The sequence below is a fragment of the Taudactylus pleione genome, unplaced genomic scaffold, assembly GCF_031769625.1.
Source record: "Taudactylus pleione unplaced genomic scaffold, aTauple2 ptg000201l, whole genome shotgun sequence".
Lineage (NCBI taxonomy): Eukaryota > Metazoa > Chordata > Amphibia > Anura > Myobatrachidae > Taudactylus > Taudactylus pleione.
The window spans coordinates 47805894-47877982 of NW_028284603.1; the positions used below are offsets into that span (position 1 = coordinate 47805894).

The 72089-nt window shown below is 44.3% G+C and overlaps 1 pseudogene; it reads right to left on the reverse strand.

Moving 5' to 3' along the window:
* Positions 1-22279: 22279 nt before the first annotated feature.
* Positions 22280-45856, reverse strand: LOC148518364 (uncharacterized; annotated as a pseudogene).
* Between the last annotated feature and the right edge of the window lie 26233 nt (positions 45857-72089).

A 72089-nucleotide genomic window follows, 5' to 3' on the forward strand; every position in this document is an offset into this window, starting at 1 on the left:
AGGGGAAAAAAATGAGTAGGGTTCCCCTGTATGTTCCAGAACCAGCACTGGACTTTTTCTAGCGGGGGGCTGATGCCACAGCCAGGGGAGCCCTTTCACCGGGCCCCCCAGCCGCAGCATCAGCCCTGACCGCTAGTCAGCCCAGGCCGGGGATCCCTGGAGAGCTGGGGACCCCCCCAATAAAGGGGTCACCCTCTCCAGGGCACCCCAGGCCCAGGCTGATAGCCCGGGGCTATCCCCGCCACCCCTGGTGGCGGTGGGTGGCGGGTTGATTGTGTGGTGTGGTGTAAATAAAGAATATCAAACATTGTCTTTACAAGTAGAACTGCAAGTCCCAGCAAGCCTGCCCCGCATGCTGGTACTTGGAGAACCACAAGTACCAGCATGCAGGGCATTAAGGGCCCACTAGTACCTGTAGTTCACCTGTAAAAAAATGTTTAAAAAAAACACAGGACACACACACCGTGACAGTATAAGTTTATTAAACATACATACACACACACACACATGTACACATACTCACCTATGTAACCCTGTAGCATCGGTCCACTTGTCCGGTAAAGTATCCATAGGGGACCTGTGAAAAAAAACATACTCACCATCTCCTATGCGAGGTTCTGTCCTCTTCGTTCCAAAGTAGGCATCCCCGGACTTGGCAAAAAAAAAAAAACGAAAACGCGATCCACGAACTTAGTACCGTTCTATAGAACGGTACTTCCCGAATGAGAGCTTAGCGGCGGGGTATCACCATGGAAACCCCGCTGCTAAGCGTTCATTGGCTGAGAGAGGCCATCTCCCGTCTCTCTCAGCCAATGAACGGCTCCCTCCATTGTAGTCAATGCTGGGAGCCGCAAGGTTATTAAAGTTTACCCTGCGGTTCCCACCATTGACTACAATGGAGGGAGCCGTTCATTGGCTGAGAGACGGGAGATGACCTCTCTCAGCCAATGAACGCTTAGCAGCGGGGTTTCCATGGTGATACCCCGCCGCTAAGCTCTCATTCGGGAAGTACCGTTCTATAGAACGGTACTAAGTTCGTGGATCGCGTTTTCGTTTTTTTTTTTTGCCAAGTCCGGGGATGCCTACTTTGGAACGAAGAGGACAGAACCTCGCATAGGAGATGGTGAGTATGTTTTTTTTCACAGGTCCCCTAGGGATACTTTACCGGACAAGTGGACCGATGCTACAGGTTACATAGGTGAGTATGTGTACATGTGTGTGTGTGTATGTATGTTTAATAAACTTATACTGTCACGGTGTGTGTGTCCTGTGTTTTTTTAAACATTTTTTTTACAGGTGAACTACAGGTACTAGTGGGCCCTTAATGCCCTGCATGCTGGTACTTGTGGTTCTCCAAGTACCAGCATGCGGGGCAGGCTAGCTGGGACTTGCAGTTCTACTTGTAAAGACAATGTTTGATATTCTTTATTTACACCACACCACACAATCAACCCGCCACCCACCGCCACCAGGGGTGGCGGGGATAGCCCCGGGCTATCAGCCTGGGCCTGGGGTGCCCTGGAGAGGGTGACCCCTTTATTGGGGGGGTCCCCAGCTCTCCAGGGATCCCCGGCCTGGGCTGACTAGCGGTCAGGGTTGATGCTGCGGCTGGGGGGCCCGGTGAAAGGGCTCCCCTGGCTGTGGCATCAGCCCCCCGCTAGAAAAAGTCCAGTGCTGGTTCTGGAACATACAGGGGAACCCTACTCATTTTTTGTCCCCTATATTTCCAGAACCAGGACCGGATCAGAGCCCAGAGCTGGTTGCGCAGAATACAGGGGACCCCTACGTCGTTTGTCCCCCGTATTTTGGCAACCAGTGCTGGTTCTGACTAGCCCGGTGCTGGTTGTGCTTAAGTACAGGGGACCCCTACGTCGTTTGTCCCCTGTATTTAAGCACACCCAGCACTGGGTTACTAATGCCCGGGGCTGGTTGCTCTTTTTTGGGGGGGTGCACGCCATTTTTTTCTTTTTTTACACAGGTTTTTTTTTTTTTTTTTACCACAGCAGCACAGACGGGTCTCACGGACCTGTCATTGCTCTGTGCCAATCACACAGATGCATGTAGCACGGATCTCCCGGGTTCGTGCTACATGCAAATGGGCACCATAACGCTGATTGGCTTCCTGTCTGCCACTGCAGTGCCACTCCTAGATGGGCCACGTGTTTGTGCCGCCCCCTTGTGTCGCTTAGCATAGTCATCCAGCTTCCTCGGTACAACCTTTTGGCCTAAAAACAATATTGTGAGGTGTGAGGTGTTCAGAATAGAGTGGAAATGAGTGGAAATTAATGTTATTGGGGTTATTAATAGCGTAGGAACAAAAAAAGGCCCATTTATGTGATTTTAGCGTTTTTTTTTTATTTTTTAAGAAAAAATCCAGATCCAAAACACAAAACCCAGAACCCAAAACACGGAAGGGTGGTTTTGGCAAAACCAATCCAGATCCAAAACACGAAGAAAGATCCAGATCCAAAACCAAAACACAAAACACGAAAAGTGTCCGGTGCACACCCCTAATTAACACATTTGAAAAGATCCACAGGTGGATCTAATTATTTCACTTGTGATTCTGTGAGGAGACCTGGAAAACATGGACTGTTGGTAGCTCTTGAGGAGCAGGGTTGGCTACCCCTGATCTATAAGGAATGCTAAATTTTATATTTTTACGTGACATGTACAGGCTCACATTATCCAGATAAATTGGCAGTGGGTCTCTTGGGGCCCACATGCCACCCACCGAAGACATACAGTAACTTGCAAACCTTTTTTTTTGCCCAGTGGTTACCATGGAAATAAGGAAATGTACTCCCTATAGTTAACACACAAAATGGTGGTTGCTCAAATCAATTTATAAAAATGGACTAATGATCTTGGTGCTTATTGAAAAAACGTATCAAGTATACTCTATAGACACAGAGATATTTGTAGTAATCTATTGACGTAAAGCAGCAAGTCTTTAAACCTGGGATTTGTGAAGACCCATAAACCACACAAAATTTTATTACACTACAGACTGCGCTAATACAGCTCTTACTGTGAGATAGCAGAATCCACACACAGGCATAAAACAGTCATGGCTCCGTTGGCTAAAAAATATATTTAGAAAATGTATTAATCATAAATCAAACATATAGAGACCTATATCTCTCATAATATATATATAATACTATTTCTATATACTAAATCAACAGTGCAACAATGTTGTATAATAAAAACACTGCTAAAGAGATCTCCTGTGTGTGCACACGTCGCTACTTATGGATGGTTGGATCAGGTGAATAATTAACTCCAATAGTAAATTGACTGGTCCAGTTAAAGTTCCATGTTTAGATCCAAAAGTGTCAATGCAAATTGGCAGACCAGATGGGCATAAAGATATATATACAGTGTACCTGCAAGTGGCCGTTTGAAGCTGTAATATGTACAGTGATGAGGAGCTTAATAAATGAGGCTTCCCGTGTTGTGTAAGCGGCCGCCGGAGCTGGGCTGACATTGCATCAGCAAAACATTCTGTCTCCCCTGCTCGTCTGCTGGATATGCTGTGAACGTTGAACTGGAGCCTGTGTAGAGTCACCTCTGTTAGATGCTGCTACAGAAAAGTATCGGCTTGACGTTGTAAGGAATGTACATACAAAACATACTCACACACAAAGTGGGTGCTTGCAAATCAGGGGGTCTTTTTCAAAGAGTGTGGCCAGCTCGTTTTGGATATGCATTCTAAAGGGGCGAAACGAGTCAGAGGACCCCCTGATTTGCAAGCACCCACTTTGTGTGGCCAGCTCGTTTTGGATCAAATCGAACAGAAAACTGAATTTCACTCAAAATCGAATATAGGCAAAACATCAATGTTTTCATATAGTCGAATATATATATATCATTTACTAACATTTGATTTGCAAATCAACCGTAAATCGAACTCAAAATCAAACTTCAAATCCCCAAATGAATAGAATAAAGCTGGCCACACACTAGACCAACTTGCATCCAACCAGCCGACTTGTTGATTGGTTGGAATGAAAATCTGGTAAGGTATGAAAGCAAATGACAATCAGCAATTTGCTCCCAAACGCCGGAAAATGGGCAAATACTGTTGTTTGAACAAATTGTTTAGATCAAACATTTAACAAACTTGTCTGACGACCATTTTCATCTGTTTCTGGCATTTAGGAGCAAATTGCTGATCATCAGTTACTCCCATACGGTACCAGATTTTCATTCCAACCAATCAACTAGTTGGCTGGTTGGACAGATAATCTGTAGATGTGTGGCCAGCTTAAGGAGAGACAGTCGATTTGAGCTTCCAAACACCATTCTGTTGGCTGTAAATTGATTGTGATACCTTTAAAAGTTCCCAAAAGTATGTGGGGCAGTCTGGCTGTATGAATAATGTGTGCCCAAGGCTATGCTATGCTGTGCACCTTCCTGCGGTATTAGGGGTATAACTAGCTCTTTGGGGGCCCCATAGCAAAAGTGCATACAGGCCACCCCCCATGGTGGGGTTCAGCCAACATAGCCAGGTGAACAAAAAAACAAATTATATGTTTATACACATGTATACATACATACCATATAATTGTTTATATATATATATATATATATATTTAAGATGAGCATATTATATTTATGAAGAATTTATATACCACTTTCACTTTTCTAGAGTGTCCCCTGTTAATTAGTGTGCATGTGATACATTTGGCCCAATAGGAAGTAATGAATAAGTTGAGTTCAATTTTGCATTTGATTTTGCATTTGATTTTAATGGGGATTTGAGGTTCGATTTAGGAAGGGATTTCATAAACTGAACACAAAATCCATTCTTAAAATCAACCAAAATCAAATTTGATTTGAAAATCGCATGCAAAATCGAATATTAGTAAATGTGGGATTTGTTAAGGGATTTTGCAGTTCGATTTAAATTAAATTTCAGTCGATTTTATAGATTCATAAAATCGAATACCAAATCGAACTTTATTAAATTTACCCCCTGGTGTGTCCTAGTCACATTGCATTGCATAGATGCATTTTCAACAAAAAATATGCCTAGCGCTAGCAGAGTCTCACAGGACTCACCAATGATCTATCCCTAATTCCTATCACCCAACCAATGTTACCAGCTTGAAGACAGGCAGATCCAGGGTGGGCGCGATCGCAGTGGCACATCATGCAGGGAGAGAGAGGAGACTGCTGCTGCTGTGTGCTGAGCTGCAGGGGGTCCAGTGAGGTTGCTGCCACTGAGTAGCAGCAGTCTCCTCTATCTGCCTACATGATGTGTGGCTGTGCTGCTATGGCCAGCAGTAGTGGACAGATAATATGTGTTATGGGGGAATCGCACTGATTGCCTCTCCCCCCCCTACTATAGGTCTGCCCCATCTTGAAGATGTATGTATATGCAGGACCGGTGCAAGACAGTAGGCTGCCACCTCCTTCTCCATTTGCCGTCACCGCTGACATTTTGTTACCAGCTGGAGCCCATTGGCTCCTTAGCCTTAATCGGAGTCAGGAGCTCACTCCTGAGCTCCGCCTTCCGGCTCCTGCAATGTGTGTAGGGAGTTATGTTATGCCGTCTCTCCCATAGTGCCGAGCGCGAGGAGCTGTCGAGCGGCAGCAGGAGCGGGGTTCAGGTAAGTACAATGTTATGTGTTTGCATGTCATTGCATAAGGGGCACTACTACTGTGGGCATTGTATAAGGGACACCACTACTGTGGGCATTGCATAAGGGTCACTACTACTGTGGGCATTGTATAGGAGGCACTACTACTGTGGACACTGCATAAGGGGCACTACTACTGTGGGCATTGTGTAAAGGGCACTACTACTGTGGGCATTATGTGTAGGGGGCACTACTACTGTGGACATTGCATAAGGGGCACAACTACTGTGGGCATTATATAAAGGACACTACTACTGTGGACATTGGGCCTGGTTCAGACCCGGTCGCAAGTGCTGAGCGCTTGCAACCGGGTCGATGTTTGCCCACTGGGCATGTGCACGACAGACACGGCTTCCAGGAGCAGCTGATGTTATCCCCTGATTTTGCTATCGAACGGCGCATTGAATACGGCCTTTCACAGATTCACCACGCCCATGCACCGTGATCTTTAAATGCCTCAACTACACACATAGAGTGACTTTAGGGTCAGCTGCTCGTAAACTTGACTGGATAATGTGGATGAATCAGCGCCTGCTTATATTCCAGGACTATTCTGTGGAAGTCACTAAGGCCCATAAAAACATGAACCCCATCTTCTCCAAGCTTTTTCAAGCTAAAAGAAAATTCGCTCTTCTATATCCAGCCAAACTTCGAGTTTTCCAAGTCAAAGAATTCACTAACGCTGACTATGCTAGGGCATTGCTGGATGAACTGGCTAGTTATATTCTGTGTTTCTCATTGTATGTCGGCCATATCTATCTCTATGCTGCTACAATATATTTCTATTAATGTATGACCACCTATTTTACATGTCCTCTTTTGTCCAGTAATGTTTATATGACTATTGATATATTTAAGTTTGATGTGGCTTTCTAGCTTTGCTTATCCTTCTATTCTATAAGGAACTATGGCAAAATATTATTGATGGAAGTGTGTAGTAGTTTTTATCCTAGTTTTCCCTATTTGATTGTTATTCATATTATTATACTGTATATGTTTCCTTTTTTGTGATAACATTTGATTAGGGAGTTCCATGGTTCCTTCCTTTCTATTTTCTTGTGATCTCAGTGATCAAATTATTAATATCATATTATTTTTTCTTGTGATCTCAGTGATCATATCATATATCATATTATGATCATATTAGTGATGTGGTTTACATATTTTGTTTTTACTAAACTGTCTTTTTCTTTCTCTCTCTTGTTGCTTGCTTTTTCTGTTTTTCTTTTTCTCTCTTTTCTTTTCTCTTCCCCCTATTCTTCCTCTCGAGGTCAGGGATGCACTACTTTATTTTTGTTTGGTATATTGGTACTGTCCACAATTGACACGTTATGGGTCAGATGTCTGTACTGAACTCTCACTTCTACTCTTTGTGTGACCAATATTAAATTATGCTCTTGGAATGTCAAAGGAGTTAACTCCCCAGCTACACACCGTAAAATCATCACTTATTTAAATTTAAAAAAGGCTGTTATCTCTTTTACAGGAGACGCATTTGACGGATGTCGAACATGCTAAATTATCCATGCTACATCAGCAAGTAGTGGTATTTTTGTCCTATACTTCTAAAGCCCATGGGGTGACCATTTAATACGTAAGGGCCTCCCGTTTACCATAGAAAAACAGATATCTGACCCAAATGGTCGATTTATTATTCTTCAAATTATGTTGTCTAGTACCCTTTATACTCTGTGCAATATCTATGCTCCAACGGTATATGACCGCACCTTTTTTAGATCACTAATCAACCTATTTTAGCCGTTCTTAGATGTAAATTTGGTGCTAGGGGGTGATTTCAATATAGTAGCCTCTTTTTTTATGGATCGCCAATCCTCTTCCCGCTATGTAGGTACAGAATACAAAATTGGTATGTCTTTTATGTCAGAGCAACTACAACTTACAGATCTTTGGCGACTCCATTAACAGTTACACAAGGAGTATACTTTTATGCAGCACAGTAGAAGATGTATTCTATAATTGATTATATATTACTCTCTTCCCGATTGGTTAATGCTGCCTTGTCCTTCTATATCGAACCCCTAGGCCTTACTGACCATGCCCTCATTTGGATAGAAATATCTCCATCTGTTGCCATAGAAAAATTGTATAACTGGCAATTTCCTGTCTATTTGGTGGCTTGGCATAAATTTAAAGACACTGCAATGTTCATGGAATTCTTATGCCTTTTCTAACACTCAACATTTAGAAGACACCTCCTTATATTGGCAGACAGCAAAAGCTGTCCTTAGAGGACAAATTATGTCCTATACTACACATTATCGTAAACAACACTCTCAAAAATTGCATGAAGCCCAAGCTACCCTTACTTTAACTTATCAAACTTTTCAGGTTCCCTCTCACCTTCTAATAGAGCTAGGTTTGAAGAGGCCAGACATAACTTTGATTGCTTGGTGCAACAGGTTGGTGATCGCCAAATGAATCATAGTAAATACACCTTCCATATGTATGAGGACAAAACTGGCAAACTCCATCTAATCTTTTGCAAGGATCGCGAGCGAACTCTGTTATCTTATCCCTCACTGACAATGCAGGATCTCATCAGCATACTGGTAAAAAAAATTGTCTAGATTTTCTATAATTTTTACTCAACATTACATTCGCAAGGCCCAACTGATTCTGACGCCAAGGCTTTATTCTGGCAATCACTTACTTTACCACAAATTCCGACAGATCAGATTGAAGCGTTGTGCCAGCCGATCACTGAGGGAGAGGTCTCCTATGACATTCAAAACCTCCCAAAAGGTAAATCTCCAGGCCCTGATGGCTTTTCTGGTGAGTTTTATAAGCTCCTTCGGTCATCGGTTGTTACACTTTTAACCAATTTATTTAATTATATTCTTACTACCCATTTCCTTCCACCTCACTTTAATTAAGCTTTTATTATAGTTCTACCTAAACCTGGCAGAGACCCAACCCTGCCGGCTTCTTATCATCCCAATACACCATTAAATGTGGACTCTAAGATATATACCAAAATGATTGCAAACAGATTAAGCAGGTGCATGAGGACCAGATGGGTTTTATTTGGGGACGTAATTTAGTTTTTAACATCCGGAGAGTATTAACTGTATTGCAACAACTGGACGATTTTCATGAAGATGGTCCCAACCTCTAATTATCATTAGACGCCAAAACGGTATATAATTTGGTAGTTTGGGATCATCTTTATGAGGTACTCCAGAGATTTGGCTTCCCACCACAAATTATACATTTAATTCAAAAGCTAAACACCTCTGCTTCAACCATGGTGATAGCCAATAAATTTATGTCCTCACCAATCCCAATCCAAAGGGGAATGCTTCAGGGATGTCCGCTTTCTCCTATGCTGTTTGCCTTAATATTGGAACCTTTGGTGATATCTCTAAGAAACAATCCCTTGTATACAGGTATATATATTGGAGATGTTCAGCTGAAATGATCTTTATTCGCTGACGATATGTTCTTGTTTATCTCTCGCCCCACGACCTCAATACCAGCTATTTTTGAGGAGATCCAGTGCTTCAGCTTGTTTGCAGGGTACAAAATTAGTCTTCAGAAATCAGAAATTCTTCCTCTAACATGTTCCTGACCTGTTGCACCAATATCCTTTACTATCTTTGTCTTTCCATATTGCTGAGACTAATATCAAGTGTTTATGTATTTATGTTACTATTTCTATTAAAGGAATTTATGCAGCAAATTTTCCAAAAGTTATTACTAAAATTGCTAACTTAATTAAACAATGGATGTCATTGCCCTTATCTCATTTAAGCCATATAGCAGTAATTAAAAGTGTGTTGTTTCTCAAATTAGCTTGCCCTCTTCAGATGCTCCCTATTTTCCTTTCCCCTGCTGATACTAAAATTGTGCACTAGACTGTTTCAATCTTTTATTTGGAACACCAAAAAGCCTAGAATTGCTAGAGCTTGATTGATCATGCCAAAATATAAAGGAGGATTAGTATTACCAGATCTGAATACATTTTGTCATGCAGTGACATTTTGCTATATCTCTAATTGGTGTTTGGGATTCACACACTTTACTAATACACAAATAGAAATTGCCTTATTTCACCCTTATTCTCCGGTGGCTATCCTTTATATGCCCCGCGCTAAAATACCTCTCAATATTCTACATAATATACTATTTAGAGACACTTATAAGGCCTGGGTAGCCATTCATAAAAAGTTGACCTTTGTTCCCTAGTTTACCAACTATCTTCCATCATAGGGTAACCCTGCTTTCTCGCCATCCTTAACTATTTCACATTACAATTAGGGGTGTGCACCGGCCACTTTTCGTGTTTTGTGTTTTGGTTTTGGATCTGGATCTTTCTTCGTGTTTTGGATCTGGATTGGTTTTGCCAAAACCACCCTTCCGTGTTTTGGGTTCTGGGTTTTGTGTTTTGGATCTGTATTTTTTTTTAAAAAAGCATAAAAACAGCTAAAATCACAGAATTTGTAGGTTTTTCTGCTCCTATGCTATTATTAACCTCAATAACCTTAATTTCCACTCATTTCCAGTCTATTCTGAACACCTCACACCTCACAATAGTGTTTTTATGTCCAAAACGTTGCACCGAGGTAGCTGGATGACTATGCTAAGCGACACGAGTGGGCGGCACAAACACGTGACCCATCTAGGCGTGAAACTGCAGTGGCAGACAGGATGGCAGTTTGAAAAACTAGGCCCCAAACTGTACATAATGCAAAAAAAAAAAAGAGGTGCAAGATGGAATTGTCCTTGGGCCCTCCCACCCACCCTTATGTTGTATAAACAGGACATGCACACTTTAACAAACCAATCATTTCAGCGCCAGGGTCTGCCACACAACTGTGGCTGAAATGATTGGTTCGTTTGGGCCCCCACAAAACAAGCTGGCAATTAATGTGTCACTGCACAAACTGGCTCTATGGAGGCAAGATGTCATCCTCATCCTCCTCATCCACCGATTCCTCACCCTCTTCAGTGTGTACATCCTCATCCTCACAAAGTATTAACTCGTCCCCACTTGAATCCACCACCACAGGTCCCTCTGTACCTTCTGGAGGCTGGTCTCCCTGGAAGAGCTGATAATTCATTTTGATGAACATCATCTTCTCCACATTCTGTGGAAGCAACCTCCTACGCCTTTCGCTGACAAGGTTCCCGGCTGCACTAAACACTCTTTCGGAGTACACACTGGAGGGGGGGCAACTCAGGTAAAATAGAGCCAGTTTGTACAGGGGCCTCCAAATTGCCTCTTTTTCCTGCCAGTACAGGTATGGACTGTCTGCCATGCCTACTTGGATGCTGTCACCGATGTAATCCTCCACCATTCTGTCAATGGTGACAGTATCATATGCAGTGACAGTAGACATGTCAGAAATTGTTGCCAGGTCCTTCAGTCCGGACCAGATGTCCAAACTTGGTCCTGCCTGTCCTGCATCACCGCCAGCGGGTTGCTTAGGATACCTAAGTTTTTTCCTGGCAGCCCCAGTTGCAGGAGAAAATGAAGAAGGAGCTGTTGACGTGTCACGTTCCGCTTCAGCTGACAGTGTGTTCACCAGCAGGTCTTTGCACCTCTGCAGGCTTGTGTCGGCCGGAAAGAGAGACACCACATAGGCTTTAAACCTAGGATCGAGCACGGTGGCCAAAATGTAGTGGTCTGATTTCAACAGATTGACCACCCTGGAATCCTGGCAAAGCGAATGAAGGGCTTCATCCACAAGTCCCACATGCCGAGCGGAATCGCTCCGTCTTAGCTCCTCCTTCACTTTCTCCAGCTGCTTCTGCAAAAGCCTGATGAGGGGAATGACCTGACTCAAGCTGGCAGTGTCTGAACTGACTTCACGTGTGGCAAGTTCGAAGGGCTGGAGAACCTTGCACAACACGGAAATCATTCTCCACTGCGCTTGAGTCAGGTGCATACCCCCTCCTTTGCCTATGTCATAGGTGGATGTATAGGCTTGTATGGCCTTTTGCTGCTCCTCCATCCTCTGAAGCATATAGAGGGTTGAGTTCCACCGTGTCACAACCTCTTGCTTCAGGTGATGGCGGGGCAGGTTCAAGAGTGTTTGCTGGCGCTCCAGTCTTCGGCACGCAGTCGCTGAATGGCGAAAGTGGCCAGAAATTTTTCGGGCCACCCAAAGCGTCTCCTGCACGCCCCTGTCGCTTTTCAGAAAATTCTGCACCACCAAGTTTATTGTGTGAGCAAAACATGGGACGTGCTGGAATTTGCCCAGATGTAATGCCCGCACAATATTGGTGGCGTTGTCAGATATCACAAATCCCCAGGAGAGTCTAAGTGGGGTAAGCCACTGGGCGATGATTTCCCTCAGTTTCTCTAAGAGGTTGTCGGCGGTGTGCCTCTTACTGAAACCGGTGATACACAGCGTAGCCTGCCTTGTAACGAGCTGGCGTTTCTGAGATGCTGCTACTGGTGACGCTGCTGCTGTTGCTGCGTAAGGTGATACATCTACCCAGTGGGCTGTCACAGTCATATAGTCCTTAGTCTGCCCTGTTCCACTTGTCCACATGTCCGTGGTTAAGTGGACATTGTGTACAACGGCATTTTTCAGGACACTGAGGACACTTTTTCTGACGTTTCTGTACAGTCTCGGTATCGCCTGCCTAGTGAAGTGGAATCTAGACGGGATTTGGAACCGGGGACACACTACCTCCATCAATTGTCTAAATCCCACTGCACTAATGGCGGATACCGGACGCACGTCTAACACCAACATAGCAGTCAAGGCCTCAGTTATACGTTTTGCTTCAGGATGACTGCTGTCGTACTTCATCCTCCTCGCTAAGGACTGTTGGAGGGTCAATTGTTTAGTAAAAGTAGTGGTGTTCCTACTTCCTCTCTGGGATGATGAACGACTCCCAGCAGCAGCAACAGCAGCAGCGGCAGCAGTAGGCGTAGCAATGCAGGATCCTCCAGAGGAATCCCGGATAGGAGAGTCAGTCATGCCAGTGACATGGCCTGCAGGACTACTTCCGATCCTGACTAAGGAGGAAATTGACGAGGAGGGAGTTGACGGTGTGGTTTGCAGGCGCTTGGATACAACAGGACAACGGGATTTAGGTGTCCCTGGACTGCTTACGGTCTTAGCCAAAGTTTCTGAACTTGACAGTAACTTTTTATGAACGCGCTGCAGGTGCCGTATAAGGGAGGATGTTCCTAGGTGGTTGACGTCCCTACCCCTACTTATTTCACCTTTACATATGGTACATATGGCAAGACAGTTGTTGTCCGGATTTGGATAGAAATATTGCCAGACCAAAGAGGTGGAATGTTTGGTCTTCTGCCCAGGCATGACCGTGATGGGCTTTTTCATCCCACGGACAACAACTGTCTCCCCCGGAGCCTGATTTAAACAAACCACATCACCATCAGAATCCTCCTCGCCAACTTCCTCCTCAGCGCCAGCTACACCAGTATCCTCATCCTGTTGTACTTCAACAGTGACATCTTCAATTTGCATATCAGCAAGTGGACTGTGGGTGCTCCTTTCAGCACTTGCAGGGGGCATGCAAATGGTGGAAAGAGCCACCTCTTCCCGTCCAGTGCTGGGAAGGTCAGGCATCGCAACCACCACCACACTTGGACTCTCCTTGGGGATTTGTGATATCTTCTTAGAAAGCACAGTTCTTCGCTGTGCTTTTGCCAGCTTAACTCTTTTGATTTTTTTAGTGGGAGGAGGGCTTCCATCGTCATGTGAAGCTGAACCACTAGTCATGAACATACTAGGGATCGACCTTAGCCGTTCCTTGCCACTCCGTGTCGTAAATGGCATATTGGCAAGTTTACGTTTCTCTTCAGCTGATTTAAATGTCTTTTTCAAGGTCATTTTCCTGAACTTTGCCATTTGGGATTGTATGTGCCCTCTACTATGACATTGGGCATCGGCCTTGGCAGACGACGTTGATGGCATGTTATCGTCTATGTCATGACTAGTGGCAGCAGCTTCAGCACTAGGAGGAAGTGGTTCTTGATCTTTCTCTATTTTATTTTTATCGGAGAAAGTTTGGTCCTCCATTTATGTTATATCGATTTGATATATACGTGCGGCTAAACACAGAAAATAATTTTTTTTTTGGTTTGGACTGGAGTGTACTTTGTGGGTTACAGCACCCTTTAACGGTCAAGCCAGCCGGCCCTTTACTTATGACACAGGCGCACTCTTGGCACTACTTTGTTGATGCACGTGCGGCTACTGCGCACACAATTCACAAACACAGAAAATAATTTTTTTTTGGTTTGGCCTGGAGTGTACTTTCGGGGGTTACAGCACCCTTTAACGGTCAAGCCAGCCGGCCCTTTACTTATGACACAGGCGCACTCTTGGCACTACTTTGTTGATGCACGTGCGGCTACTGCGCACACAATTCACAAACACAGAAAATAATTTTTTTTTGGTTTGGACTGGAGTGTACTTTCGGGGGTTACAGCACCCTTTAACGGTCAAGCCAGCCGGCCCTTTACTTATGACACAGGCGCACGCTTGGCACTACTTTGTTGATGCACGTGTGGCTACTGCGCACACAATTCACAAACACAGAAAATAATTTTTTTTTTGGTTTGGACTGGAGTGTACTTTCGGGGGTTACAGCACCCTTAACGGTCAAGCCAGCCGGCCCTTTACTTATGACACAGGCGCACGCTTGGCACTACTTTGTTGATGCACGTGCGGCTACTGCGCACACAATTCACAAACACAGAAAATAATTTTTTTTTTGGTTTGGACTGGAGTGTACTTTCGGGGGTTACAGCACCCTTAACGGTCAAGCCAGCCGGCCCTTTACTTATGACACAGGCGCACGCTTGGCACTACTTTGTTGATGCACGTGTGGCTACTGCGCACACAATTCACAAACACAGAAAATAATTTTTTTTTTGGTTTGGACTGGAGTGTACTTTCGGGGGTTACAGCACCCTTAACGGTCAAGCCAGCCGGCCCTTTACTTATGACACAGGCGCACGCTTGGCACTACTTTGTTGATGCACGTGCGGCTACTGCGCACACAATTTACAAACACAGAAAATAATTTTTTTTTTGGTTTGGACTGGAGTGTACTTTCGGGGGTTACAGCACCCTTAACGGTCAAGCCAGCCGGCCCTTTACTTATGACACAGGCGCACGCTTGGCACTACTTTGTTGATGCACGTGTGGCTACTGCGCACACAATTCACAAACACAGAAAATAATTTTTTTTTTGGTTTGGACTGGAGTGTACTTTCGGGGGTTACAGCACCCTTAACGGTCAAGCCAGCCGGCCCTTTACTTATGACACAGGCGCACGCTTGGCACTACTTTGTTGATGCACGTGCGGCTACTGCGCACACAATTCACAAACACAGAAAATAATTTTTTTTTGGTTTGGACTGGAGTGTACTTTGGGGGTTACAGCACCCTTTAACGGTCAAGCCAGCCGGCCCTTTACTTATGACACAGGCGCACGCTTGGCACTACTTTGTTGATGCACGTGCGGCTACTGCGCACACAATTCACAAACACAGAAAATAATTTTTTTTTTGGTTTGGACTGGAGTGTACTTTCGGGGGTTACAGCACCCTTAACGGTCAAGCCAGCCGGCCCTTTACTTATGACACAGGCGCACGCTTGGCACTACTTTGTTGATGCACGTGCGGCTACTGCGCACACAATTCACAAACACAGAAAATAATTTTTTTTTTGGTTTGGACTGGAGTGTACTTTCGGGGGTTACAGCACCCTTAACGGTCAAGCCAGCCGGCCCTTTACTTATGACACAGGCGCACGCTTGGCACTACTTTGTTGATGCACGTGCGGCTACTGCGCACACAATTCACAAACACAGAAAATATATTATTTTTTTAGCACTTGGGGGGAGCACCCCTGATGGACAGAGCACCCCCTGGACAACACTACAGCACTCCTTTAGGACTGGGACACTGCACAGGACTTTGGAGTGGACACAGCCCCTATGGAGAACTGACTGCACAACACAGTCCAGCCAGCCCCTATGGACTTTGAAGTAGTGGACACAGCCCCTATTAACAACAGCAGCACAGCACAACACAGCCAGCCCCTATGGACTTTGAAGTAGTGGACAACAGCAGCACTACACTACACTACACTACACAGCCCTAACTCCCACCCTCCCTCTTCACTGTCCACAGCCGAGTGAGAAAATGGCGCCGACGTGTGTACCTTATATAGGATCCAAAACCCGCGAGACTCGGAAGGCGGGAAGATGACGTTTTGCCTCGATTTCAGATCCGAGTCAGGCGGGAAAAGTCGAGCCTGACTCGGATCGGACTCGGATCGGGGGGGCTCGGGGGGGTTCGGATTTCAGAAATCCGAACCCGCTCACCCCTAATTACAATACTTGGAGACAAAAAGGTATAGCAATTATCAGAGACATATTCGATCCGGGTGGACACCATTTTCTTCTTTGCAAGAACATTTAAATAAATATAAAACAGTATACCACAATTTACAATTTTTTATATATTTACAAATCAGACATTTTGTTTATAGTAGATTACCCCCTGGCACCAAATGTCTACCAATGACAGATTGTGCATTTTGCTCCTTACTTACACTGTGTTCTTCAATTAAATTCAAATTAAAATATCTCTATGCTGACTTATTACTTTCTAACGTTGCTCATTTTGAACATGCTGGTCAATCTGCCGACAACGACATATTGCCCATGTTTGGGGATGAGGGAGGGTGCCTACACTGAACGACTGATCGTTCAGTGTAGGCACAGCACAGACTGTAAAATGGCCGCACGATTACAATGTCGCAAATGTTCAATCGTTTCACAGTCTGCTAGTGGATGTGCCCCTTTATTTCAGCAGTTACTATCAATGTTTTATTGTATATGTACATTATACTATATTGCTGCTGCTTTCACCTCTATTGTAGCAATTATTTTCTATTATTCTGCTAAATGAATGCAACTTTATTTTATTGCCATCTCTGTTGCATATAATGCCTATAAAAAAATTGTTTAAAAAAAAAAAAGGCATAGATTCAGAGACACCACAGGTGGCAAGATGTGGGAGCAGGACCGCAGGTGCTACCAGACAACAATCAGGAAAGCAGCACAATCTGGGCGTGGCACACAGAGCTATCCTGAAGAGTGACCATGGGAAACAGTTCAGTTGAAGTAATAGTAACATGTGTTGCCTGAGGTGAGCAAAATGCTGCTATCTTTGGCTGCTGTGTCAGCTAAATCATTTTCGCTTATAACATCATCATGAGCTTATAGATGTACAGTGCATTTAATAACAGCAAGAAAGAAAGATGACATTAAACATCTGTATTGTGTACAGGGGTGTCTTGTATATCACTATGTAATATACTGTCTAAGGTAGTGTTATGCAATACACCCATGGGGCCAAATGTAATAGGGTGAGAGTTTAGAAAATAAGAGAGTTTAGCAGTAAACTCTCACACTTTTTAAACTTGGCCAATGCAATCCGAGAACATGCAAACTGGTCTATGTATTAATAATTGTGGTACTGCCACGATTATTAATGGTCCAACTTGCCAGGGAATATTTTCATTTTTAATGAAAATGTCCCCACTATGTACTATGGGAACTCGCAGGGACAGCAAGTTATATCCCCGGAATTTAGGAGAAGCCTTTCACAAAAGTGAAAGACTTCCCCGAGGGAAGTTGACACTGCGCATGCGCACAGTGTCAGCTTCTGGAGCTGACAAAGGCCTGCGGGGGAGAGATCAAAAGATCCCCTGGAGCCACCATAGGAAAGAGCAGTTTACACCATCTGGTGTAAACTACTGGGACTAAACTCAGAAAAGCTTCCCTGTCTTGAGTTTAGTACATAGGGGTCAGATCGTAGTCCCCATTGATAATAATGGAGACTGCGATCTGAAGTGCAAATTAGTACTTTGCCAGAGATTTCTGCGAAATCTCCTGCATTGTGCCATTAGTACATACTGTAGGAACTATACATAAAAAGATGCAGAAACTGCAGTTTCTGCATAAATTTAAATAAAAGAATTGCTTGATATATAGGCCCCTTAGACTCAAAAAACTCTCACGATTTAACCTCTCACCCAGATGTTTTCCCATTTTGAAGATAAATATTGACCAATGTGAGAGTTTACTGTTTAACTCTCACATTTTCTAAACTCTCACCCTATTACATTTGGCCCCTGCTGATGTTAAACTTCATCAAAAAGGGTAGATATATGCAGGGCTTCATACAGGACAATTGTGTATATTGACATGTGATGAAACTAAAAGAATGTCAGACCTGATGAGCCTAGCATTAGACAGACAACATATGAGGATGGATACAAAAGTCTGTGTCCTGACATAGTATTAGATGTGTATTGATTTTCTGTTTGTACAGTACAGTATGTACTAGAGCTCTTAGTAGAACACTGTGGAAAATTACAGCACAATTCATTATCTGCAAATGAAGAAGATGACGCCTACTGAAATTCACACTCAAGCTCAAGGAACCTCGTCATTGTTGCAGAACATCTAATTTTGAACTATTTGCATAGTCTACTGCATTTTAGGTAACCTCATCATTGTTGCAGAATATTTAATTTTGAACTATTTGCAAAGTGAATAGATTACTAGACCTAGTTCTTATTAGCCTTGTGGCATTCCTTGTTTGTTTGTATTAGGACATTTATTGCTAGCCATATTAGTGGGAGGGTATTGGGGGTTGACTGGATTAATTGCATACACATGCCAGCATTGTCTATTTAAGTTTCATAGAAAGGCTGTAGGCCCTTGGGCTGTGTAGGGCATAATTATTATAAGTGCATAATTTGTAAATTGCACTTGTGAAATGCACTTCTCATTTCTTACAAAATTCGGCATTATACCGGCATTAAACCGAAGTTAAACAGAAGGAGACCACTCTAACCTTACACCATTCCTTAAAAAGAACATATGGACAAAGTATAATCAAGAAATGTAAGTTCACAATATCTACACTACAAGCAACTGCTGTCTGCATCACCTGGACAATCTTCGCTGGCCTCTGTTTGCTCACTATAAGAATTTACACTTGCTAATATTTGTACTGACTCGCTCGTTTCACAAACATTTCATATCTTACTGTATTCAGTGCCAATTTCAGATTATTTCTTAGAAATAATGTCTTCCCACCTCTTTTCTTTCCCTAGCCTGTCATCTGTCTTCTAATTCAGTTTACTTTAATATTCCATTCTCCTCTTTTCCTCTGTTCAATAATAGTTTGGAAATTGGGCAGGCACATTTTCCTCCATTGTACTATTACTTGCTTCTCTGCAAATCTCCTGTACTTTCTCTAACACTCGTACTTTATTCCTACATCTAGTTTTCCTCCCCCTATTCAACTCATCCACACCATTATCATGTGTACTTCCCCCTCCACTCATTGTCTACCTAATCCTCTGCTCTGCCCCCTTTTTCCACCTATATCATTTCTCCCTTGTCTACTCCACCTCCTCCTTCCTTTATCTCCCCTCCTCTGTCTGCCGTCCTCCCTCTCCTCTCCCACTACTACATTTTCATTCTCTTCCACCCCTCCTATGTCCTACTACCCCACTGATAATCCCTCCTCCAAACCTCCTTTCAATGTCACCCCACCCTATCCCAATCATATTAAACTCCCTCCCTGCCAACCACGTACAGGTTCCCTTCCCAGCGCATAATCTCTCCATTACATTCATCTCAGCCACCCATATTAAACTTACCTTCTCGCTACAGCAACCCAAATAATCAAATTCACATCCCTCCCACAAACACTGTCCCTCTATCCTGTGCCCTCAGGAATGCCAGATCAGTTGTAACAAACTCGTACCCATCCATGACCTTTTCATCTCAAAAAACTTGCATCTCCTAGCCATTAATGAAACCTGGATTTCACCCTCTGACACCACTTCCCCTGCTGCTTCTCTCGTCTGGGGGCCTCATCTTCTCTCATACCCCTCGGCCTGGGGGTCACCATGGTGGTGGGGTAGGGGTCCTTCTATACCCCGGTTACTCCTACCAACTCCTACCCTCTGAACCATCTCTTACTTTCTCTACACTTGAGGTTCATGCTATACACCTCTTCCAACTAGTACAACTTAAGGTGCATACACACTGGGCGATTTTGTGACCAATTTAATGATAAAGATATCGTTATCGTTCAATTGTTTAAAAAATTGGGTGTTTTTTTGCAAAAAACGATGACCGATCACGATATTGCGCGCACCCGTTTGTTGTTTATCTGTGTCGTTTATCGCCAGTACATGCAGGCCGATTTGAACGATATCTTTGTGTATTTCATTCATATCGGTCTGTATTTTAGAAAACGATAAACGATGTTTTTGGTTTATTGCCACTCCCAGGAAACTCCCTTTCCTCCATCTTGTTTTCTTTGCAGAGCTGGTAGAGCTGAACGCTGGAAGCAGGAAATATTTATTTGCTCTGTCATAAAGTTACCAGAGGTAAGTAAAAAAGACCCCACTGTCCACCAATGTTTAAGGTGCTTTCGTTTGGCCTATTTTCCGGGTGTCTTCTTGCAAACATTACTAGGGGGACATGCTGCATGTGGGGATAATGCACTAGGGGGACATGCTGCATGTGGGGCTAATGCACTAGGGGGACATGCTGCATGTGGGGATAATGCACTAGGGGGACATGCTGCATGTGGGGATAATGCACTAGGGGGACATGCTGCATGTGGGGATAATGCACTAGGGGGACATGCTGCATGTGGGGATAATGCACTAGGGGGACATGCTGCATGTGGGGATAATGCACTAGGGGGACATGTTGCATGTGGGGATAAAGTACTGGGGTGGACAGTCGAAGGGGATTATTAACTGGGTCCCAATTTTGAATTTTTTTCAGAAATGTCTGGATCAAAAAATAAAACTTTCTGGACTGGTTTCATTGACCTTTACCGGTCAAACGAGTGCCTCTGGAAGATTGGGTCTAAAGATTATTCCAATCGGGTAAAAAAAAATAAGGAACTGGAGGACATTATGAAGTATAGTGAAGAACTTGATAGTGAAGTGGATATTGAATGGGTGAAGGACCGGATCCAGAATCTACGGACGGTATTCAAGAAGGAACACAATAAGTATATTGAAGCTAAACGATCTGGAGCAGGGGTCGATGACATAAAAAAGCCTTCACTGTGGTATTACGATTTGCTCCTGTTCACATTGGAAAAAGAGCCAAAGAATAAGACCAGATGTACCCTGGAGCCACATTCCCCTGATGTGGTCGTACAGGAAATGGACAGTCCGGCTAAGGTATTTTTTTTTTTTTTTTTTCTCTCCTTATTTATTTTATTTTTTTCTTAAATTAATTTTTTTTTTCATTTACTATTAAGGTCATGACTGCACATGTTGCCTGTGAACCTCTGTCCAGTGAGCACACAGAGGTGGAATTTGTGGCTATGACGAAGCCATCTGAAGCTCCAGCAAAGAAGAAGATGTCTTCCAAGGCATCCACCTGTGCTATTTCATGTAGTGAGTGTTTTTTAAAACAAGCAGAGTTGATTCGGAATCCCCCTGATTCAAATACAATCTTTGGGCAAAATATTGCCAGTGAAATACTGGGCCTTCCACCTGAACAGGTACTGCCTTTTAAACGTATTGTTTATATGGCGATGGTACATGCCTATCAAAGCGATTTGAAAATGACAAGTGCCATCGCCATAGATCCAATACAATAGTCCATCGAATCTGCCTCTGGCATTGTCCCTATCCCACAACATATAACCGCGTTGCCCCCTTACAAAATCCTCCTCTATCAAATCCCTTCCCCTATTATGATTCGCGGAGCCAAACACCAACACCTCCCTTCCAAAGTACCTCAGCCAGCGTAGTCTCGAACGCTTGGCAGAGTGCTAATGCCACTCTTCATGGTGACGATGTTGTTTATAAAGCTTAATTTGGTTTTTTTTTGCGTTTTTTAAAATTGGTTTAAAAAAAACTCACTCTTTGTTTATTTTGTTGTTTTTCCTATTTTGTTGAAAAATGGTCAGTCAGACATAGTGATGGCTACTATATGTCATTTGCTCAATGTTTCTAGAGCTTGTTGAGCTTATTTTTGCATACCGTCAATACATTGGGCATCTGTTCCTTGAAGCAGGTTAATGTTGACATGCCTTTTTTTGTTCTGTAGTGTACCAAAGTATTTGTCTCATTGTCTTTTTTCAATGGCTCAGTTGGAATTCTTTGCTCCAGACACACTCTTTTGCCTGGTAAAGGTTAATGAATACATAATGTATGTATATTATATAGTTATAATCTTTGTTTTCTACATAAAACTGAAGAAAAAACTAAATTAATTTTGTTTTGTCTTTACTTTTGCCATACATATTGATTAGTTAAATTAAATAAATGATAGATATTGATATATGCTATGCAATTTTCTGATACTTCATACTGGCATACTCAAACAACATTCAATAGCCTCCTGACGGTAGTGTTAGCTACAGTACCCAATGCACCTTCTCCGCAAGTTTATCCTGGTGGAGGATTCGTTTGGAAATATCCACTGGGTTAGTATACCGTGCATGTACATTTTGTGTTATATTTATTACAGGAAATAAAACAAAACTGTGAAGCATACAAAGTATAATTTATTGAAATACAGAAAGAGGTCAATGGCAAATGTAGAACTGTTTACATACATGATTCCTGCCATGGAACAGCTCCAGAACCATTGAAATAGGAGACGTACTGCTCTCTAATTTTCTTTGCACGTCCAACACCAGATGATGGAATTCGTTCTCTGTTCACAGAAGTGAACACAGTGCTACAATCAGGAGTTTGTGATTCATCTGGCTGTGAATACACCGCTGGCTGTTGTCCTAAGTTTTTTCGTCTAAGCATATTGTGAAGAGCACAACATGCAAGTACGATCCAATCTATTTTGTCTATGCGTAAGTTAATGGCAGTGTGGAAAATACGAAACCTGTTTGCCAAAATCCCAAAGGCATTTTCAACGGTGCGTCTGGCTCTTGACAGCCTGTAATTATAAATTCATTTTTCTTTGGCTAATCCCCTCTGGGGGAATGGTTTCATGAGGTGGTCACTCAAAGCAAAGGCCTCATCTGCCACGAACACAAAATTTAGTCCGTATTTACATTGTGATGATGAAGGTAATTTTAATTTATTTGACATTAGTCTGTCATAGAAAACTGTCTGCCGGAAATACCCACCATCAGACGACCTCCCATTCTTGCCCACATCAACGTAAATAAATTCATTGTTGGCATCAACTATTTCCATCATTACAATACTAAAGAAGCCTTTATAATTGTAAAATAAGGATCCACTTTTGCCAGGGGGAGTTATACGAACATGTTTACCGTCTATTGACCCACCACAATTTGGAAAATGCCATCTTCGTTCAAATTCTTTAGCGATTATTTGCCATTCCTCCACCGAAGACGGAAACTGAAATATTAAAACAAAGATAAAATTATTTAATACATATTTATAACGTCAAATTAAATATACCACAACAAGTAAAGAGGGCATACATTTCACAGCATTATTATTGCATTATCAGAAATGCAGATTGTGGATGGTATTTAATTGATTTTGCATCACTTTCACCGTAAAACTCATTGCTGCCAGTAATAAATCAAATAAAAATTTCAGGTTACAATCTTTTCAACAACAACTCCCCTTCTCAGACCTCTCTCGATCAGTGAGTAGCACAGCTCCAGCATATGCTAGCATTACACGACGACGATGCAGATCCATCACCACAGATAATGATCAGCACTTGTTTAATTGGCAAGCCAATAACAAACTGCAGAAAACTAGCAAAGTAACAACGTTCTGCAAGTATACACCTTACAGAACTAGCCACTGAGCATAAATGCAATTTTATGAAATGGCCGACAGCTTTTTATTGACTTTTATAAGCACCACCTACTTTTATTTATATTAAAAATTATATACTCCTTTTAAAGAAATATTGTCCCATTCAAATGGCTTTCAATATCGGTTGACGACATCGTTTATCGTGGATCGTTTATAAAATCGGCCATAATATCGTTCATTAAAAATGAACGAAGTGAACGACATTGTCCACCAGTGAGGACAGGAAATTTCTAAACAATCGTTGATCGTTATCGGTGAATCGCTAGGTCGCCCAGTGTGTATGCACCTTTAGAGTAGCTGTCATTTACCAACCCCCTGGCCCTCCTTCCAAAGTCATTCACAACTTTGCTTCCTGGCTCCCTAACTTTCTCTACTCTGACCTTCCCTCTATTATCCTAGGTGACTTCAATATTCCTATTGAAACCCCCTGCTGAAGCCTCTGCCTCCAAACTCCTTACCCTCACATCTTTATTTGGTCTCTCCCAATGGACCTCCTCACCCTTCCATGTGAGTGGGCATTCGCTTGACCTGGTCTTCACTCACTGTTGTGATATTTCTGATTACTCCAATTCCCCATTACCCCTCTCTGATCATCACCTTCTCTCTTTTAACCTATCCCTCTCTCCTTCCCTTCCTCTACCTCCTAAGGCCACCATCACTAAGCGTAACATTGAGGCTATTGACACCATTTATTTTTCTTCCCAGCTTGACTCACTTCTCTCCCCTATGCTGTCTCTCTACTGCTCTGAACAAGCCATTTCCCTATACAATACCTCCCTTACTTCTGCTCTGGACTCTGTTGCTCCGGCGATCACTATTCACCCTCGCAGATTTGCACCTCAACCCTGGCATTCCAAATGCACCAGATACCTGCAAAAGTGTTCATGAACTGCCAAGCGACAGTGGAGAAGATCATGCTCTAAGGCTGATTTTCAACTTCCTCCTCTGCCAACCCCCTCCTCTCCTCCCCTCCTCACTCTCTGCCCTTGACTTTGCTACCTACTTTACATCTAAAACTGACTTCATACGTCAGGACATCATATCCCACCAGTCCCCCTGCTATCCACCTCTTCCTTTCCCAGATCACCCTTCTCCTTCCATTTTACTGACTCTTACTTTCTTCTCCCCTGTATCTGGAGAGGAAGCCATGTCCCTCATCCGGTCCTCTTCCCCTTCCACCTCCCCCATTGACCCTATCCTGTCAAATTTATGGTAGTTGAAAATGGGTGCAAGCATGATTTAAATTCACTAAAGTGAAGTTTTAAAATTCATAAAAAATGCACCATCAGCAAGCACCTGCAATCAAAGAAACACCTCACCCATACTTGCAGACACCCTAAAAGTATATTTTGCTAGATTAAAAGTTTGTACCCGCACTTTGCACTTTTTCATCCCCATTTTCAAAGTCATTTTTTGGGGTGTTCCTCACTTTTTGGGAGGGACTTTTTGATGCAGTTATGCTTTGGGGTGCTGTCCCAAGGGTGCTGAGTGGTTTTTCTGACGTTTGCACCCCAAAACTGCAATTCTGCACTTTTTTCCACCTGCTATTCACAGGCGAAACTTTTTCGCCTATTACATTGCATTGACTTTCCACATACGCGAAAAGTATTTGGAATCGAATATGGCGAGAAGTTTCTACCTGGTGAAATTACGTCATCCGCGACACTTTTTCGCAAATTCCGACTTTTCGCGGCTAATTGAATACGGGCCTGTGTCAGAAAATAAATGACATTTTAACTTAAATTTCTCTATTATTCATAGTCAGGACACCAACTTTTGGATCCACCCTCGTACATGCCTCTACTGCTTGTGGAACTGCCAGGGCGAGCGGAGAGGTAACAATAAAAGAGCTGGCAGTCTAACATCGCTGGTGAGTGTCTGAGATGTATGAGCCTATGTATTCATAATCACGGCAATTCTCTGGTAGGGTCCCTTACTTCAGAGTTTTTGGCTGCAAGTTAAGACATATGCGGAGGATTTGCTGGTTAATTTCCTGCCACACACGCCTGAGTGGGCCATTTTTGGAATTCTCTAACTCATCACCATATCACCCCTATAAGTAGACGTTTGTTGATGGCTGCTGGGGCTGCGGCTAGCAAGGTCATTCTTTAAATGTGGAATCACTTAGTTTACCCCGCCCTATTCATTTATAAGGCCGAACTATTTTATGTTTTTGCAATGAATTGGATGAAAGTGGTTCTTGACACGGAATCTAAAACGGACCGAATTTTTTATATGTGGGAGAGCTACACCCTATCTTCAGAAATAAAGGATTAAATTCATAGTAGTTTACATTCTACAGCTGGCCACACATCTAAAGATTATCTGTCCAACCAGCCAACTAGTTGATGGTTGGAATGAAAATCTGGAAACGTATGGGAGTAACTGATGATCAGCAATTTGCTCCTAAATGCCAGAAAACAGATGAAAATGGTCGTCAGACAAGTTTGTTAAATGTTTGATCAAGGCCATTTTCCGGTGTTTGGGAGAAAATTGCTGATTGTCATTTGCTCTCATCCCTTGCCAGATTTTCATTCCAACCAATCAACTAGTTGGATGGTTGGATATAAGCTGGTCTAGTGTGTGGCCAGCTTATATCTTGGAATTTGCTCCATGAGGTGGCTGCTGATTTTCCTATCTTGCTCTGATACGGGTCTGTTGCTCTATGTGGCATTGTGGGGGGGGGAGAGGAGATGAAGGACAATATTTTATTTTTGTGTTTGCTTTTAAATAGTCTGTTTAACCAGTGTTCACAAGGTTTACTTTGATTGCTGTATACAGGCCTGATACTCCCGTATTATTTTTGTTTGGTTTTTTGATTTTTTTAGGTGAAATTTTGTACCATTTGTCATCATTACACTTACTGTTTACCATGATTATTGACCACTGGTATTGTATTTTTGTATTATTTTCTTTATTCCTTTTCTTATACACTGGATACTTCAATTAAAAAAAAAATATTTAAAAAAAATAAATAGTCACAGCAGTGCCGCGATTATTAACAGTTTGTCTTGCAACAGACTTTTTAATATTTTACAAAAATGCCCTGGATATGTTCTAATTGTAACTTACAGGTAGTGATAACCGCTGTCCCTGCAAGTTACATCTCTTGGGCCAAATGTAATAGGGTGAGCATTTAGAAAATGTGAGAGTTTAGCTGTAAAACTCTCACACTAATACATTGATCGAGTTGTATTTTCAATACAGGAAACACCTGGATGAGTGTTTAAATCTTGAGAGTTTCTTGAGTCTGAAAAACATGCAAGTTCTGTGACTTTATTACATTGGCTGGGTTTAAAAATGTCAGAGTTTTCTCACACATTTTCAAAAATCTCACCCTATTACATTTGGCCCCTAGTGTCAGATTCCGGAGCTGGGCAGAGGCTGCGGGAGAGGGATCCTAATATCCCTCTCCTGTGAGATTGCCTATAAAAGTTTACAATATCTGATGATGGCGTAAACCTATGGGGCCAAACTCCATAAAGCTACAGAGTTTGGTACATAGGAGTCAGACCATAGGGCCTGATTCAGAGCCGGACGCTCTAACCAGAGCGCTCGCTCTGAATCAGGGCCCTCCTCCATTAAAATGGAGCGTCCTCCTGGACGCTCGTATAGCTGTGGGTCACCACCCACAGCATATACGAGCGTGCAAAAAGATGGTCTCGATGGTCTTGACCATCGCGACCATCGGACTTGCGACAGAAACCCTGCGGTAGGGTTTCCCAGCCACAAGCCCTGGAGTGATTTTAGCTCTATCAGAGCCAAAATCACTCCCACTGACATCACTAGTGATGTCAGTGGGGCCGGCTTCAGACGGTAGGCGTTCCCATGGGAACGCCTCCGTCTGGCAGGCACGCCCCCGGCACACCCACCAAAGGGGCCGTGCTGTCAGTCACCGACAGCACGCCCCCTTTGGTGCGAAACCCGGAGCGACAGCTTGGCTGTCGCAGTCCGGGTCTCGCGCATGCGCACGACGGAGCTCCCTCCATCGTGCGCATGCGCAGTGGGGAACATCGACCCACTTGCGAGCGTACTGCCGCTTGCGAGTGGGTCTGAATGACCCCCATAGTCCCCATTAATACTATAAGAGCAGTTTTCGTCACGAAAAAAATTGTTCTACTTTGCTGCACCTTGGGACAAAAACATGCAGGTACAGAATTAAAATGAGCTCAGTAATATTTTTGGGAGGTACCACAAAATCAATTAAAGCAGCTAGTGGTATGTTCTTATTTTCACCTTTCTGAGAAATACTTTGTACATTTTTACTTACAAAGTAAATTTTACACATGTATATTTATAGGGGATGATGGACAGAAGGCACAAATATCATGGACTGCAAACGGACTTCATCAGGCACTATTTCAGTGTAGATATTCACTGCATTTATAATTTTTGCAGGTTGAAGAACATCATGTATATACTATATATCACTTTGTCAGAGTAATGACAATTAAGCTCCAATATTTACATATTTGAGGGTGTTGTTCCTGAAGCACTTGGAACAAGTTTACATGTTCAATTCCCCATCTTCTCTTTGTTTCAATTCACACAGAACGATCACACAGGATTTTCTTGTAATGTCCTGCACAGTAGTTGGTAAATCAGAGAATCTACTGTAGGATGTCACAATAACTGTCAAACTCATTATCCTGTTTTCAGAGGAAGAGATAAGGAAAAGGTTTTGGGGTTCCTGGATTTCTATAGACATACAGTAAAAAAGATTATGCTCTTAGGGCCTGATTTAGAGCCGCTCGCTGTGACAGAGCGCTCGCTCTGAATCAGGGCCGGGCTTTTTTTTTTTTGGAGCGGCCTCTTGGCCACTCGCATAGCTGTGGGTGACCACCCACAGCTATTGCGAGCGGCCATGATGATGGTCGCGATGGTCAAGACCATCGCGACCATCGGGCTTGCGACAAGACCCTTGTGGTAGGGTCTCCTGGCCGCAAGCCCCAGAGAGATTTCGGCTCTAACAGCCGGAATCTCTCCACTGACATCACTCGTGATGTCAGTGGGGCCGCCCCCAAACGTCAGGCGTTCTCATGGGAACGCCTCTGTTTGGGCAGCCACCCCCCCGGCCCGCCCACCAAAGGGGGAGAGCTGCCACTTAACATCGACAGCTCGCCCCCTTTGGTGCGAGACCCGGAGCGACAGATTGCCTGTCGCTAGCCGGGTCTCGCACATGCGCACGACAGAGCCGGCTCCGTCATGCGCATGCGCTGTGGGCCACCAACAACCCAGTTGCGAGCGCTCAGTGCTTGCGACCGGTTCTGAATCAGGCCCTTAGTGCCTGATTCACTACGGATCACAATATTGTTTACTCACGCAGTTCAACTGCTATAGCAAGTTAATCCACTGCAATCACCATGCAACACAGCACTACATAAGGACTCCCAGTTTACCTTACACACATCCATAATGTTTAGCAGAATAGCGAAACCATCAGTACAATCGAGTACCATCGCAGCCTCATGCACAATTTCAGAAGCTCTGACCTTACTCAGAAATTACTAACAACCACGCACGCTATGAGACCTCACACTGCGTTTGGGATCGCAGTGGATACCTTATGCACGCCCCTGCAATGGCATGCTAATGTAATGGCACGCATGCGTTCTGCCGACCACCCGCCCGTTACCACCCATAAACGGTACTTCCTGTCAGTCACTCTGCGATGGATCTGCGTAGCAATCCCCATCACAGCAGCCGGTCATGCATGCACACTGCGATGCATATGCTTGTGCAGTGCCAAACAATTGGCAGATTGCATGTGTATTCGCAGTTGCGTACGGTAGTGAATCAAGCCCTTAGGGCCTATTTCAGAGATGTAAATTTGCTATTTATGTAGATCTCTGATATTTGCAGATCTGCGCATGTGCGGGTCTGTTTCTGCGATGTCTGTCACAGTGTCCCAAAAGCCACAGCATGATTGACAATGCTGCTAGCATTTGGGGGAAGGGACAGAGTGACTAATCCAGTGGCGTGCGTCCTGAGCCTCACTGGCCCCAGCAGTGATTTGCCCAATCATCCTGAGTAACCTGAGGGTTACTCAGATGTCCGATGGTCACGCAGTTCACTGATGCTGCATCCTCGGATGCAGCAGCGGATCATAGAAGTAGGCTGGAGGCATCTTTTTACACAAGACGTCTCCTGCAGCATTTACATATTGTCGCACAGCCGCTATGTACGAAGACACAGCAGCTGCCACAATAGCGTCCATCTCTTCACAATCTAGTAATAATAAGACATCAATTAAAATAGGATGGCCACACTCTTACCTCCCATTTATTTTCTCGTTCTAACAAGGGAGATAGAGAAGTGGAAAAGAGCATTTTTGTCTCCACACTGCCATGAATCACAGACTTGGGGCCTGATTCAGAGGTGGACACTAATGCTGCCATGACCGCGACTTTTTACACAGCGTGACTACATAACTATGCTAATGCCGCAGCCGATGGAATCTGGGCCTGATTCAGAGCCGCCCGTAAGCGGGCGCTTGTTCGCTCCGAGCGATGTTCGCACATCTGCGCATGCGTATGGGTCGTAATGCGCATGCACCAACCAGTCGGTGCGGTTAGAAATCACGTGTTTGCAAAATTGCGAGTGCCTGCTAATTTGAGTGACAGGATGAGGCGTTTGTGGGTGGAAACAGGGGAAGGTGCTTGAAAACGGGGAGTGGAGATCCGAACGCAGGCGTGCCAAACGGTCAAAATGGGCGTTTTAAGGGTGTGCATAATTAACAAAGCAGCGTCATCGACCACGTCACTTGGTTGTTTCTTAGCCTGAACTGCTCGCATGATTGCCGTAGGAAAATCCAACCACAAGCACTGCGAGCAGTTCAGACGCCTTTCGATGTACTCGATTAATCTAATAAATAGCGGAGATGACGTATGATGCGAGCGGCCAGGGGGCGTCTTTACAAAATAGCGAGCGCATGTTTCATTTGCTCGCTCAGACATAGAGGCGTCAACAGACCGCAAAGAGCGAGCGCTCAATTTAAATAGTCGGCCCCTTTTTCAGAACAAGCGAGCGCAAATAGCGTCCGGCTCTGAATCAGGCCCTCTGTACAGAAACGCTCACCGGCTGCAGCACTAATCCACAGCTTTGTGTAAAAAGTGGCACCATCGAACATTGCACCAGCCCTATGGAGGAGCAGAATGACCATCTGAACGAGGCCGCCGGAATCAGTCCAACTACAGAAAAATTTGCAGTCGCTGACCGCAACACGCCCATGTCTAGCCAGCCAGCCCCCTATTACCACTCAGAATCCCCCATTGAAAATCCATCTCTGTGCTTCCAAATTAGCTCTGTGTCCCACGGCGGTAACCATGGGGATGCATGCACAGTGATACTTGAACGCATGCGCAACACCCTTGATTTGGATGCAGTTAGAATTTGATATCCAGAGACAGACAACCTTTAAGGCTGAGAGGGAGATGTGCTAAAGCCCTGTTTCAGAGGCGCTTGCTATTTGCGAGCGCTCGCTCTGAATCAGGGTGGGCTGTTTTTTTGTTTTCACTGGCCTCCAGGCCGCTCGCTATGCTGTGGGTGACTAGCGGGCGGCCTGGCGATGGTCACGATTATCGCAACCATTGGGCTTGCGACGAGACCCTTGTGGTAGGGTCTCGTCCACCGCAAGCCCCAGTGAACTTCCTGCCCTAATAGAGCAGGAAGTTCACTACTGACATCACTGGTGATGTCAGTAGGGCCGCCCACAAATGGCAGGAATGCCTCCGTTTGTCCAGCCACCCCCCCTGCACGCCTACAAAACGGGGCGAGCTGTCAATCACAATCGATAGCCGCCCCGTCTTGTAGTGAGTCCCGCAGCGAGTGAAAATTCACTCGCTATGGGGCTCGCATGCGCACTGCCCGGCCATCGACCCGCTTGCGAGCGCTATGCGCTCGCAAGCGGGTCTGAATCAGGCCCTAAGTCTTAGAGAGTGTTAAAGTGGAGATTGATAAAGTACCAACTAACCAGCTCCTAACTGTCACTTTACAGTCTGTGTTTGAAAATTACAGTTAGGAGCTGATTGGTTGGTACTTCATCACTCTCCACTGTATCTCTCTCCAAGGCTTAGTACATCTCCCCCATAATAATCTGGAACCCTACATGCATACATACAATACTCAAATTGGGATGCAGTCACCATGTCGACATTTATAAAGTCGACAGTTATGATCTTGACATGGAAAGGGTGCAAGAATAAGAGATCTTTTCCAACATCAAACATCAATATGTTTGCGTAAGATGGAGCCACACATGTGCTCATTGCAGAGCCTTTGGGCTGTAACACATAATGACCATCCAATAAAAAATAATTTCTGGTCAGTATTAACTTGAGAAGATGAATGTACAGTACAATGATATGTCTGGTCCAGTGTACTTTGATTTATTGCATAAAATCTCCTTGTAGACTCCAGTTGGTTATGATGTGGGATGTCGGTGTATAAACTGATTACATCTAATGTACAAAGGAGAAGTGTGTATGGAAATTCCGCTAGAGATTGTAATTTTAGAATCAGACAGGGAGTATCCTCTAGGAATGTATCCTGAGTCTTTACTACCGTTTGAAGAAAACGGTCCTACCAACCATAACACACTGCTCCAAGCATCTAGTTACCATCCGACAGCCCTTATAAGGCATCCCATTCTCGCAACTTTTGAGACTACACAGGATTTGTAATAATCAACAGGATGCTCTATACAAAATGGGTTTGATGCTATTCAAGTTTATTGCCAGGGAATATACTGTAATTCTAGACTTTTATAAGAAGCAAAGGCCGAAGTTTTAGCCATCCCACAAAAGTAGAGATAATAACAACATTATTTGGGTAAACTCATTTACTTCCGCCAGCAGTACAATTCTGAGAGTGGCCAAACAACTCTGGCCCATCATCAGGGAGAATCCAGAGCTTTGCAAACTGAACAATTAATTCACCATGCCATGCTATCAACATGGAAGAAACATCAAAGACCAGGGGTCATGCATGCAGATGTTACCACACACAAAGAACCTGCATCAAGCAATTTTCTGTCTAGAAAACCTGGCAATTATAGGTTACATGAGCTGTAGTCATCTGGAACCAGGGGACTCATGTTCAATTCAAACCCACACTTAGGTAAAATATTTAAAAGTAGGTCCAATTTACTTGCACCAGCAGATGTGGTCTACATTAGCCAAGCAAGTGGTTAATTCCCAAACTCGGTCCTCAAGACAACGTAACGGTGCAGGTTTAAGTATAACCATGCTTGGGCACAGGTGAATTAATTAGTACCTCAGTCTTTTGAATTAACCATCTGTGCTCAGCCATGGCTATCCTTAAAACCTGGACCATTAGGATGCATTGAGGACAGAGTTTGGGAACATCTGGGTTAACTAATTTTTTATATATTTGTATTATGGGCAGAAGTCTTACCAGTTCCTAACATTTATATTCCAGCAGGGGGTCCCCATGCTTGTATCCTCACGTGGGACGCCGTGGCTGCACAATGACATCAAACATATAAACAGTGGGAGGACACATATGAACAATTGCACATACGGAAAAGGACCTTATTAATACAAGGTTTCCTCACATCCCCAGCTCACCCAAGCAGCACAGCATTCAACAACCAGCCTAACTCCACAGAGGGTGACGTATAGATTTATGGAGAGTAACCCCCTCAAAGGGCACACTTACCACCCAGAGTATACCCCGATATCAGATCCACTAATATGACTCCACAGACTGGAGCTGCTGCACCTTAGTTGCACATAAGGAGACGTAGTACTGAACAAACACTACGGATGGAGGCACCCTGAAGGAGCCGTCTAACGTCCCGAGCAACCATTCCCAACCCTAGGGATTTTACATAGTGTTAGTTCACAGACTGGAGCATTATGTCTGCCAGAACAATAAATAGCATACAATATTTCTACTAATATCATTCATTTGTCATTATTAAATTATCATTACTGACTAACACCCACACACAATTCTTTGGCTAACTACCCCAGGTTAGCGCTAAGTACATATTCCCTGCTTACACTTTTATTTTTGGAGACAGGACATCTCCAGTACTAAGCTGCTCCCATACTTGGGATACCCCCTGTTGAGCGCTGATCACAATCTCCATTTATCCCTAGATAGATATAGATAGATAGATAGATAGATAGATAGATAGATAGATAGATAGATAGATAGATAGATAGATAGATAGATAGATCATGGTTGCAGACTTTCTAGCTGGCATCTTCCGGGAGGGAGCAGTCAGATCAGCATGACAGGGGAGCGTGGCTGGCGCAAGGAGGTGGCCAGATTGCTGTCATTTGTGGGTGGGGAAGGGGGCGGGGCCACGTGATCACGTTATTTTGGCCCCGTACCCGCTACACAATGCCGTTATTATAGTTATTGTGTAGCAGGGGACTGGGCCAAAATGACGCAATTCAGCGTGAATCGCGTCACCGCCCCCCTGCGGGGATTTGTCAGGTAATCGCGGAGGGGTGGGGGGTCGGCAGTCGCCGGAAGGCTTGCCTGCCTTTCCGGGGGCCGAGAGCGGCACCCGATATATGGGGGGGGCCCTTGGGCGAATCGGGAGGGTAGGCAAGTATGGGATAGTTAGATAGATAGATAGATAGATAGATAGATAGATAGATAGTTTAAGTTATTTAGCTACAGGAAGCAGATATCAGACATTTGATTCTTGATGATCATGTGAAATGCTATTTTGTTTTTTTACTGTGACTACTTTCCAAGTATAGAAATTGTTCAGAAAGTGACACAGCGCCATCTAGAGGTTTAACCTGAATAATGTCCCATGAAATAAAACATTTATCAGCAGTAGATATTTATTTACTATATAATAGATGGCTTTAGCATTCGTGAGAAATCTTCTGTTTTATATAGCAAAGCCATTTTCTGCAGGGAATTGCATGCAAACTCCTACTCATGATTCCGTTCTCTGTAAATGTCATAGATAATGGGATCATGGGAGGGATATCAGATTAGGTTTTCCCACCTAGTACAGGATGATGAATATGAAAATGTTTGCACTGTGGATAGCATTATGTATATGGTACACTATAATGCCATATGTCTAGAATCAGAAAGAGGGCATATGGACGATGCCCACTGCACATTCTTATCTTATTATTTCTGTTGTTAAAGGGGTTTTCATAATCAGCGTTGCTTATTTATAAGGCACCACAGATTTTGCAGCGCCATACTGTCGTAATTACAAGTGTACAGTCAAAATACATGAATGAAGACAAGCATAATAAAGAAAATTGTAATATCAATACAAGAATAATCAAGGCAGCTAAGACTTTCTGTTGGGGGTTTGGCCATGCCCCCTTGTTCAGCAAGTACAGTACCTATAGTACATACACTAGGGGCATGGTCACGGTATCATGGGGGACATGGATACGCCTCTCCTACACTCGCATGTCCCTATAGTTGCTGGGAAATCAATCCCCCTCCCCCTCTATCTGTGCTACTGAGAATACTACATCAAAACAATACACAAGGACATTTTTGCGCTCTTCTTATTATTAATCTTAGTTGCAAGCATGCTTTTTAAAGACATAAAACATAATTACAATGAAGCATAATAATAAGTACAATATTACAAATAGACAAAGTAGTAAAAACAGATATAGTAAGCAGAATAATGGTATGTGGTGCACGCAGAGGCACTATGACATCTTAATTCAGCATAAAACACAGAAGACGAGGTAGTGATTGGATTTGATGGAGAGTTTAAAGGACTTTAGTTTTGGTGAGAATCTGGCAAGGTAAGGTAAAGAGTTCCAAAGGTGGGAAGCAGCACATAAGAAATCTTATAGGCAGGAATGAGAGGAAGTTATACAATAAGCTTGGAGGATAGATGAAGATCCATTATGGAACAGAGAACTCCAGCAGGGGTATATCTCAAGATGTTGTCAAATGAAGTGTGGGAGGAGAGAAAGAAAAATTTAGTCACAGCTTTCAAGATGGACTGAAGAGAAGGGTGGGTGTAGGGACGCCCGATGAAGTGTTCGAGAAAGAAAAGGACTAGAAGAGAGAGGACCTCAGTATAAGTTGAACACCAAAAGGAAGTGAGGGTAACAGGTGAAATGCATGGGGTATTTGGTGACATAGATAAATTAATTTAAGTGGTTTGTTACTGCTTCCTACCTTATACAGCACATTGCTTATGACAGAGTGTGTGAGCACATGAAAGGAGGTATGGCTGCATTACAATTAGGGGTGAGTGGGTTCGGATTTCTGAAATCCGAACCCCCCTGAGCCCCCCCGATCCGAGTCCGATCCGAGTCAGGCTCAGACTTTTCCCGCCTGACTCGGATTCTGAAATCGAGGCAAAACGTCATCATCCCGCCTTCCGAGTCTCGCGGGTTTTGGATCCTATATAAGGTACCCGCGTTGGCGCCATTTTCTCACTCGGCTGTGGACAGTGACGAGGGAGGGGGGGAGTTAGGGCTGGCTGGGCTGTGTAGTGTAGTGTAGTGTAGTGTAGTGCAGAGTAGTGTTGTGCTGTGCTGTGCTGTGCTGTGCTGCGCTGTGCTGCTGTTGTCCATAGGGGCTGTGTCCACTACTTCAAAGTCCATAGGGGCTGGCTGTGTTGTGCTGTGCTGCTGTTGTTAATAGGGGCTGTGTCCACTACTTCAAAGTCCATAGGGGCTGGCTGGACTGTGTTGTGCAGTCAGTTGTCCATAGGGGCTGTGTCCACTCCAAAGTCCTGTGCAGTGTCCCAGTCCTAAAGAGGTGCTGTAGTGTTGTCCAGGGGGTGCTCTGTCCATCAGGGGTGCTCCCCCCAAGTGCTAAAAAAAAAATATTTTTTCTGTGTTTGTGAATTGTGTGCGCAGTAGCCGCACGTGCATCAACAAAGTAGTGCCAAGCGTGCGCCTGTGTCATAAGTAAAGGGCTGCCTGGCTTGACCGTTAAAGGGTGCTGTAACCCCCAAAGTACACTCCAGTCCAAACCAAATAAAAAAATATTTTCTGTGTTTGTGAATTGTGTGCGCAGTAGCCGCACGTGCATCAACAAAGTAGTGCCAAGCGTGCGCCTGTGTCATAAGTAAAGGGCCGGCTGTCTTGACCGTTAAAGGGTGCTGTAACCCCCAAAGTACACTACAAACCAAATAAAAAAATTTTTTCTGTGTTTGTGAATTGTGTGCGCAGTAGCCGCACGTGCATCATCAAAGTAGTGCCAAGCGTGCGCCTGTGTCATAAATAAAGGGCCGGCTGTCTTGACCGTTAAAGGGTGCTGTAACCCCCAAAGTACACTCCAAACCAAATAAAAAAATATTTTCTGTATTTGTGAATTGTGTGCGCAGTAGCCGCACGTGCATCAACAAAGTAGTGCCAAGCGTGCACCTGTGTCATAAGTAAAGGGCCGGCTGGCTTGACCGTTAAAGGGTGCTGTAACCCCCAAAGTACACTCCAAACCAAATTAAAAAAAAATTTCTGTGTTTGTGAATTGTGTGCACAGTAGCCGCACGTGCATCAACAAAGTAGTGCCAAGCGTGCGCCTGTGTCATAAGTAAAGGGCCATCTGGCTTGACCGTTAAAGGGTGCTGTAACCCCCAAAGTACACTCCTGTCCAAACCAAATAAAAAAATATTTTCTGTGTTTGTGAATTGTGTGCGCAGTAGCCGCACGTGCATCAACAAAGTAGTGCCAAGCGTGCGCCTGTGTCCCATAGGTAAAGGGCCGGCTGGCTCATTTCTTAAAGGGTGGTGTAACCCACAAAGTGCACTAGTCTCCAACAAAAATAAAAAAATATTTTCTGTGTTTGTGTGCGCCTTAGCCGCACGTATATATCAATATAACATAAATGGAGGACCAAACTTTCTCCGATAAAAATAAAATAGGGAAAGATCAAGAACCACTTCCTCCTAGTGCTGAAGCTGCTGCCACTAGTCATGACATAGACGATAACATGCCATCAACGTCGTCTGCCAAGGCCGATGCCCAATGTCATAGTAGAGGGCACATACAATCCCAAATGACAAAGTTCAGGAAAATGACCTTGAAAAAAACATTTAAATCATCTGAAGAGATACGTAAACTTGCCAATAAGCCATTTACGACACGGAGTGGCAAGGAACGGCTAAGGTCTTTCCCTATGTTCATGACTAGTGGTTCAGCTTCACATGATGATGGAAGCCCTCCTCCCGCTAAAAAAATCAAAAGAGTTAAGCTGGCAAAAGCACAGCGAAGAACTGTGCGTTCTAAGAAGATATCACAAATCCCCAAGGAGAGTCCAAGTGTGGTGGCGGTTGCGATGCCTGACCTTCCCAGCACTGGACGGGAAGAGGTGGCTCTTTCCACCATTTGCACGCCCCTTGCAAGTGCTGAAAGGAGCACCCACAGTCCACTTGCTGATATGCAAATTGAAGATGTCACTGTTGAAGTACAACAGGATGAGGATACTGGTGTAGCTGGCGCTGAGGAGGAAGTTGGCGAGGAGGATTCTGATGGTGATGTGGTTTGTTTAAATCAGGCTCCGGGGGAGACAGTTGTTGTCCGTGGGATGAAAAAGCCCATCACGGTCATGCCTGGGCAGAAGACCAAACATTCCACCTCTTTGGTCTGGCAATATTTCTATCCAAATCCGGACAACAACTGTCTTGCCATATGTACCATATGTAAAGGTGAAATAAGTAGGGGTAGGGACGTTAACCACCTAGGAACATCCTCCCTTATACGGCACCTGCAGCGCGTTCATAAAAAGTTACTGTCAAGTTCAGAAACTTTGGCTCAGACCATAAGCAGTCCAGGGTCACCTAAATCCCTTTTTCCTGTTTTATCCAAGGAATCGGTGGATGAGGAAGATGAGGACGACATCTTGCCTCCGTAGAACCAGTTTGTGCAGGGACACATTAATTGCCAGCTTGTTTTGTGGGGGCCCAAACGAACCAATAATTTCAGCCACAGTCATGTGGCAGACCCTGGCGCTGAAATGATTGGATTGTAAAGTGTGCATGTCCTATTTATACAACATAAGGGTGGGTGGGAGGGCCCAAGGACAATTCCATCTTGCACCTCTTTTTTTTCTTTGCAGTATGTACTGTTTGGGGCCTAGTTTTTCAAACTGCCATCCTGTCTGCCACTGCAGTGTCACTCCTAGATGGGCCACGTGTTTGTGCCGCCCACTCGTGTCGCTTAGCATAGTCATCCAGCTACCTCGGTGCAACCTTTTGGCCATAAAAACAATATTGTGAGGTGTGAGGTGTTCAGAATAGACTGGAAATGAGTGGAAATGAAGGTTATTGAGGTTAATAATAGCATAGGAGCAGAAAAACCCACAAATTCTGTGATTTTAGCTGTTTTTATGCTTTTTAAAAAAAAAATACAGATCCAAAACACAAAACCCAGAACCCAAAACACGGAAGGGTGGTTTTGGCAAAACCAATCCAGATCCAAAACACGAAGAAAGATCCAGATCCAAAACCAAAACACAAAACACGAAAAGTGGCCGGTGCACACCCCTAATTACAATGGAAATAAACCTGGCAATTATTAAGTACCAATGTACCCCTAATTTACCCATATAACTCCAATGTATTTCTACAATGTATACTCTGCTATGCAGAACAACAGTCAATGGGTAATATGTCCCAAAATCCAAATGTACCATCAGATAGGACAGTGGTACAAACTACCCCAATTGGGACATTTGGGAGGCATGTTCTGAGCTTTTTAGCCATGTGTTTACATCATTGTGTTTATTTGTATGGCCCAAAACTACTCTTGGGATATGACTGCAGTACTGTGTAGAATCCCTGGGCAATGAAAATACAACTTTGCCTAATGACATACCTACATTGCTAAAGAGCAGTGTATTTACTAAACAATGCACTAGAGTACATACAAGCTTATACAATATACATTGCATCCAGAAAGTATTCACAGCACTTCACTTTTTCCAGATTTTGTTATGTTACAGCCTTATTCCAAAATGGAATATATTCATTTTTGCCCTCAATATTCTACACACAATACCCCATAATGACAAGGTGTAAAAAGTTTTTTTGAGATTTTTGCAAATTTAATAAAAAAAAACCCACTATGAAATCACTAGTACATAAGTATTCACAGCCTTTGCTCAATACTTTGTTGATGCACCTTTGGCAGCAATTACAGCCTCAAGTCTTTTTGAATATGATTCCACATATGATTCCATTTTGGAATAAGGCTGTAAAATAACAAAATGTGGGAAAAGTGAAGCGTTGTGAATTCTTTCCGGATGCACTGTAGATCAAGGTCATCTGAAAATAAAAATATCCCTTTAATGCTTTAATCTCTTTTCTATCTCTATAAATACATATTCAATGATTTAATGAATGCACAGCTATGAGACATTTTTGAAGTCTATAATTATATATGTTTCTGGGTTCATTTATCTTCGCATTTCATCTCATTTTCTCTGATAGTATATAAATGGAATCCAGTTATACAAATAACACACAAAAATGACTTTTCACGTCTTTATTGAACATTCATTGTCCTTAATGGAAAAATGATGTGAACATTTACATTCAGTCACAAAAGCACTATTTCTAGCTATTATGAACTGTTCAGGTTGGCTACAACATTTTAATTGGGTTAAGGTATCAATTTGAGTCTTCAAAAAACCAATGTTTAATCAGCTTTATCTCTGTTGTAAATGTACTTCTGTGCTTGCAATCATTCTCATGCTGCATGGACCATATTCTGTTAATCTTCAGGTCACAAATAGATGCCCTGACATTCTACTGTGCAATTTGCTGGTACAATTTAGAATTCATCATTCCTTCATCGACTGTGATTTCTTCAGGTCAGGAGGCTGCCAAGAATAAAGGATTGTATGCTTTGATCTTTGAAGTGGTTTTTGTGGTACAACTACTCCTGGGAAACATAAGGACGGTGTTACATTTTCTCTGGCAATGGCCCCTCATCTCGTCCCCGGACCTGTGGATTTTTGTACACAGCCCCATTGCTCTGCAAACAAAAATCTGCTAGTCCACAGCTACCGTACGTGCGGCATATAGTCACTATTATTCAAGCCACGAGCCAACTCGCTGCTTATTGAATGGACCCCATGATATAGGTTGAGCAAGTATGTACAGGCTGCAATTCTTTACAACAGAATAACCATGTTATATTATCTTACCTTACAGGCTACGATCTCACAATGTTTCCTTAATAATTTACATAGAACACTCGAGGATAAGTGGAAAATGTACTCAGAGGCAGCTTTTACAAGCCACCACTTCTCCCCATATTTAACCCGGAAATTGAAAATGGCAATGATATTATTATTAATAATACTTTTTATTTATAGGGCACCACATGTGGTCTGCAGCACCGTACAGAGGGCAACAATAAGACAGTACATGGTAAACCAGGGATGTCAAACACTTGGCCCGCGGGCCGCATGCGGCTCAAATAAGCTATTTATGTGGTCCAACCTTGTGGGCCCAAATACATATATTATGTGGCCCAGCCACCCCTGCCATGATCGGAGCTCAGCTGGAATGCTGTGCTGGAACGCTGGTCTCTGAAGCGATCAGAGAAGCCTCTGATCGCTTCAGATGCCAGCGTTCCCAGAGATGCAGTTTGCGGGTGCGCGGGTGATGTCATGACGTCACCCGTGTCACCAGCTATGTGAGCGGCCTGTCCTGCTGGATGTAGTTAGATCCAGTGAGCGGCAGGTGTTTACGCGGGAGCGGTGCCCAGCGGCCAGCGTGAGGAGAGGTAAGTAAAATAGAGGTAAGTGGGATCTGTTCTATACTGGGAGGGGGCACAAAATAAGGGGCATTACTGGGGGCACAAAATAAAGGACATTACTGGGGCTGTGCATAAAGGGGCATTACTGGGGGCTTTGTATAAGGGGCATTAATGGGGACACTAATAAGGGCATTACTGGGGGCTCTGCATAAAGGGGCATTACTGGGGCTGTGCATAAAGGGGCATTACTGGGGGCACTACTAAGGGCATTACTGGGGGCTCTGCATAAAGGGGCATTACAGGGGGCTCTGCATAAGGGGCATTACTGGGGGCTCTGCATAAGGGGCATTACTGGGGTCTCTGCATAAAGAGGCATTACTGGGGGCTCTGCATAAGGGGTATTAATGGGGGCACTACTAAGGGAATTACTGGGGGCTCTGCATAAAGGGGCATAACTGGGGCACAACTTAAGGGGCATTACTGGGGGCTCTGCATAAGAGGCATTACTAGGTGTACTGCATAAAAGGGCATTACTGGGGGCTCTGCATAAGGGGCATTACTTAGGGCACAACAACATAAGGGGGATTACTGGGGTCTCTGCATAAGGGGCACTACTAAGGACATTACTGAGGGCACAACATAAGGGGCATTACTGGGGCACTGCATACTGGGCACTTCTAGGGCACTGCATAAGGGGCACAAATTCAGGGGGCATTGCAAAAGGGGCTGTAATATAGGGTAGAATTGCAAAAGGGGCACTACTACAGGGGGCTTTGCATTGGTTTTTATTAATAATAAACCTTTCAAAATTGCATGTAAGACTTTTTTTTTGTTACGGCCCACTCACTCGTAGAAAATTTGAAAATTTGGCCCGGTTGGTATTTTGAGTTTGACATGCCTGCGGTAAACAGTACAAAACAGTAAACAGTACATTACAGTGACAGCAAATACTAAATAGCACTAGCTTACAATCTAAAGGCGAGACAAACAGAAGATACAGGGAGTGAGCCAGTGTAAGGAGAGCTGTGAGCAGGAAGTGAGAGCGGTAGAGATGGAGGAGTCAGGAAAGCGAGGTAGGCGATTTGCTGACCAGGTTAGGTGGTGGACTGATATGCTAGAATGAACAGGTGGGTTTTCAGCACTAGTTTGAAGCTATGCAGGCTAGGGGATAGTCTAATAGAACAAGGGAAATTGTAACATTTGTAGGGGTCAGCAGGGGACAAATCTTGGATTCGGGAGTAAGAGGAGGTAACCAGAGTGAAAGAGAGATGACGGTCATTGGTCATCATGAGCGGGCAGGAGAGAATATGTATGGAGATGAGGTGAGCGGAGGGGAGTTAGAAGGTTTCTGTAGGGGAAGGGCAGTCAATACAGGGCTTGGCAGAGAGGGGAGGCAGATGTGGAACGGTGTGAGTGGAAAAAAAGCTGTAATGTTGAGAACAGATGGAAGGGGAGCAAGATGGGAGTGGGTGAGGCCAGTGTGGAGAAGGTTGCAGTAGTCGAGATGAGAAATGATCAGTGAGTGGTACCCTGTGGGAGGAAGGATCTGATGTGGCCGATGTTGCAGAGCTGGAAATGACAATATCGGGCAAGGGAATGAATGTGGGGGCCAAAGTAGAGGGAGGAGCTTGAGTGGAGCGGAGTTGGTTAACAAAGGAGATAATGGTGTTGTAGACAGTGATAGGGAAGTTGAGAAGAGAAGAGACTAGAGATGGAGGGAAGACAATGAGTTCAGTTTTGGCCTTGATTTTGAGAAAGCGCGTGGACATCCAGGAGGAGGTGGCAGAGAGGAACTGGAAACCTGATCGAGAAGGGAAGAGAAGGGATCAGGAGAGGAGAGGTAGAGTTGAGTGTCCTCAGTCTAGAGGTGGTTACTGGAGGCTAAAGGAGATGATTAGTTCACCCAACAAGAAGGTGTGCAGAGAAAATAGCAGGGGGCCAAAATGGAACCCTGTGGGACGCCCACTGGAAGGATGGATGGGGAAGGGTGGTGTGAAGCCAGAGGTACAGTAGAAACGGATAAGGAGCTGTAAGAGCAAAACACACAATTTTTGCTTTTAATATTATTGCCATTTTAAATTTCAAGGTTATACTAGCTGAGAAGTGACGGCTTGCAGAAACTGTGCCTTTATAAATTACAAATATTCCATGAAACATTTGTAAAATTGTGTTCATCTTTAACAAGGTGAACACAATTTTACCTCTTTACTGGCTACCAATTGCGAGGTCCTGGAATAGATAAACTATCAGTGTTATGAATGGTAACATTTTCATCCGTATTTACCCAAATTACATCCTTTTTGTAATAAAGTATGCTGTATTTTAATAACATTTATTTAATACCAGTTTACAGTATATTGCCTTTCTTTTCTGTGGCTATGTTCGGATAATTGTGTAATTTATTAGAAAGTTGTCAACAGTTGTTGTAGAAGAAATAGGTTACAGCACTGTTAATAATAAACGTTGCCCCACAGGGTGTCTGAACTGACTCATCCCATAAATCATCTAATACAGTAGATTTATCAAAGACAGTTATTTACGTTTCACAATGACATAAATCTTCTTATCACTGTCATGGCTTGTATAAAGGCTTTCTGCTGTAATCTTTTCCATCAAATTTGTGCTATTCTAATGCACAAAGCTAGAGAACATAGGCTAGTTAGTGAGTTATACAGAGAACAGTAATTACTATACTAAATCCTTTTCAGGTAACAAGGGTAAAAACAGTTTATTGCGCATTTAATTCAAATCAATCTAGTGATCTGATACATGCATTTTATAGGCATTTTTATTTTTTTAGGTATTGAATTCTTTATATTATATTAGATAAAACAATGAGTTGCTCACACCATCCATAGTACTTCAATTAAAATGTTACTTTTTGGCTTAATTTGCCCATGAATCTTTGCTTTACTCCGATATGGATAATTGAATTGACATATTTAAAGGAAAGTCATTTTGCAATCATGCAATGTAATAATGTAATGTACTATTAGAATATATCTCACATGGCTTTGGAAAGAGCAATGAAGAATCTCTTCGGGGATGCAAACCCTTAAAAATGTTTTTACTGAAAACTTTATAGAAAGTTATTGACATACATTTTGTTACTGACACATTGTTCTCCAAAAGTGAAAGATAGAATTTAAAGGAAGTTAGAAATATCTATACGTGGTTTACTAGTGATAGATAAATCTCAATTTATTACTGACACCCAGTTCTTTCTTACTGACGTATGAAAATATCACTATGATTCTAGGTAAGTTTACTGATGGTTGACACCATGCATCTGTTTCCTTACTGTTTTCTTGGTGAGCCATGTCCTTGTGATTACCTTACCTTGAGCAGCTTACTGTAGGTCTTATCTTCTCCAGGCTATTATACTGTACATGGGAGTGAAAACTCTAGTGTGGTAAGTATCTACTGGATCCTACCCAGTTCTGAAATAAAATGGGTGTTAACTGAGAAGAAGAGCTTGCACTCAGCAATTTAGTAAATATAGAGTATGAACCATCTCAATGTCCACATTTACATTTCTAATGATGTACAGTAAGTACATAGTTGCCAACTCTCCCAGAGGGCGGAATTCAATTGTTTCACCCGACAGGAGCTATTCAATTGTTGCTCCTGTCGGGCATGATCAGCTGCCAGCACACCATTTCAGCTCGCACCCCTCGGGGGGTCCAAGCTGAAATGGGCAAAAAGTGACCTGTTTGGCGCCCAAACAGCACTTCGATCAGCGTGAAAATGGGTATCAATTGAAAAGCACTGCGCGATCTCCTTTCACCTTTTAGACGGGAGATCGGGAGCGCTTAAACAATTGAATACCGCGCAGACTGTACATAAAACTCTTCTTGCAAGGTGGGAAGGGTTGTGGCATGATTAAACACACATTCTCAGCAAGCATCACTCACCCCAGTTTGTCAGGGGTGTGACAGTGTCATCATACAAATGGTATTACCCTCTTGATGAAGTGAATAGCGTGATTAAGCTTTAACCATCTCTCGTCTTTTCATACCTGTCCTCACCATCTCTCGTCTTTTCATACCTTTCCTCACCATCTCACATCTTTTCATATCTGTCCTCAACATCTCACGTCTTTTCATACTTGTCCTTACCATCTCACATCTTTTCATACCTGTCCTCACCATCTCACATTTTTTCATGCCTGTCCTCACCATCTCTTGTCTTTTCATATCTGTCTTCACCATCTCACGTCTTTTCATACCTTTCCTCACCATCTCACATCTTTACATACCTGTCCTCAACATCTCTCATCTATTCATAGCTGTCCTCACATCTCTCATCTTTTCATATCTGTCCTCACCATCTCACGTCTTTTCATACCTGTCCTCACCATCTCATGTATTTTCATACCTGCCCTCACCATCTCATGTCTTTTCATACCTGTCCTCACCATCTCACGTCTTTTCAAACCTGTCCTCACCATATCACGTCTCTTCATATCTGTCCTCACCATCTCACGTCTTTTCATATCTGTCCTAACCATCTCACGTCTTTTCATACCTGCCCTCACCATCTCATGTCTTTTCATACCTGTCCTCACCAACTCACGTCTTTTCAAACCTGTCCTCACCATCTCACGTCTTTTCATACCTGTCCTCACCATCTCATGTCTCTTCATATCTGTCCTCACCATCTCACGTCTGTTCATACCTGCCCTCACCATCTCACATCTTTTCATACCTGCACTTACCATCTCACGTCTTTTAATTCCTGTCCTCACCATCTGACGGTGGGAAGCTTTGAAAATAGAAAATTATATAGGGGAGATTTAATAAAGCTTGGAGAGAGATACAATTGTAGATAAATAGCACCAACCAATCAGCTCCTAATTATCACTTTACAGGCTGTGTTTGAAAAATTACAGTTAGGAGCTGATTGGTTGGTGCTATTTATCTCCAATTTTATCTCTCTCCAAGCTTTATTAAATCTCCCCCTTAGTATCTTCTTTATATAAAGAAATGTATATTTTCGATTTTGTTAGAATGGCTGCAAAAATTGAATTCATTCAGAATAGTTTGTTTTAAACAGTACTTTTTGCAAAATAATATTTGGATCTTGATGGAGATTACTATACTACAAAACGGCACAGATGGATGAGTTACTTTCAATGAAAAGCAGATGTTAAAGGAAGTCAAGGCAATAGGAATACTGTGAGAAAAGCAAGGCACCTGCTAGTTATTATTAAGCAGGAAGAAGATATAGAAGTTCTCCCAAAGTGAAGAAAATTGCAGCAAAGTTATATGATTACAATATCTCCACATAAATATGCAAGCAGCTGTAGGCTAGAGATGCCTCTTAGACATGATATATTTGCATTATAGATTAAAATAAAGGACAGCAGACTAAATTATCTATTCACAGCCCTACTTAGTGTTCCCTATATGCATCTTTGAAAATAATATCCAATCTGCAGAAGGTGATGACTAGGGGTTCGGGGTTCTGCAATAATATCTGATAATGTCAATCAGGGGACAATTATACAGAGACTTTCACAAGCAGTAGTCTGTAAAACAGATGGCAGCTAAGTGCCACATTCTATATTTGGGAAGTATAGTGGATGACATATAAAAGGTCATCAGTGCCAACTAGTGAAATGAGAGTCAGCTCACAGGTTGCCAGCACTAATAAGATAGATGGATGTTTTAGTATTAGATCTTAGTGGAAAATATAGTTTATATGACATTGAAATCCAATTGTTCTAAGCTTGTTTTAAGAGAAAGAACATACACAGTATATTACATGATTATTTATAACCAAATGACAATATAGCATTAGATATAGCAATTCAGCAATTCATATCAGGTTTGTACACCTGATATGTCTGTGAACAACGTAATTCACGGCCATATCAGGTCGGCCTTGCAGCACAGTCGTGCCTATATACAGTGCACCCGGAAAGTATTCACAACGCTTTTTCCACATTTTGTTATGTTACAGCCTTATTCCAAAATGGAGTAAATTAATTTTTGTCCTCAAATTCTACACACAATGCCCCATAATGACAATGTGTAAAAAGTTTTTTTGAGCTTTTTGCAAATTTACTAAAAAAAACAAAAAACAAAGAAATCACATGTACATAAATATTCACGGCTTTCGCTGAATACTTTGTTGATGCACCTTTGGCAGCAATTACAGCCTCAAGTCTTTTTTAATATGATGCCACAAGCTTGGCACTCTTATCTTTGGGCAGTTTCGGCAATTCCTCTTTGCAGTACCTCTCAAGCTCCATCAGGTTGGATGGGAAGCGTCGGTGCACAGCCATTTTCAGATCTCTCCAGAGATGTTTAATTGGATTCAAGTCTGGGCTGGGCCACTCAAGGACATTCACAGAGTTGTCCTAAAGCCACTCCTTTGATATCTTGGCTCTGTGCTTAGGGTCGTTGTTCTGCTGAAAGATGCCCCAGTCTGAGGTCAAGAGCGCTCTGGAGCAGGATTTCATCAAGGAGGTCTATGTACATTGCTGAATTCATCTTTCCCCCTATCCTGACTAGTCTCCCAGTTCCTGATGCTGAAAAACATCCCCACAGCATGATGCTGCCACCACCATGCCTCACTGTAGGGATGGTATTGGCCTAGTGATGAGCGGTGCATGGTTTTCTACAAAAATAACGCCTTGCATTCATGCCAAAGAATTCAATCTTTGTCAGTCATGGTCTGAGAGTCCTTCAGGTACATTTTGGCAAACTCCAGGCGGGCTGCCATGTGCTTTTTACTAAAGAGTGGCTTCCGTCTGGCCACTCTACCATACAGGCGTGATTGCTGGATTGCTGCAGAGATGGTTGTCCTTCTGGAAGGTTCTTCTCTCTCCACAGAGGAATGCTGTAGCTCTGACAGAGTGACCATCGAGTTCTTGGTCACCTCCCTGACTAGGGCCCTTCTCCCCCGATCGCTCAGTTTAGACGGCCGGCCAACTCTAGGAAGAGTCCCGGTGGTTCGAACTTCTTCCATTTACAGATGATGGCGGCCACTGTGCTCATTGGGACCTTCAAAGCAGCAGATATTTTTCTGTACCCTTCCCCAGATTTGTGCCTCGAGACAATCCTGTCTCGAAGGTCTTCAGACAATTTCTTAGACTTCATGCTTGGTTTGTGCTCTGACATGCACTGCCAAGTGTGGGACCTTATATAGACAGGTGTATGCCTTTCAAAACCATGTCTAATCAACTGAATTTTCCACAGGTGAACTCCAATTAAGCTGTAATTGGAACATCTCCAGGATGATCAGTGGAAACAGGATGCACCTGAGCTCAATTTTGAGCTTCATGGCAAAGGCCGTGAATACTTATGTACATGTGATTTCTTCGTGTTTTTTTTGGATTAAATTTGCAAAAATCTCAAAAAAGCTTTTTACACCTTGTCATTATGGGGTATTGTGTGTAGAATTTTGAGGACAAAAATTAATTTATTTCATTTTGGAATAAGGATGTAACATAACAAAATGTGGAAAAAGTGAAGCGTTGTGAATACTTTCCGGATGCACTGTATCTGAGAGATATATATTGATGCATCTGGCTGTGTGTAGGGGTGACCTGCCGACTGCTCATATACGAGCTGCAGGGATAGCTGATACTGACATCACAACTGGCTGGGAAAATGTAAAAGCCCTCCCAGTTATGATGTCAGCCCAGACATATCGAGCGGCCGATTGGTAACCAATCGGCCTCTCTGACGGCGGATCAGTCTGCTGACCGATCTGTCGTTAAAGCGTGTACCCAGCAGGGGGAGACTTACTAAAACTCTAAAAAAGGAGAAGTGCTGGTGCTGCTCATAGCTAGAATGAATTTGGTTGCTCTGCTCAGCACCCTCACATTTCCTTTATGCAAGATTTAGTACTTCTGTTTCTAAATGCAAGAATACTGAAAATTGTAAATGAAGCTAAGCACTACAGTGCATTGTTTCCATATCAATAAGGAGTGACATTGGCTTGCTTTATACAAAGCAGTTTGAATGTAAACTTAATTGAATGTAGATGTTCTGTCTTAAATACAATTGTATTACTTATAGAAGAGTTATAAACTACATGCAGCATATTGCCTCTACATATCTATCCACAGTGTATTCGGTAACATTTTACATTTTGCTCAGTTTTGTTATAGTTTTAGGATAGGATATAACTCTAAGGGGTATATTTACTAAAGTGTGGGTTTTTAGAAGTGTAGTTGTTGCCCATAGCAACCAATCAGAGTCTACTTAACATTTATCTAGCACCTTCTAGAAGATGATAGCTAGAATCTGATTGGTTGCTATAGGTAACAACTCCACTTCTAAAACCTGCACTTTAGTACAGTATTATATAATGTTCATTAACATTAAGATGCTCTTTGTAATGACACCAAGATGTTGGGCAGGCCTGGGTGCTGGGTTGGCATGGGTATGCCCCCTTGTTGTGTCTGAATGTATAGTGCAAGCTGCTGCCTCACGGAAGGTGTGGTGGCGTCATTGCCAGGGGCAAGGTTATGCCACCCCTGCACTCCAGGGCCCCTACAGTATTCCATGCCTGCCCACATCACCCAGTGCTCCTGTGCATTGATTAACAGTCATTGGAATGATCATTCTATTCTACAGTATACTGATCGCTAGAATTGTCCTATTATTGTACATTGGTTATTAGAATGCCCTTTGTATCTTTACTGTATGTGAGTCTACAAAATGTCTTCAAATGTGTTACAGACAGTGGCACACAGCATAAAGAAAATTCAAAGGAGCATTTGGGAAGCAAATTGAAAAGTTGAAATGAAAGAAAAATGGGATCCTAAAATGATAGGAAAACACTCTGTGGGGGGTTACTTTTTGTTGTTACCATTATTTAAAATGTTCATACTGTACAACTGAAAGTTTATTCAGCAAAAAAAAAAAAGAAAGAAAGAAAAAATGAGCTGAAAGTTAAAATGAAGTATATTTTTCTTGCCTTTCCCTTGGAAATGAAAACATTTTTCAGTAAAATATCTGTGATCCCTCCCTCCATGTCTTGGACTTGGATGATCAAATAACATGTCCTGGTAAGAACAATGTACTAAAGCAACATATATTTGAAAATACCCCTACATTTCCACTACTCTTTACAATCATGCAACATTGGACCACAAATTTTAAGAGCTGTACAGTGTCGTAACTAGGGTATTTGGAGCCCAGGACAAATTTGAAAAGGGAGGGCCCCCCCCCTCCTCCGATGCGGCAAAAAAATGGGCGTGGTCACTTAAAAATGGGGCGTGTCAACATGACACACCCCTTTATTTTCACACTTAACATTAATATCCATATGCACCTTAACCCCAGTAGTACCCCTTATACAGTACCCCCAGTATGCAGTTGTGGTCCCTCTTATGCAGGCCCATAGTAGTGCCTCTTATACAGTATCCCCAGTAGTGGACCCCCTTATACAGCCCCCAATTAGTTCCCCTTACTCAGTACCCCCAGTAGTGGCCCCCCCAATGCAGTGCCCCATGTAGTGTTCCCCCTTATGCAGTGCCCCCAGTAGCAGTCCCCACAATGCAGTGCGCCCAGTAGCGGTATCCCCTTATGCAGTGCCCTTTATATAGTGCCCCCAGTAGTAGCCCCCCCTATGCAGTGCCCTTTATATAGTGCCCCCAGCAGTAGTAGTCCCCCCATGCAGTTTTCCCAGTAGTGGTCCCCCTTATGCAGGCACCCAGTAGTGATCCCCCCTATCCAGTGCCCCCTGTAGTGACCCTTCCTATTATTGCCCCCAGTAGTGGTCCCCCCAGTGCAGTACCTCTAGTAGTAGGCCCCTTTTATAATGCCCCCAGTGGTAGTTCCCCCCCCAAGTAGTAGTCCCCAGTAGAGGTTCCTCCTCCCGATTAAGTGCCCCCAGTAGTAGCCCCCCCAGTAGAGGTCCTCCCAATAATGGTGCCCCCAGTAGTAGCCATCCCTCCCCTGTTGTGCCCCCACCCCCAGTAGAGGTCCCCCCAGTAGTAGCCACCCCCCTCCCCCGTTGTGCCCCCAGTAGTGCAGACAGGTTTAAAAAATATATATATAAAAATATACTTACCTGAATCCACGCTGCTGCTGCTCCGGTCCGTGACACCGCTCCCGCCCGCCAGCCGCCAGTCCTCCTGGGCTGGCGTGCTCAGCATTATGGGAGAGACGTCATGATGTCATGACATCTGTCCCATTACCCACTGCAGGAGCCGGACGGAAGCCCGGCTCTTGCAGTGGGTGCTGCAGCAGTCAATGAGAGTCTATCTGACTCTCATTGGCTGCTGTTTAACACATGCATCGCTGCCAGCGCTGGTGGCGATGCATGTGTTATGCACAGCCTGAGCCCGCCTCCTAGCGCTATTGGGTAAGCGCTCAGGGGGAGGGAACGGGCTCAGCTGTGCAGCACAGGACCGGTGCTGGAAGCCTAGCGCCGGTCCTGTGTAAATGTGTAGCGCTGGCCGCACTCATTGCGGTCGGCGCTACACTGGCTAACTATCGTGGGCAAGCCGGTACCATGGCCGGCGACGCCCCTCATGCGCCGCCGGTCCCATGGCGCCCAGGGCACGCACCCCCTCGCCCTGCCCTAGTTACGCCACTGGAGCTGTATGCAATAGACTCTGGGTTTGCAACTCCCGAGGGGACTGGATCTGATGCTGAATATCTTTGGCCTATTAAATGAAAAGCTGGGAGCATCCTGGGGCTGCGAGCTGAAATGGTGCACCGGCAGCTGATCGCGCCCGACAGGAGCAACAATTGAATAGCTTCTGTCGGGGAGTGAAAGGGGGCGAAACAATTGAATACCGCCCTATATGTTGTAATTATGACATACTGTACACTAAACTTTGTATAACACATATTAAAACTGGTTAAGTGTTAATTATGCCCTCTTCATGGACAGACCATACTCACTCTAAAATTAAACATTTGAACCCCCCCCCCTTTAGAAATCCTGCATTTGCCCCTGCTACCATTATCTCCCCGCCAAGAGGTATAGTCATTTTTGCCGTGTTTCCGGCAGCTTGTTAACTCAGTCCTTATTACATCCGGTGATTTTACGCAAAACATTGAAAAGATTGGGAATAGCGACTTGCAGAAATTCGTGAGGTAAAATGGCTGCTTTCCGGGGAGTTTTACCCAATTACCTATGGCGATTTTAAACTCCTGAAAAAAAAAAATTACATTTTGGCAAAATTGGAGGCTATTACTTTCCCTCGTAAATGCGATGATACAATAACAAATCATTGAACATTGGAAGGGACATGTATTAAGCCTTGTAGACATATAAAAAATAGAGACGTTGCCCGTACCAACCAATTAGCTTCTACCTGTACTTAGTCTAGCACAGTCTATGACATGACACTTAGGACCTTATTGGTTGTATGGGCAACGTCTCCATTTTATCTGTCTCAAGGGTTTGATACATCTCCCCATAATAATTTGAATTAGTTCCTTTGTTAAAAAGTTTAATTTATGCCACAAGAATAAAAATATATTTGAAATCCAAAAAAACAATCAGAGTTTAATACTGTAATAAGCAGTATACTGTAGGTGAGTCCATCAACAGGGGCAGACTGATGTAAGGAGTGTGGTATCATAGGCAAACACAGGGGGGTTCCCGTCTGCCTGGAAACCCCCCTCTCCAGCCCACACCATGACCACAATAGAAATAGTAATATAATAGAATTTTACTAGTGCTGTATGCTCAGTATCACAAATGAAATAATTAGCACCACCTGTGGATCTTTTAACATGTATCAGCCAGTAATAAATAACCTGTGCACCAACTAGGAGATCTGGAAAACATTCACTGTTAAGGATGTGCTGCTATAGAGCCCAATCCATATATGTCCAGGGCAGTGCTAGGTTCCTCTGCTGCTCCCCCAGACTCCCGGACTTGCTCTAGTGCTCTGGAATGGTGCCCACATCTAAAATAAAACCATTCAGCTCAGGCAGGATGGCCCTACTGCCGCATTTAATGGGTTACAGTGATCGCTGGTCCTGTATATGCTGGACTTTTGACACACAATACTCTTTTTATGACGCATATTAAAGCTGGTTATATGCTAATTCTACCCTCTTCATGGACTGGCCACACTCACTCTAAAATCAGGCATTTGGAAACCCCCCTCTAGAAATCCTGCATTTGCCATTGGGTATGACTTGACTTTCAGAAGGTTGACATTCAGAATGTTGACAGTTTCTGAATGTTGACAGTCAGAATGTCGACATGGTCAATAGGTCGACGTGGTTAAAATGTTGATATATGTAGATCGTCAACATTTAACATGTTGACACCAATATGTCAATATATGGTTTTTAGGTTATTTTAGCTTAACCACTAACCCTAAACCGTACCCTAAAAAATCATCAAAAACCATATGTAAACATTTTGGTTTCAACATGTTAAATGTTGATATTCTGAACATGTCGACATTTTAACAATGTCAACACAAATGCATGTCTAGATACTAATTGTCGACCAAATAAACATGTCGACTGACTATTGACATTCAGAAGCTGTCAAAATCCTGAATGTAGACCAGAAAAGTCGACCAGATACTGGTGTAAGGGGTGCACTATAAGATTGATTTTTAAGCAGTGGGGTCATGTTCTGCCGCCATTCTTCTTCTGAAAAGTTTGCTAATTTCCTTTCAAGATCAAGATTGTGTAGATAATGACACCCAGATACAAGGTGTATTTTATCCAATATACTTTAACAGGATATTGAACAGGACATTTACTTGGGAACAATCTGCTCTGTAAGTAAGAAAGCATGCCCACTGAAGCTTGTAAGCAGCAGAGATTTGAGCCAAATGACAGAAAATGATATTTACTGTGAATAACCTTGCGTGACTTCGAAATCTGCAGCAACTTTTATTACTGAAATAGAGTTGCTAAGTTGAATGTTATTTGATTTATGTGTTGTCAGAACACTATTTTTTTCTTATGATTATATTGCCTAGTATAGATAAGACATTTATAGCGCTTTTCATTTACTTATTCATTCATTTGGAATTATTTTAATTAACTACTTAATTATACCATCTATATTTTATAACAATGAAGCTAATTAAACTAGTCAAAATTCATCGTATGCTCTCTTGCTCAGTGAAATAATTAGATACTTATGGCTAGAAATGTAGTAAAATGTAAGAGCAAATGTGGGATGGTTACTGTTACATTTAGGGACAAAACATACAAGGTATCAGTTATTATCTGCATGGTAAATGCATCCGAATACTTGAATAAGTTTGAGGATAGATAAGCACCCTGTTTGATATGTAATTTTGTTAGGTAAGTTAAGGGTTAAAAGCTGGAGGGGGATGTGGTTAGTATTCGTCACTTGAGGAGTATAAGCCTATGGTAGGATTTAAGGGAGGGCTTAGAGGTTCCATATAAATAGCCTGGTGAGGGGAGCCATCTTCCTCTTTCCAGTTTATTTCAACCAGGCTGGCTAAGTGACATATGTATTGTATTTTATATGTCTGTCTTTCTCTTCTTCTTTCACATTTCACACCCCATTTATTTCCCCTGGTCTACCACCCTCTCTGTCTCCTGTTAATTTTATCTTTTACTACCTTCCTTTTTCTAATTTCCCCCCTGTCCTTTCCTTTCTGCACATGTTCCATACTTTTCCTCCCCCTTCCCCTGCTTGTGTTTCCATATAGTCCCTGTTACCTGCCAGTGCCCTCCCTCCCTGTCATTTCCAGATACACAGGCCCCGTGTCCCCCCCCGCCCCCGGCTGCCAGGCCTCTCACCTCCGTGGCTGCTTCCCCAGCCAGGCGAGGGGCATGGTCCGCTCAGGCGCAAGGCTCCACCTGCCTGCACTCCCGCTGCCGGCTCTCGATTGCCGCCCCCCCACATCGACCACCCCTTCCCCGCGGCCGCCTGCTCTCAAGCAGCAGCAATATTAGCTAGACGGCCCCCACTCCCCGTCTCCCCTCACGCTAAGCGCGGCCACCCCGCTCCCTGCACCGGTGGCTAGCTCCACCCACAGGGTTGCGGCGGCCATCTTGTGCAGCCAGGCGCCGCATGGTGCTCTGCTGCACCCCTCCGACCCCCCCATGCCCCCACTACTTAAGAACAGGGGGACACCTCCCTGCACAGCCCCCCCCTGCTCTGCCAGCACCAGAGACCCCCTTGGTGCGGTGTCCCCTAGCGCGCCACCCACCAACTTGTCCCCTTTCCCCCCCCCGCACCCTGGGGTGGGGGTTACACCCCCCCTTGCATTTAGGGGCGGCTGGTGCACAGCACAATAATCCTGCCCCATTCAAGCCTACAATGACGCGCCGCCGGGCTGCCCCCCCCCCTTATTTCCCTGCCACCGGGATGCTGCACATAAGCCCAATGCATTTTTCAGCCCCTTATCATCCGCCCCGCTTATGCACTGCCAGCCACTGCCCCCCACTCTCCTCCAGTTCGCCCCCTCCACTGCTAACGCGGCCCCCCCCCCTTTTTTCCCAGGGATTGGCGCCTCACTACAAGGCGCAATAGCTATGCCCATCCAGCCGCATGCTACTACAGCTGTTTTCCTGAACCCATACATGTTTCCACACCCTCCTCACACCCCTCCCCCCCAAAACCTGATCCCGTACCCCCGCTGGCTACAGCATCTCCTGCTCTTTCTTCTGCGGAGGGACTTTGTTGCGTGGGTTTCACCGGATATTTTTTCGAGCCCCCAGGTCACAGTTTTTTGAGCGTCTAGGACCATTGTCGAAGTCCAGCGGTCAGATGGTGCTGATGTCGAATCAAGTCGTGGTGGGCGCACCGCGCAATGAGGGACTGTTGGCGAACACAAAGGAGCCAGTGGCTGGGCCTTCCACGTCAGGATCAGGTGAGCATGGTGTTAACCCATTTGCGCAGCACACATTCCCCTTCCACTGATGATTCTAGCGATTCTTCCAGTTCATTTGTAAATCCGCGCAAGCTTAGGCGTTACTTAGTGCAAATTTAATGGGTAGCAAGGGTGCCCTTAGAGATTTAGCACAGTGTCAGCAATTGAGGTACCGGATGAAGCGCGGGTTATGGTTCACTGAGCGAATACGGCTATCCTTAAAGATTTAAAGTTTTAAAGTAGGGAGCGGTTAGTGAAGAGTAAATTTGTGGATATGTTTGTGGTTACGGCTGACGCACGTAGGTTTAGTTCAGGCTAAGTCAGCAGGAGTAATGGCGGGGGCCTTTGGGTATGTTATGTTTTTTGCGGCGTGCTACCTTGAGTCCAGACACAACAGGAGGGACAGGCAGTGTTTTCAATTAGGTTTCAAGGATGTTGAGGTTTGGCTTGCTCAACCAACTGCCTAGCTTGCCTGCGGAATCCTCGGTTGGTCGGAAGCAGCCCTTTCTGGCCTGCCCAGATCTGTGGGCATCAGCCGCTGGTAGTGCTACGCGTGTAATAACACGCAGGGTCATATGGGGCAGGCTGTGGATACAGTCATATCTGCATGCTCTGTGGGAGCATTCATCCAGCCAAGGTGTGCGCGTTGGTCTGCCGCACAGGGTCAAGGAGAATATTGCAGCAGCAGCGCAGAGGTGTTCAGAAAAGCACCATCATTGATTAATTTGGGGGGTTTTGGTGTGGGTTTGCATTTATCTTTGACACAGGAATATCCGTGCTTTCTGAGAGGAATCTGAAAGCGGAAGTCGGGTGGGGGCCCATGCGTGGCCCCTTTTGCTCCACCCACTTTTGGTAGGGTTTAGGTGCACCGCCTTCAAGGGGGTGTCGTAGAAGGAATTGGGTAAATTGGGGTTGTTACAGAGTCTCTTACATAAATGGAAGGGTTCGGCAATCACACAAAATATCTGTCAGATCACTGCGCTGTTTAACAAACGGGGGGAGGGCTCTACTAGCTAAGGCAGATATCGCATCTGCTTTTTGACTGCTGCCCATTTCACCCCGAGTCCTTTAAATATTTGGGGTTTGAAGTTGCAGGGCTCAATTACGTTACACAGAGGGAAAGGCCTTATGGCCTTGTGGCTAAGATGACTGTTTTTACATGCCGGCCGATTGGCTTTTTCATTTCGTGTACTTTAGTTGAAGGTTTTAGTTACTTTTTGCAGTAGTTGTCCATACGGATATTGGGACATACTGTTGTGTCCCGCTACCTGGATGTTTTCATGTTATGGGGCTAGTAGATACCAGAGTTTACCAGTATTCAATTAATTTCCTTAGTTTAGTCGTTATGGGAGCCCCGATGGCTCGTGACAGGTAAGAAGGTTCAGTTATGTGCATTATCTTATTTGCGGATAGAAATCGATACCTTGATAGTATTATGCCGCTTGCCTAGGGCGAAGGCGTGGCGTTTTGGGGAGTTGCTAGTAGCATTTCATTTTGGCAAAAAAAAAAAAAAAAAAAGTTTCGCTAGTACAGTTGCAGTCGCTATCGGGCCCCCTCAGTTTGGCATTTAGAGTTATACATAGGGGTCGTTTTTTCAGTAGACGGCTAGAAGGAGCCACAGCAGGGGTTAGGAAGCCTCGTCACCTCATATGTGTCCCTCTGGAGCGGAGTGGACATGCTGCGCATTTGTTTGTTTTTTATGCGCAAATTCAACGGAGTACAGTTCTGCACACGTCACCCGTAGCCAAGTCCGAACTTAGACCGTTACGTATGCATCCTGTTCATTAAGTGGTGCATTTGAAGGGGAGTGTGGCAGGGAGCCTTGGCCGGTTTCCTGTGGGGTTCAGGGCCTAGACAGGAACATCCTTATTCTTGAGAATTTTTCAATTGTAGTGGCGGTCGAACTGCGGTCCAACAAGCCTTGCATTAGGCAAATCCTGTTTGGTGATAACTTAGGTGTGGTATAAGAAGGCTCTAATCTAGGACGGACTTGGATCCGGCCTCGCAGTGGTTAGGCATCTATGTGTTTAAGGAATATTGAGTTTAGGGCATGGCATGTTTCGGGCGTTGCTACCAAGATAGTGGACATCTTATATCGTTCAGTAGGACATGTTTCATTCGCTCGCGCCTCCTGCTAATTTACATGGTTTCTCCTTCCCCTCCCATGCCTGGCGGATCGTCACGCCGGCATCCAGGGACTAGCACGGAAGTCATGGGCACCAAGTACTTTAAGACCTACACGCTAGTTTTGTGCGATTGGCAAGGTGTTTAGCTTCCAGGAGCGGGCGGTTTCAGATGGTTAATGATTGTATGGCAGAGTTTGTCTGTAGCTGCTATGACAGGGGTCGTTCCAAGGCGGCTTGTCTCCAGTGTTACCCAGTATAATTTTCCAAGTTGCACGTTTGGCGGATCCTGACAAATTATTTGTATTAAACAAGGCATTTAATAGGGTGGGCAAGAGAGTATTAACAAAGGTATTTAATAGGGTGGGCAAGGCAGTGTCCTAACAAAGGCAACGCAGCCCTATTACAGGATTTGATTGGGCCAGTAAAGGAGTGGCTTCGGTCAAGTGCTAGGCGCCTTCCCCCCCCCCCCTTTTTGATTAGCATTTTCATTAGCTTAATTTAGGGCTTTTAGAATGGGTGAGCTAGTTGCTGCTACTAAGATTTCTGCGCTATCAAGTTTAATGTTAAAATAAGGTGGTTATCAAACCGGTATTGAGCTTGTGCTGAATAGATGGGTCTAAGACAGATTAACTGGCAGGGAGCGAAGGATTTCTATTCAGATGCATGCAGATCCAGTGATTTGGCCAGTTGCTCTTTGGGGTACTTTAATAGGGTTTGCCCTCCAGGTGGCGGGCAGTGGTTATCCATGTTAATCTAACTCCCTTTTGTCCAGGTCGTACTTTACGAGGGTGTTTCAGATTTATATTATAGCTAGGGCAGTGGAAGTCGTATTTGAAACAAGTAGCATTAAGTAGTTGCGCTCCTTGCGAGTTTGTTGGGAAACCCAGGGGCCTTATGCCTACTGCCGCTAGGGATTCTGAAAGGATTTTCAGCTTTTGCCCTCAAGGAGGTTTTGCTGTTTTTCATCTTCAGATGGGTCACCCAACTATTTGTTTCCCTTTCCTTGTGGTTAGATTATTGTTGTTATTATACATAGCAATTTCTGTTTGTATTAAATACCAATATCTGTCTGTATAAATGCCAATTCTGTCTAGGTGAACTTTCGGACAGGGTTGTCCGTGAGTGCTAACTGTCGGGTGTGGGAAAATTCCTTTATTTACTGGGCTAGCCAGCACCCTTTGGAGTTACATGCCAATTTTGGTTGTGAGTGCGTAAGTGGCATTGCTTAGGATTACGAGAAATGCACTGTAAGTGTCTGCTAGATGCCCCATGGGCAGCAGAGGAGAAGTTTGGGGCCAGACTTGGGAGGCAATGATTTGGTCGCGTTCGTGGGTATTGAACAGATATGGCCATTGCATGCTTGTCATTTAGCGTTTGGTGGACGCGTCATACAATACCCAAGTTTATGTCACGGGGCAGAGAGCTTGCATAGGCCCGACGGGGTACATCTCACGAGCGCGCGGCTAGAGCGGTTGACCGATGACCTCTGCAGTTTTCAATTTCATTAAGAAGGTCACAGTTTTGGTGGCGGGCCTGGTTCTGCGAACCGGGCTTTGGCGGGAAGCAGTGCTCATGGGCGGCCTATTATTAGCGCAGGAGTGCCTGTGGTAGCATTCTTCCTTTGAGAGCGGCCAGTTTGTCACCGCCTAAAGGGGGGACATGGTCATTGTTCCAAGGGAGGGACCAATGCTGTGCCAATTAGGGAAGGATGGTACTGCCCCAGGTCAGTCTGTGCAGGGCGGGGATCCGCCCCTTTTTATTTGTATTGATATCCACTGGGCTGTGGCCTTGGAGCACTGCTTTCTTCTTGCCACCTATTCTAGAATTTCAATTTGATCAATAAATTCTGGCTGTGACCTCTTTGAATTCCATACATGTGTCAGTGTGTTTATTTCTAGGTTTAGGATTAAGTTAAGTTAACAAAAGGGAATAATAAAACAAATGGGTGACTTAATGCATCCGAATACTTGAATAAGTTTGAGGATAGATAAGCACCCTGTTTGATATGTAATTTTGTTAGGTAAGTTAAGGGTTAAAAGCTGGAGGGGGATGTGGTTAGTATTCGTCACTTGAGGAGTATAAGCCTATGGTAGGATTTAAGGGAGGGCTTAGAGGTTCCATATAAATAGCCTGGTGAGGGGAGCCATCTTCCTCTTTCCAGTTTATTTCAACCCCACCCACCCACCCGTGCAAGATGGTTTGTGTAAATTTTTCTGTTGTTGGTTTGTGCATTTGTCTGTGTTTGCTTCCAACAGGTAGAGGTGCAGCCTGGCGGGAAGCAGTGCCTATGGGCGGCCTATTATTAGCACAGGAGTGCCTGGGGTAGCATTCTTCCTTTGAGAGCGGCCAGTTTGTCACCGCCTAAAGGGGGGACATGGTCATTGTTCCAAGGGAGGGACCAATGCTGTGCCAATTAGGGAAGGATGGTACTGCCCCAGGTCAGTCTGTGCAGGGCGGGGATCCGCCCCTTTTTATTTGTATTGATATCCACTGGGCTGTGGCCTTGGAGCACTGCTTTCTTCTTGCCACCTATTCTAGAATTTCAATTTGATCAATAAATTCTGGCTGTGACCTCTTTGAATTCCATACATGTGTCAGTGTGTTTATTTCTAGGTTTAGGATTAAGTTAAGTTAACAAAAGGGAATAATAAAACAAATGGGTGACTTAATGGGGAATCATATTAATTAACAATGACTGTGCTACATTATAAGCAAATACTAACCAAATTTGGCTTGTTTACATTGGAAAAATGCACTTCATAGATTATCTAATTACTATGTACATGTACAGTATAAACATATCTGGGCCACTGCAAATATTTGTGTAATGAGCTTCACGGGCAGGACTGTACAGGTGACAAGGGTGCATCCCCAGTATCTGGAAAAAAGATGGTTCCATTATTAGCAGAGGATTGTACGAGGGTGGTTCAATAAATAAGGTAACAAGATCTCTCAGGGGGTCATTCAGACCCGTTCGCGAGCAAAGGACGCTCGCAAACGGGTCGACGTTGCCCCACTGCGCATGCGCACGGCGGAGGGAGCTCCGTCATGCGCATGCGCAAGACCCGGACTGCGACAGCCAAGCTGTCGCTCCGGGTCTCGCACCAAAGGGAGCGTGCTGTCGATGTTGATTGACAGCACGCCCCCTTTGGTGGGCGTGCCGGGGGCGTGGCGGCCAGACGGAGGCGTTCCCATGGGAACGCCTACCGTCTGAAGCCGGCCCCACTGACATCACTAGTGATTTCAGTGGGAGTGATTTTGGCTCTGATAGAGCCGAAATCACTCCAGGGCTTGCGGCAGTGAGACCCTACCGCAGGGTCTCCGTCGCAAGCCTGATGGTCGCGATGGTCTTGACCATCGCGACCACCATCATGGACACTCGCTATAGCTGTGGGTGGTCACCCACAGCTATACGAGCGTCCAGGAGGATGCTCCATTTTCATGGAGGAGGGCCCTGATTCAGAGCGAGCGCTCTGGTCAGAGCGTCCGGCTCTGAATCAGGCCCTCATTGCACAAACTCGTACATATAAAGATGTAGCCAGTCTCATCTATGCTGCGAATCGCCCGCACATGCGCATGCATCACGGCATACTCCATTTAAGTCTATGGTGTGCACGTGCATACGCACGCGAATGCCATAGCCAATGGCATGCTAGTTGCGCCATCCATGTCGCGATGTACTCACATCGCGGCATAGATGAGCGTGGCTACATCTGTAATTAATAGTCCTCATACTTGTCTAAGCATTTGTTCCAATGGCACACCAAGGCAAAATAAACAAGAAGCACGCCCCTGTGGTCCCAAAACATGGTCGCCATGACTGTCTTTGCTGACGGAGTTGTTTTGAATTTCTTTGAAGGTGAGGACATTGCGTGTTTCCATGTCATGGATGCTTGCTTCATCTCCATTGTCACACGATGCACCCACGTTTTATCGTCTGTAACAAGCAGTGATATGCGGTGAGGTAAATGACTGAGGAGGCACTGGCTAGTGTCAGAGCCAGCTTTACAGATACATACACGAGGGTTCATGTGGGCATTATACAAAGATGCAGCAGTATATAGTGATGGAAATTTGGTGTGTTTTGATTAGGGATGTGTGGAAAAGGTAGACAGGGGAGGCAGTGCCTCACCTGCCATACATACACTTTTTCCTCCAGAGTTTTAACTATAAAAATTATTAGAATAATACAAAGATGATATTTATAATATTTTCTTTACATTTTTCTTATTTTTATAGTCAAAACTAGAGATTTGCAGTTCGGTTCTCCAGAAATCGTGAATCCAGGTAAATCCGAGTTGCGGTTCTAATCTCCTGAGGAGATCCTGGTAAATCCGGGTCACGGTTCTGATCTTTTTGCGGATTGGAATTAGGATTTTAAATCCAACTTTCGGGTTTTGGATTGCATAAATTACATGATTTTAGCTATTTTTAAAACTTTTTATCTATTTTTTATTTAAAAAATCCAAAACCAAAACACTTGTGGGTGGTTTGCAAAACTAAATCCAGATCCAAAACCTTGAAGGAGATATAGATCCAAAACCGAAAGCAAAACACAGGGGTCGGCGCACATCCCTAGTCAAAACTTTGCAGTATACCTAAGTATGAGGAAAGGCTCTGCTTCGCCTGCCTCACCTGACTGCACATCACTGGTAACAATACGCTGCAAAAACTGCACTCCCTCCTCATGGTACCGCGTCAAATGCCTGATAGACGATCCCATCCTATTCTTTTTGTGAACTTCTGTGAGTTGCTTTGGTACCCAGCGTGAACACTTTTTCCTGTACCCCAACCAAGTTGCTCATGAACGATGTTGTGCACAGTACCCACTGAAATGTTCAGTTCCTCAGCAATATCACTAACTCAAATGCGTCTGAATCAGACCTTCAATGTGGCACAACTTTTCATCTGTGGTGGACGTGGTTGGCCAGCTGGATCATAGCTAATCATGAATGTCTGTCCTGCTGTTATCAAAGCCAGTGTACCAAACCCAAAACTGTACACCTTCACACCTGTACATCTTCACAAGTTGGCGATGAATTTCAGCTGCTGATGTGCACTTTAGACACAGAAATCTGATCACACTAAGCACCTCAATGTCTGACCATGTTTCCGCCAGCCCCAGCATCTTACAAATGATGTTGGGACAGCATGACTAATATGAGGCGTATGAGGGGAAGCAGTACCTTCTCTGGCCTGGCGGGAAATAAGAATGAAATAGAGAACATGTGAGAGGTCTTGTTAACGTACTTATTGAACCACCCTTGTACAATGGAGGAGACATATTTAGCCTCAATAACCCCAATAATCTCATTAACCCCAATAACCTCAATCATGGGCAGCACAATTGCACAGTAAATAGCATTGATGCCCCACAACACTGGGGTCATGGGATCAATTCCTTAACAGGGCCTAATCTGTGGGGAGTTTGTACGTGCTCACATGTTTGTATGGGTTTACTCCTGGTTCTCCGGTTTCCACCCACACCCCAAAAACATACTAGTTTAATTGGATTATGACAAAATTTATTCAGATGGAGGGCGAGATGTAATAGGGTGTGAGTTTTGAAAAACTGCGAGTTTAGAGCAAACTTGCTTGTTTCTCACACCTTCACAACTCACAATAGCAAAACACACATACAGATGTTTTGCCATTGTGAGCAGACAACTCAGGAAATGTAATAGAGTGTGAGTGTTAATATTCCGAAATACGGAATTTTTTTAGCTTGACTGAGATAATGAAACCTTTGAATTTTGATGGTTCAATGTACACAAACTTTGTCTAAGGCACAAATTATTAAAAATATTGTATAAAATTACCTTCAGGCTGTGTGTATAAGGTGTATATGAAACATAACTGAATTTTATGTATGTACACAAACTTTGTTTGAGTCACAAAATAATTGAAAATATTGTATAAAATGACCTGCAGGCTATGTGTATATTTGGGTCCCATTCCCAAGACATTTCATTATGATATGCAAATATTCCAAAATACGGAATATTCCGTTATCCAAAATACCCCTGGTCCCAAGCATTTTGGATATCGGAGACTCAACCTGTATTACTGTGTGAAAAATTTGTTAAAAAAACAGACCTGCTTCAGGGTAGCGAGACTAGCCTGAACAGGTCCAAGTTACACAGAACGATGCAGAGATCCGTGCATGTTTCTGTTGTTTAAAAAAAAGAAACAGTAAAAAAATTTTAAAAATTAAATAATGATGTGCGCCCCCTCATCACAAGCATAACCAGCCCTGAACTCTGTAGAGCCTGTCCTGGTTCTTAAAATCAGGGGACAAAATGTGTAGAAGCCCCTGGGTTTCTTTTCTGAGCACTCTCCCCTGCGGCTCGTGCATGCGCTGACTGACGGCCTAGAGTGCACAGATTAACTCCAGGGTCATAAACCCGGAAGTTCTCACGCTGCAAAGGACAGGTCTTATCGGAAGAGCTGTCCTTTGCAGTTTTAATAGCAAAACTATATGCATACAGAATTAATAAACACAGCTATGCATGCAGTAAGTGGCAGGAAGTATCACATCCATAATGCGATGCTTGATACATCCCGCTCTTAGACAGTTAATCTGCAGACAGAGCACCTGATATACATCACAATATATAGATTATTAGACTAGTGAGTATGCAAAATGCAATAAATGATGCTGGTGTCAGTAGTCAGATTTTGACCTTACTTTCCTTCAGCTCCTCCAGGTTAATGACCTTCCTGCTGCCATCCAGCGTGAAGATGCAGCGCAGCCCCTTGGGGGAGACTGACATTGTCAGACAGGGAACAGGTCAGCTCCATTTCAGTAGTGTGTCAAAGTACCTGAAACGCTCCGCAGACATACTGTAGGCATAGGGAATCCTATATTGGTCCCCATAGCAGTAGAAGCGCACCTTTTTGGCCTTCCACTCTGAGCTGAGCACCTGCAAGGTGTGGGTGCGGTAGAAGCTGCAGTGGGCGCTGTGTGCTGGGCTGGGGAGTAAGGAGTCCCATGAGGCTGCTGCTGATGATCTCCACAAGACAGAGAAGCATGATTTTGATTTAAAGGCCTCCGGCTAGGGTGTGTTTTAGGTGCAATTCGCATGACCTCTGATGGGGCAGGGCTTCCGGTGGAGTGGGGAATGTTGGAAATGCTTATTTGCAGGTGCCCAGGCAGGGGAGGTGCCAATTCATATTGACTGTGGCTCACTGTGCGCATAGAGTGGCTATGAGTGGGTCATACTGTATAGAAGTCTAGTAACCACTAAGAGTTGAGAGCAGGTCGGGGCCTCCTTTAATCTCTAGTGGGAAGCTGCTAGATTTACATTACGTTGGTTATACAATAGATGCGCAGTCATGCCTATGGTAAAAATCTCATGTTAAAATTTATTATGTTATTATTAGGTCCATGGGCAGACCTACTGCCCTTCTAAGCAAGCTCTTTCTGGCCATTGCTGATTTTTTTTTTTTACTGTGACTGAGCATGGCTTTCCTCATATAACTATATCAATAAGTAACTACTGTATGTAACTTTGAGGCTCATTTGAAGTTGATCATAAGGCACATTTATGACCAGTCCCTCGTGGGGAGCAGTATATGCCCTCTTCAGTCCTACACTCACTTGTGTTGCTTTCACACTCCTTTAAGGTGCCTATCTACTAGACGATAAAATGGGTGATTGAACGATAATGATATCGTTCGATAATTGTGCGATAATCGTTTGAAAATCGTTGCAGATTGTCTAAAAAAATGGTCTTTTACACATCTATCATCGTGCAAACATGCTGGTCAACCTGATTATAACGTATGTTTGCAGATGATTGATTGTGCCTACACTCAGGGCCGGATTAAGGCCCACATGGGCCTGGAGCTGAAAATGTTCAAGGGCCTATACTGAGAAGGGGAAGAGCTATGAATGGTGCTGTGTGGCTGTGGTCAGAGTCACCTTGGTGTATACTAGGGGTGTGCACCGGCCACTTTTCGTGTTTTGTGTTTTGGTTTTGGATCTGGATCTTTCTTCGTGTTTTGGATCTGGATTGGTTTTGCCAAAACCACCCTTCCGTGTTTTGGGTTCTGGGTTTTGTGTTTTGGATCTGTATTTTTTTTTAAAAAAGCATAAAAACAGCTAAAATCACAGAATTTGTTGGTTTCTCTGCTCCTATGCTATTATTAACCTCAATAACCTTAATTTCCACTCATTTCCAGTCTATTCTGAACACCTCACACCTCACAATAGTGTTTTCATGTCCAAAAGGTTGCACCGAGGTAGCTGGATGACTATGCTAAGCGACACGAGTGGGCGGCACAAACACGTGACCCATCTAGGAGTGACACTGCAGTGGCAGACAGGATGGCAGTTAGAAAAACTAGGCCCCAAACTGTACATAATGCAAAGAAAAAAAAGAAGTGCAAGATGGAATTGTCCTTGGGCCCTCCCACCCACCCTTATGTTGTATAAACAGGACATGCACACTTTAACAAATCAATCATTTCAGCGCCAGGGTCTGCCACACAACTGTGGCTGAAATGATTGGTTCGTTTGGGCCCCCACAAAACAAGCTGGCAATTAATGTGTCCCTGCACAAACTGGCTCTACGGAGGCAAGATGTCATCCTCATCCTCCTCATCCACCGATTCCTCACCCTCTTCAGTGTGTACATCCTCATCCTCACAGAGTATTAATTCGTCCCTGCTGGAACCACAGGTCCCTCTGTACGTTCTGGAGGCTGGTCTCCCTGGAAGAGTTGATAATTCATTTTATGAACATCATCTTCTCCACATTTTGTGGAAGCAACCTCCTACGCCTTTCGCTGTCAAGGTTCCCGGCTGCACTAAACACTCTTTCGGAGTACACACTGGAGGGGGGGCAACTCAGGTAAAATAGAGCCAGTTTGTACAGGGACCTCCAAATTGCTTCTTTTTCCTGCCAGTACAGGTACGGACTGTCTGACATGCCTACTTGGATGCTGTCACCGATGTAATCCTTTAACAGACAGACGCACGCTTGTCGCTGCTGCTTTGAGGATTCAAGTGCGGCTACAGCCCACACAATTCACAAAGACAGAAAAAAAAAAAGAATATTTTTATTGTTTGTGGAGCACACTTTGAGGGTTACACCACCCTTTAACAGACAGACGCACGCTTGTCGCTGCTGCTTTGAGGATGCAAGTGCGGCTACAGCCCACACAATTCACAAAGACAGAAAAAAGAAGAAGAATATTTTAATTGTTTGTGTAGAACACTTTGAGGTGTCACCACCCTTTAACAGACAGACGCACGCTTGTCGCTGCTGCTTTAAGGATGCAGGTGCGGCTACAGCCCACACATTTCACAAAGACCGAAAAAAAAAGAACAATATTTTAATTGTTTGTGTAGAACACTTTGAGGGTGTCACCACCCTTTAACAGACAGACGCACGCTTGTCGCTGCTGCTTTAAGGATGCAGGTGCGGCTACAGCCCACACATTTCACAAAGACCAAAAAAAAAAGAACAATATTTTAATTGTTTGTGTAGCACACTTTGAGGGTGTCACCACCCTTTAACAGACAGACGCACGCTTGTCGCTGCTGCTTTAAGGATGCAGGTGCGGCTACAGCCCACACAATTCACAAAGACAGAAAAAAGAACAATATTTTAATTGTTTGTGTAGCACACTTTGAGGGTGTCACCACCCTTTAACAGACAGACGCACGCTTGTCGCTGCTGCTTTAAGGATGCAGGTGCGGCTACAGCCCACACAATTCACAAAGACAGAAAAAAGAACAATATTTTAATTGTTTGTGTAGCACACTTTGAGGGTGTCACCACCCTTTAACAGACAGACGCACGCTTGTCGCTGCTGCTTTAAGGATGCAGGTGTGGCTACAGCCCACACATTTCACAAAGACCAAAAAAAAAAGAACAATATTTTAATTGTTTGTGTAGCACACTTTGAGGGTGTCACCACCCTTTAACAGACAGACGCACGCTTGTCGCTGCTGCTTTGAGGATGCAAGTGCGGCTACAGCCCACACAATTCACAAAGACAGAAAAAAGAAGAAGAATATTTTAATTGTTTGTGTAGAACACTTTGAGGTGTCACCACCCTTTAACAGACAGACGCACGCTTGTCGCTGCTGCTTTAAGGATGCAGGTGCGGCTACAGCCCACACATTTCACAAAGACCGAAAAAAAAAGAACAATATTTTAATTGTTTGTGTAGAACACTTTGAGGGTGTCACCACCCTTTAACAGACAGACGCACGCTTGTCGCTGCTGCTTTAAGGATGCAGGTGCGGCTACAGCCCACACATTTCACAAAGACCAAAAAAAAAAGAACAATATTTTAATTGTTTGTGTAGCACACTTTGAGGGTGTCACCACCCTTTAACAGACAGACGCACGCTTGTCGCTGCTGCTTTAAGGATGCAGGTGCGGCTACAGCCCACACAATTCACAAAGACAGAAAAAAGAACAATATTTTAATTGTTTGTGTAGCACACTTTGAGGGTGTCACCACCCTTTAACAGACAGACGCACGCTTGTCGCTGCTGCTTTAAGGATGCAGGTGCGGCTACAGCCCACACAATTCACAAAGACAGAAAAAAGAACAATATTTTAATTGTTTGTGTAGCACACTTTGAGGGTGTCACCACCCTTTAACAGACAGACGCACGCTTGTCGCTGCTGCTTTAAGGATGCAGGTGTGGCTACAGCCCACACATTTCACAAAGACCAAAAAAAAAAGAACAATATTTTAATTGTTTGTGTAGCACACTTTGAGGGTGTCACCACCCTTTAACAGACAGACGCACGCTTGTCGCTGCTGCTTTGAGGATGCAAGTGTGGCTACATCGCACACAAGTCACAAACACATTAAAAAAATAGTTTTTTATTTTTTGGAACACTTTGAGAGTTACACCACCCTTTAACAGACAGACGCACGCTTGTCGCTGCTCCTTTAAGGATGCAGGTGAGGCTACAGCCCACACATTTCACAAAGACCGAAAAAAAAAGAACAATATTTTAATTGTTTGTGTAGAACACTTTGAGGGTGTCACCACCCTTTAACAGACAGACGCACGCTTGTCGCTGCTGCTTTGAGGATGCAGGTGGAATCTAGACGGGATTTGGAACCGAGGACACACTACCTCCATCAATTGTCTAAATCCCACTGCACTAATGTCGGATACCGGACGCACGTCTAACACCAACATAGCAGTCAAGGCCTCAGTTATACGTTTTGCTTCAGGATGACTGCTGTCGTACTTCATCCTCATCGCTAGGGACTGTTGGAGGGTCAATTGTTTAGTAAAAGTAGTGATGTTCCTACTTCCTCTCTGGGATGATGAACAACTCCCAGCAGCAGCAACAGCACTAGGAGGAAGAGGTTCTTGATCTTTCCCTATTTTATTTTTATCGGAGAAAGTTTGGTCCTCCATTTATGTTATATTGATATATATACGTGCGGCTAAAGCGCACTCAAACACAGAAAATATTATTTTATTTTTGCTGGAGAGTAGTGCACTTTGTGGGTTACACCACCCTTTAAGAAATGAGCCAGCCGGCTCTTTACTTATGGGACACAGGCGCACGCTTGGCGCTGCTCCTTTGTTGATGCACGTGCAGCCACAGTGCACACAATTCACAAACACAGAAAATAATTTTTTTTTTGGTTTGGACTGGAGTGTACTTTCGGGGGTTACAGCACCCTTAACGGTCAAGCCAGCCGGCCCTTTACTTATGACACAGGCGCACGCTTGGCACTACTTTGTTGATGCACGTGCGGCTACTGCGCACACAATTCACAAACACAGAAAATAATTTTTTTTTAGGTTTGGACTGGAGTGTACTTTCGGGGGTTACAGCACCCTTAACGGTCAAGCCAGCCGGCCCTTTACTTATGACACAGGCGCACGCTTGGCACTACTTTGTTGATGCACGTGCGGCTACTGCGCACACAATTCACAAACACAGAAAATAATTTTTTTTTGGTTTGGACTGGAGTGTACTTTCGGGGGTTACAGCACCCTTTAACGGTCAAGCCAGCCGGCCCTTTACTTATGACACAGGCGCACGCTTGGCACTACTTTGTTGATGCACGTGCGGCTACTGCGCACACAATTCACAAACACAGAAAATAATTTTTTTTTAGGTTTGGACTGGAGTGTACTTTCGGGGGTTACAGCACCCTTAACGGTCAAGCCAGCCGGCCCTTTACTTATGACACAGGCGCACGCTTGGCACTACTTTGTTGATGCACGTGCGGCTACTGCGCACACAATTCACAAACACAGAAAATAATTTTTTTTTGGTTTGGACTGGAGTGTACTTTTGGGGGTTACAGCACCCTTTAATGGTCAAGCCAGCCGGCCCTTTACTTATGACACAGGCGCACGCTTGGCACTACTTTGTTGATGCACGTGCGGCTACTGCGCACACAATTCACAAACACAGAAAATAATTTTTTTTTAGGTTTGGACTGGAGTGTACTTTCGGGGGTTACAGCACCCTTAACGGTCAAGCCAGCCGGCCCTTTACTTATGACACAGGCGCACGCTTGGCACTACTTTGTTGATGCACGTGCGGCTACTGCGCACACAATTCACAAACACAGAAAATAATTTTTTTTTTGGTTTGGACTGGAGTGTACTTTCGGGGGTTACAGCACCCTTAACGGTCAAGCCAGCCGGCCCTTTACTTATGACACAGGCGCACGCTTGGCACTACTTTGTTGATGCACGTGCGGCTACTGCGCACACAATTCACAAACACAGAAAATAATTTTTTTTTGGTTTGGACTGGAGTGTACTTTCGGGGGTTACAGCACCCTTTAACGGTCAAGCCAGCCGGCCCTTTACTTATGACACAGGCGCACGCTTGGCACTACTTTGTTGATGCACGTGCGGCTACTGCGCACACAATTCACAAACACAGAAAATAATTTTTTTTAGGTTTGGACTGGAGTGTACTTTCGGGGGTTACAGCACCCTTAACGGTCAAGCCAGCCGGCCCTTTACTTATGACACAGGCGCACGCTTGGCACTACTTTGTTGATGCACGTGCGGCTACTGCGCACACAATTCACAAACACAGAAAATAATTTTTTTTTTGGTTTGGACTGGAGTGTACTTTCGGGGGTTACAGCACCCTTAACGGTCAAGCCAGCCGGCCCTTTACTTATGACACAGGCGCACGCTTGGCACTACTTTGTTGATGCACGTGCGGCTACTGCGCACACAATTCACAAACACAGAAAATATATTATTTTTTTAGCACTTGGGGGGAGCACCCCTGATGGACAGAGCACCCCCTGGACAACACTACAGCACTCCTTTAGGACTGGGACACTGCACAGGACTTTGGAGTGGACACAGCCCCTATGGAGAACTGACTGCACAACACAGTCCAGCCAGCCCCTATGGACTTTGAAGTAGTGGACACAGCCCCTATTAACAACAGCAGCACAGCACAACACAGCCAGCCCCTATGGACTTTGAAGTAGTGGACAACAGCAGCACTACACTACACTACACTACACAGCCCTAACTCCCACCCTCCCTCTTCACTGTCCACAGCCGAGTGAGAAAATGGCGCCGACGTGGGTACCTTATATAGGATCCAAAACCCGCGAGACTCGGAAGGCGGGAAGATGACGTTTTGCCTCGATTTCAGAATCCGAGTCAGGCGGGAAAAGTCGAGCCTGACTCGGATCGGACTCGGATCGGGGGGGCTCGGGGGGGTTCGGATTTCAGAAATCCGAACCCGCTCACCCCTAGTGTATACACCCCCTAAACTATGACCACAATGTGGGCCTCATTCAGAGGCGGTCGGAGGATGCAAGCGGTCGCTCAGAAACTGGGCGGCCGCTTGCATCCTGACCGCCCGCCTCTGTTTCGGTCGTTAGGCTGTGGGTTTACACCCACAGCTCTAACGACCGCTAGGGTGACGGTCGCAATGGTCAGAGACCATCGCGACCATCGGGGCTTACGACGAGACCCTAGGGTAGGGTCTCACTTGTCGTAAG